The sequence below is a fragment of the Eulemur rufifrons genome, chromosome 17 (assembly GCF_041146395.1).
Source record: "Eulemur rufifrons isolate Redbay chromosome 17, OSU_ERuf_1, whole genome shotgun sequence".
In the NCBI taxonomy this organism is placed as follows: Eukaryota; Metazoa; Chordata; class Mammalia; order Primates; family Lemuridae; genus Eulemur; species Eulemur rufifrons.
In genome coordinates this window covers 81594824-81666912 of record NC_090999.1, presented here as the reverse complement: position 1 = coordinate 81666912, position 72089 = coordinate 81594824, and the positions used below count along the sequence as shown (strand labels likewise).

Below are 72089 nucleotides of genomic sequence, written 5' to 3'. Positions count from 1 at the left end.
GAAATATTTACGTTGAACATAGTCAATAAATATTTAGGAATTATATTAGTTTTCTCTTGCTGTATAATAACTTACCACAAACTTAGTGGCTTAAAATGATACCCATTTCTTAGTTCGCAGTCTGTCCGTCAGAGTCTGGCACGGCAGAGCAGGGCTCCCTGCGCAGAATCTCACAGGGCTGAAATCCAAGTGTCAGCTGGCTGCGTTCTCCACTGGAGGCTCAACTAAGGAAGACTCACTCTGTTTCCAAGCTCGGGTTGCTTGCTCACTGTCAGCTGGGGCCCACGCTTCACTCGTGGAGGCCATTCCTTCTCACAGGCCCTCTCCAAGAGGGCAGTAACAGAATCTTTTGAGGTCAGCAGGAGAATCTCCCTTAAATTGAATCCTCTTCATGCTTTGAATTCCTCTGCCTTCTGCTGCTGCCACCAGCCAGAGAAAACTCTTCATTGCTAAAGGGCTCATATAATTAGATTAAGTAGGCCTAACTAGATAATCTCCCTTTTGACATATAGCATACTCACGGGGGTAATGTTTCATTATATTTACAGGTTCCCCCAAACTCAAAAGGGAGACAATTGTGCCAGGTTGGGGGTCACTGGGATAGAATTCTGACTGCTACAGTCCACCCCCGAGCCCCAATGATCCATATCTGTCCCACATTCAAAATACATACACCCTCTTCAAAAGTTTCCAAGGGTCTTTTTCCTGTATAGGATCAGTTCAAAGTCTAAAATCTCATCTAAATATCATCAGCTCAAACGTCCAAAATATCATTACCAAAATCAGGTGTTGATGAGGCTCCTGTGTATAATTAATTCTGAGCACGATTCCTATCTATTTATGGGCCTATGAAACTACAGAGACAAGTTACCTGCCCCACACTCTCAACATACAATGTGGGACAGGCATAAGGTAACAGTTATAGGCATTTCAGTTCAAAAAGAAGGTACAAAGAAGTGAACAGTTCAAAGCACAGCCAGTTGGGCCAACTCCATTGGGTTTCAAAACTCGGGAATAATTCTTCTTGACTCTGCTTCATTCTCTAGGGTCTTGGCTTTTCCCATCCAGGCTCTTGGTTCTTCCATCTGGGTGAGGGTCATTGGGGGTCATTCTTAGAATTCTGCCTACCATAGCAATGATTTGACTTTTTGTGTAGCCCACATTTCAGATATCTTGAGGGATTCATGGCAGATACATAGGAACACCTGATATAGTGACAAGCATGCTATAACCCAAATGTTTATAAAGCTAACGAAATGGCACCCCAGTTTTTAAGCATGATGATGTTAATCATCGTATGCCAAATGATGACTAAGTCCCTTGGTATATTTCCCCAGGGGTGATCTCATACTCATAAGTGATGACTTCTAGAAGTAAGGAGCATCCATTGGTAATGGTGATCTGACAGATGATTATCTCAATAATGAAGTATGAGGAAACAAAAGAACTGAGAAAAAAGTTCCCAATAAATGCTCTAAACAAATCAATTAACATTTCTTTAAGCCAGTGTTTCTCTAGAATAGTTAATTCTCATCAATAAGAAAAAGCCAAGCAAATATCACTTGCATTTGGGTAGTCAATTTCCTAGTCTAAAATAAGGGATCCCTAAGACCGAATCTAGGCACAATGTCTAGCACATGGAAGACTTCTGGGGGAATTCAGCAGTGGCATTTAAATCATGCAACCTTGGAGACCACTTCTATGCAAGCTATCCTGAGTGGGAACTTTGGGCGAGCTCATGAGAAGGTTGACATGGGCAAAAAGAGAGGGGAGAGTAGAGTTAACAATAATTTATTGTATATTTCAAAATAGCTAAAAGAGAAGAATTAGAGTGTTCCTAACATAAAGAAAAGATAAATATTTGTGGTGATGTATTTCCCAATCACTCTGATTCGATCATTACACAATATATGCATGTATCAAAATATCACATGTACCCCCAAAATATGTACAGCTATTATATATTAATTTGAAAAAAAGAGATAGAAAAGATCTTTAAAGAACTATGGTTGACAGGGGCAAAGGTAAAGACCACCTAGTACTTGAAGCCTAGAACATAATTGTGTGCCTGAGTCTGATTCAGAGGTTATCTCTGAGATTTCTGAATAGAGGGAGTAGAAGGGTTGTTGTTGGAACAGCAGGCCAGAGATAACACTGGCAATAGAGTGAAGTGGGCTGGTGGACAGAGGTGAGCTGAGGATGGGGGAAAAAGTTACAGGGATAGATAATGTGCACATTTCGTTCTTCACACATTAAAACAATGGTCCCGGCCTGCTGTCAGCACAGAATGTTCCCTGAGGCGTTTTTCAAGAAGCACTCATGGATTTGTGCTAATGTAGTCATCATTTCTTGTCCAGTCTCTCCTGTGAACAAGGCCAAGGATTGTAGTGGGTTATTGTTGCAATTACTACAGCGCACAGGGCTATGTGAAAATTCAGTCTGTGGCGAGAGAACCACACAGATTTCACCAGCACAGGTAGAACAAGAACTCTGGATTTTGGCCTTTTTAGATAATCTAATGGATACCATTTATTGAGTACCTCCTGTGTGTAAAACACTGTATTATGTGTTTTTAAAATGTTATCTCATTTAGTTCTCAAAGAAATCCTTTGGCAGTAGGAATTTTTGGTCCCCAATTTAAAGTCGAGGCAACTGGGGCTCTGAAAGAGGTTATTATCAATATTTCCCAAGGACAAAGTGGTGGTTGCCTCCGTAGCACTCTGCATACTTTTCTTACAATTTACCCATTAAATTGAGATGGCCTGTGTATGTGTCTGTCGCCCACACCAGACTGTGAGGTCGTGAGGAGGGGGCCTCTTCTTATTCTGAACCTAACGCGGGCGGCACACGTGTGCTGAACTGAATCGTCGGCCTCTAAAGCCTGTGCTCTTGTCATCTGGCATGATGTGCTAACCACCTAAACTCAGTAGCCATGAAAACATCATAAAAATGTGGCAGGGACACAATTAGGGCCTGCAGTCAAGGAGAGCCACAGCATTTTAGTATCGGAAGACCTTCTAGAAATGGCCTATGTCCTTCCCTTCAGAAGAATTCATTCTAAAAATTCTTTGTTCAAGGACTTTCCTCTTGATGATGAGAAACTAGATTCCATGAACAGCACATAGAAACCGTTGTGAACAGCTTTCTTCCTCTAACTTCCTCTTGCCCTCCCTCCACCAGCACACAGAGTAACAACAGAGGTTTGACAATAGTTACGGTATCTTCCTGTGCTCCTGGCACTACTGCTTGGCCCTGTAGAACAGGACCACGGAATGCACAGGTTCACAGACAGTAAACAAGGCACAACAGCAGTGAGCGCAGAGGCTATGGGAATAAATTAAGGGGCCCGACTTAGTCTTCAGGGTGAGGACAGGTATGAAGGCCATTTAAGTGGAGACCTAAAGGCGGCGTGGTTCAGTAGGCGTCGGCCAGGAACAGACTGTGAGCGGGGACTGAAGCTGAGTGATGCACGAGAGTCTAACACAGGCACAAAGCAACATCAGTATGGCAGATGAGAGGTGGAGGAGAGAGGTAGGAATCAAAGGCATAGAGCAGGTGGAGACCAGATCCTGGAGGGTCTTGGAAACCACATGAACATCTGTAGACTTTTTCCTAAGAGCAGGGAGAAGCCACTGAATCTGGAGGAGCAGCATGGCATATGTGCCTTTGTCTCTGGGCAGCTGGGGGGGAATTTGGTTAAGGAGGCAAGAGCAGTTGTGGGAAGACCAGTTAGGAGGCTAAAGCCTCAGGCTGGAAGGGTGGATGACACAGTTTTTAAAATATCCCACTGCCTGGCACCACCACTCCTACATTTGCCACCAAGTTATGTCTCTGATGGATACTTTGTGTCCATCACGGAACAGTCTGGAAACTCCGTGATTAAAGTGCTGTGGACTGTGTGGGCTGGCCCCTGCCTGCCTCTAGCTTGTGGGTCCAGATCTCCTTGTCATTTGCATTCACAAATATTACATTCACTTTGGCTTTCTTTTACTTTCACAAGGGCACTGAGTTCTTTTCTCACCTCAGGACGGGCCCTTAGCAAACTCCACCTGGACCACCCTTTCTCCCTGCTCTCATTTGCTAGTTAACTGCTCCTCTAGCTTTCCCACTCGGTGATGTTTCGTCAGGGCAGCCCACCCTGACCCCTAAGAATAGGTCAGGCCTCCTGTTGTACGTCCTCAAAAGCATCCTGTGTTTCTTCTTCCTAGTGCTTCTCTCACTTTGTATACGTATTATGTTGATTTGTCTACGATTCGTCAGGAGCCTTTTGATAGCAGTGAGTGAAATCCAACTCAAAATGACCTAAGCAAAAGACAAAAAGTGGTGAGGGGAGGGATGTATTGGCTCACGTAACTGAGAGGCTGGGACAGGGTTACACGTTGCCTAGCTCCAGGGAGCATCATTCCACAGTCCTGGAGGTGAGCGACACAGTGGTGCTGGCTGGCGGATATTTGGCCTCTGACGTGGCGGTTCCATCTCTCCTTTGTTCGTGTTGACTTCAGTCGCTGGAAGGCTAGCTCCGTGTGCTGGACCCCAGAGGCTCCAGGCTCATGTCCTCCCAGCTTCAGACACAGCGGGAAGGATTCTTTTTATCACCAGATTCACAGGAAGTCCCCAAACTGGTTTCAAAAATAAAAGTGAGGTATAGAGAAAGAATTTCTCTCTTAGGTAAAAGAAATCCAGAGCTAAGTGGCTTCTGGCTTGTATGTTGCTCCTCAGTGCCAGGGACACAGACCAAGGCCTGACGTCTAGGCCCCCCACTGGCACGGACATCTTCACAGAGGCCTGTCCTGAGGGTAGGGTTCAGAGGATGGGATTCCCTGTAAGGTGTTTACTCAAAGAAGCCAGACACAACAAAACAAGAGGATTGAGTCCAAACCATAATCAATACGAGCTATCCATAGATGATCCATCCAGTGGAACATGGTCATATGTCAGGTCTGAAGGGCAGATACGTCTACAAATGGGCAGTGAATCCAGGGCTTAGGAGTCTAGGAGGCAGAAATGGGGGGAGAAGGCAGGTAGGAAGCAAGTTAAGGCAAACAGCTCAGGATATAAACCATAAGCTAGACCAGGGTGGAGGGGCCCATTCTCGCTGGTATTTCTCCAGCAATGGGGATGTGAGCCTGTTAGCTATAAGTTGCAGGGTAGGTCCCAGAGAGGTGGGAGTCTTTCAAGGAGCCAACTAAACCCAGCAGTTCATTCCCAGATCTAGGGACCGAGGGGGCAGGGAGAATGGCAACTTAGAGAGCAAACACCCATTATGGAGGAAATACACTGGGGAGGCAATGTAGCGCCTCCATTCTGGAGTCAGATTGTCTGGATACAAATTCTGTCCTGCCACTTACTAGCTGCGTGATTTTGCTTAAATTACTCAACTTCTCTAATCCTTGTTTTCCCCATGTGTGAAGAAGTATTTACAGTGTCTGTTATGAAAATTAAATAATGTAGCAATCCCAACCTTTTTTGCACAGCTTCTTACACACAGAAACACTAGATAAATGTTCACTGTCATTGTCAGTAGCAGCAAATTATAATACTAATTAGCAACAAAGGAAATTGAGGAAAAAATTGGAAACCATAGTCAGCACTAGAGCCCTCGGACGCTGGCTCTGAATTGCCACATCCTTTTCTCCTTCAGGACTTTCCATAACGTATTCCTCATGCCTGGAACTTCTTTTCCCTCCTCTACATCTTGCTAAAACTTCCACAGCTCTTTCAGACGTCAGCTGACATGTCCCTTGCTCGAGCGTGGGGGCTCCACCGGTCCTAGGGGCACTGGCCTGACAGTACACTGAGGACATTTGAATTTGCCACACTGTGTCTAGTTTGACCTGGGAAGTCGGGCAGAGGCTGTCTTCCCGTTCAAGGTCCAGCTTGGTATCTGACACAGAGGTGAACTGAGTCTCCACATGTACTCATTCATTTTTTATTCAGCACATATCCACTGAATACATCCTCTGTGCCAGACACTCTGCTGAATTGTGGCGATTCAGAGTTGAACATCCAAACAGGCCCTTGCCTGCCCTCTTGGGCCTTCCAGTTGTGCAAGGGAAACAGACACAGCATCATGAGGCTCCTGAAAGAGGAGATAAGAGTACGATGGGAGGTAGGGAGGGGGGTGGAAGAGTAGGCAGGACATCAAGTGGCATCCAGTTATAACAAGGGAGATACAGAGGCTGAGAAATTGGCAGGGCTCACCTTGACTCAGCATGTAGACATTTTTCTTTGAAATGGAAAGGCAGATACCTTGCAAGTACATTTCGTGAGTTTTCCTCTACAAATGGAGTTTACAAATACATATTTCTCAGGGTCGTTATGAATGGAATAGAAATTATATCTGTTTCTCCCCTCCCTAGCCTCAGAACCAGGGCATTGCTCAAACCACTTTACTCTCCCAGCACATCTAACATTTTCATTTAGGGTTTTAGCAACTTCATGTTTCCCCAGGAACAGTGGGTGGGAACTTTACATCACTGTAACTTAGGGACCCAGAATGGTGATTTCACCAAAACAAACACACCCTGGGTACTATTGTTTATTCTGAGGTTGGATGAAGCAGAACAGTAACAGGGTTCTTCTGGGCAGGGAAAGTACGGGATTCGAGCCCCCGAACCTACTGAATAGACACACTGGCTTGAGTACGTGCTGTCTTTTACATTTGTTTTTGTGGTTTTTGTTTTGTTTTTGAGATGGGCATGGAACAAGGGCAAATTGCTGTTTTTACTCGTTGATCCAGAAGGCACACCTTGAGCTCTAAGTCAAAGTCTTGTCCTCTGGGGCCCCTTTGGCTGCATAGCCAGTGACTTAGCTGGACAGTTTTCAGTATCGTATCCATCCAGCTGTCAGTACAACCGAATGTTGATTTTTACTTGGCACCCTCCAGGGTAGCAGAAACTAGGCCTAGTTCCCATCTGTTCAGGTTCGGGTTCTACCTGAGGGAAAATGGATCGCCATAGCATCAAGTTCAAATTACTTACATGACTTCCTAAGATGCTCCCTGATCTGCTTCTTTTCTCAGGGCTCCCCTGTTGCAGGTTATTTTCCAGCCATGTGGGGCTTCTTTCAGTTCTTCAGCAGCCAGCCCCTCTCTTGCCACTGAGCATTTCTCTCTGCTGCAACTTTCATCACATCTCCTCTTCATCTGTGAAAACACCCACTTAGCCTCCGGGCTTTTGCTCAGTCATCACTGCCTCTGCAAAGCCTTCCTCCCACCACGCCTCAGCCCAGAGGAGGTTGTTCAGATGCTCCGGGAAGGCACAGACGACATGATCTTGCTCATGCACATGGTGTTCCCAGCTCGTCACTGGGCCTTGCACATGGTCAGCAAGAAATACCTGTTGAAAGAATGAATGACTGAATGAATCAATGAATGAGCAGATGGACAAAATATGCCTGTCTTCCACAAATGACCAATCAGAGGATTATTTTCAACAGGGACTTGGAAGGTAAAGGGTGTTTTTGGTGTGCTTGGACTGGATGTCTCAGACTAAGGAATTGAAGCTTATCTAGAGAACATGGGAAAACAGTTATTAGTTAAAATAACAGTAAACTGATTTAGTAAAAAAAAAAAAAAAAAAAATGGTAAACTATTTGTACTGAGCCTAGGTAGGATGGATGCACAGCAGTAGTCAGCTTCAAGGCCGCATCTGCCAGCCTGCTCCTGAGGGTCTGAGCCACACTTCTCAAGGGGAGAACCTTGAGTCCATACCACAGATCTAGCACTACTGCGAGTGCTTAGATGGTTCCCCACGGTTGCCCCACAGCAGTTGAATTCACAAAACTAACCCTAAGGGACTATCCTCTTCTGCCTCGGAATGATAAATTTGGTAAGTATGGTAAGCTACTCTGGTCATATGTGGCAGGAATACAGGCCAAGATTTGGCATGAGCCCTACCTACTAGATTGGGACAGGCTTTGAAGAACTAACCTAGTTGCAAAGAATAATGCCAATGGAAGAGCCACCATCACCAAGAAGCACAGCAGCCTCAGTCAAAATATGGGCAACAAGTGGCGAGGGGAGTCTGAAGGTGAGTTGATGGCTGGCTCCAGGAGGAAAGAGTCCTTACCATCAGATGGAGTTCAGGACTGGGGTGTGGACAAGACAGGTTGGAACTGCCAGCAGGAGAAAGAAGCCAGAAACAGGTGGGATTGGGCCTGGAAAAAGTGACACTGCTGAGGCACTGGCCTCTTCAGAGAGCGGTCAGCAGTGAAACGTGCTGGGCCTGTGCAGGAAGGACCTAAAGATAGAGTCAGTGGACACAGTCACTACATGCCCAGGAGGTCAGGGGCATGGGAGGTGAGGTGAAGCTGCTCCTAGGGCAGAATCATCTTACAGAATGCCACATGTGATATAGAGGATTCCACTGGGAGGTTGAATGGCAGGAGGTTCCTAGAGCTATGAGCACCTTCTGGGAGCTGTTGAAGCAGCTCTGGAATTTGGGCAAATCACCTTGGCAGAGAGATAATCATCAATACTAACTCATTCCAACTGCATAGGGGGAAGAAGAGGTGAGTGTCCAAAGAGGTGGCTGGAAGCTGCTACACAGGGATGGTGTCGGTGGGTGTGTAAGAAGGCAGCTTTGACATAGAGGCTGGAACTGGGGCAGGCTGTGAAGACACCAAAAGAGTGAGGTTGTAAAAGCAAAGTTCATTTTGCTGGCTCTGAAAGAAGTAAATCACCAAAAGATCATTAGGGTGTTTAGGGCCTGGCCAGCAGGGACTTTGCAGTGGCATCTGATGCGTTCTCCCCAGCGCTGGCGGAGGGGGTGGGAGTGCTGTAGACGCAGGCAGGGGAGGCAATAGGGATTCCCTGTTCTCTGTGGAGACCTAGATAGACTACTGGGTTAGAAGAGATCTGACTCCTCCCTTTCCAATAAAGTGTGGCTCCAGTGATCGGGTGGGGGCTCATATGTTTGTAACTGACAAGAACCTGGCCCCATCTCACATCAGTCTGGGTGGTGACAGAGAACTCAAGACCAGAGTTCCTCACTTAGGGTGTGGCTCATTAGACTGTAGAGTAGGTTGATAAACTCACTAACAAATAATTCTTTTAACATGTGTGTGCTAACCCCTTAGCCATAAGGCCATATATCTGTGGGCCTGGGCTAACAAGCTCCACATAGCAGTCCTGGGTTTTCTGTCCAACATACCCTACTAAGCAGAGACTCACTTAATGGGAAGGAAACATGTCTGGGACTCACAGCAACCAGACAAGTGACTGGGACCCACCGCTGTGATGTCACCTTCTCTTTAGAAAGTTGGAGGACGAGGACCTATAAGGCCATGGGTCTCAAAGTTAGGAGGCATAAAAATCACCTCTAAAATTTGTTAAAAATGCAGACTCTTGTACTTCACATCAGAACTAATGAATCTGGATTTCTGAGAGTATGTCCCAGGAATCTTCATTTTTAATAAATTTCCTAGGTGGTTTGTATGCTGCGACCTGCAAGGCATATTCTAAGAAACAACAAAGTAGAGGCCCATCCTGGGGCAGCAAACAGAGATGGATTTTTCATTTTATGAGGATTGGGCCTAGATGTAGTTACAAGGAGTTGGGGAGAGATGTAGACAAACTGTTCAACAATTAATAAAAATGAGATGAGATGGACAGACATTGAGGCTGGGTAATTTCTGGACTTGTCAGGCAGACTGGGGCTGAGGCCAAGGGATTACTGGAGAGGTTGGAGCTTTCCTGGTTGACTGGACAGACATCCACATAGGCATGGACAGCCTGTCAGAGTCACAGACAGAGGTCAGGGCAGGAGCAAGGACTGAGACTAAAGCTGCAGCCAAGGTCATCGACACCCAGAGATCACTTTCAGCAGTTCTTGCTGTGCTGACAGGAGTATGCTGATGACTGGCCTTATGTCAGGGGTGACTTTGGCCTCTTTCCTCTGTCCTACTTCTGGGAGACTCTTTTAAGCTATAAGGAATTCTCAGAACAGATCCTCTGCTCCCAGGTTATGAATGAATCTTCATCTCTCCAAGAAGCGTGGGCTTCTGTGCTAGAAAGTCTGGGTGGTTTTTGGGTGGGCTGGGCTGGGACGTGAGCACGAAGCTACCAATGGGTAGAAGGTGATTCTTAGGATTCATTCTTAAGATTCCTTTTCATTCATTACTCCTAGAGAGCTAGAGTTAGGGCCCTGACAACTTCAGGAAATAAGATAATGGAAGAAAGGAACAGATACTTTTACAATAACACAAACTTTCTAGCTTTTGATAATGTGATGAGTAAAACCATACCAAAGAGAGAGACTGTGCCAAGAGAAAATTACCAGGATTTAGTGACTGAGTTCCGGCCTCCCCATATCTTGTATCACTCAGGGAAGTAGAGACTAGACCAAAATATACAAGAGGAACCTGGAAATCTGCCTGCTAAAGAATTTTGCCCTCTATATTTCTGTGACTTTAAGATTCATTTTGGTACACAAGTTTTCTTTTTAAAACACTAGTATGTCAAGGAAGAATTCTTGCTTTAAGGAGATAACTTTAATCAGGTTGCACTCCTAAAACTTGTAAGAGAGCAGCTGCACTGAGAGAATGTGAATTTCTGGTTGAGTTGCAGAAATAGGAAGTGGTATATTAGTATTAGGATGTACTTTGAGGGAAGGGAGTGGGGGCTTATGTTCATCTAACAGGGAGCCTAGGGTACCACCCTCTACCTGGTGGGGGTGGGGAAGGGAAGAAAGTGGGGCCATCTCATGCGTTCTCTCAGCTCCCTGCATCCTGGATACTACTCCTCCCCTTCTACTGCCTTGTGGCTGGGCCCACTCCCACTAAGTCTTTAAGATTCAGTTTAACCTTCACCTCCTTCCCAGACTTGCCCAAGCAGAGACAGCCGCTCTGTCCTTTGAGCTTTCACTGTCATTTATATTCATATTTTGTTCTGACCTGTTTATAGCTACATTTCTCTCACAGACCATCAATTCCTTAAAAGCAGGGATCCTGTCATATTCATCTAGCACCTAACATAATACACGATAGGATCCAATAACTTTTGACATGATGAACGAATTTATGAAAACCAAAATACCTCACCTTGGCTAAGCAAATTATCAGTGTTAAAAAAATAAACTTGTTATATAAGAAAGATATTTCTAAATAGCACAGGGAGCATACACATTGCTATGCTATTTTTGTGTAACTTTTATATTTATTAAAGTAGGTTCCTTTCATACTTTTCTAAATATAACTGTTACCCAGTTAGTTACAAAAAACTAGAGGTGTATTTTTATTTGTCCTGGCCTTTCCCCAAATTAGACCAAGTTAACAAAGTGTACCAAAACCATGCAAGCAGACTGTTTCATTAAAGATTATAGTTTAAACATAGACCTGAAAGAACCAAACATTTAGAAATTCCCAGCAGGAATACTGTAGAAGGAATACTCTGAATACTCTACGGATTATAAGAGATTACATAGACAAAAAAATCACAAGGTGGCCAGGCAAATCTGGGAAACTTTGAGATACCATTTTACACAAGCCTTGGGCCTCAGGCAAGGCAGAGGCATCAGTGCTCTGGATGTAGGTAACACACTGCTCCTCCTCAGGGTAGACTGAGTATTCACCTTGGCTCCTGGAAGTGGTTCTTCTTTTTGTCTATTGTCCCTGGGCACTACCTGAATGGGTAATTCAGAGGCTATCTCTGGTCTGTTTCCCCTTTTCCAGTTTTCTGGCTCCTACCTGCACCATCTGCAGACTCCTTATACTTGAGTTCATGATTCTTCCTTTTATACCCCCAGAAGCATTCTGAGGCTTTCAGGAAGATAGTAATTGCTGATAGTAATTGCCAGAATCCAAAGTCTTAACAACCAAACCAAACAAAAAAGTGGTCCTTCCCATTCATAGATAGTACGGGAGAGGTGGGTATGTATAAACACAATGTAAAGTCTATATAAAAGGAAATTTAGTTGAGTTTCTATTTAAGAAAAAAAATTATCAAAAGATTGGAAGAACAAATATTGCCACAATCTTTAGAAATGGAAACAACCCCCAATAGGGGGTTGATAAGTGAACCAGTTGTCTTCAAACATTTTTGCCCACACATGAAATACTATGTACCCTCTTGCATATTTCTCAATTGACATCTAAAATTTTTCATCATAAGTTTAAGTAGTTGCAAAGGATGGAATTTCCCACATACTATAAAAATTGACATTTTCAAATAAAACAGTCATACTTTTAAATGAATCCAATGAAATCTAAATATCATAGCAGTTATGCCGACCATCAACCATTTAAAAAATATATGAACAAACTCTTGTTTACCTATAGGATATTCTACATAATTTCTTTTCCTTTTTTCTTATTTTTTGCTGGGAAAAATCCAGGTGAAATATATGATTTGTTTTTCTTTTCACACTTATAATTCCATTTTGTATTCCCATCCCTCAGGAGTATATCCTAATTAATGTATTTTTATGTTTGAATGTGTTTTATGAATCACCCTATTATATTTCTCTGCAATGAAAATACATGTCAATTTAAATTTTAAATTCACTATGACTGAAAGACTGTAAGTGTTCATTTTCTTTTAGATTGAGGCATCATTATATTTATTAGTAATTATCGAGTATTCAAAACAATACAAAATTTATTATAAATTTTTATAATTATTAAATGTGATGTTTAACAATTAGTGAATGCATTTGTTGTTAAATACTACTTCTTACTAGAATGAGACAGAGTTCAGTATCAATGTTCTATCAATGTTTCATTTTTATAAGTTCTGAGAAAATGTTCTCACATTAAGAAGTAGATGAGTCTATAACGAGTTTTGTCATATCAGTGTCACTAAATTTTTTGAACTCCTTCCAATTTATAAACTCAGTGATCTTTAGGTCATATTTTGTTAAAAGCAATTATTTGGAAATCATCTGACTTGCAAAAGAATTTGTTACCTAGGCATTAGGAGTATACACTTTCTCATCACAGCCCAGTATTTTAAACTCATAAAGAACTGACAATGATTACCTGAAGTTTTTACAACCCAGAGCCATGCAACTTCTTTTTACAAATTAGGAATTATACAACTATTGTGAAAGAGTTGTAAAACGAACCAGTCAGACACCTTGACCAGGTTCCTTCACCAGCAGATAAATTTTAGGAAAGAATACAGACGTGTATTGCAGATTCAGAAACTGGTGTCCCTCAAATTAAGCATCCACCTATCCCTTAAAAATTCCATGGAGGATACACACCACAGTTTGAAGACCACTGATGTAAAGTTTTACATCATCTTATCCAATTAGACGGACAGGTCAGCTCAGGTTAAGCCTTGGTTAGTACACTGCACACTGGTGTCTGTACCCTAGGAGTACAGAACAGTGATCTACACACTAGGGATAAAACAGTCAGTCTTTTGGTGGTTTAATTTTTATAGATGGCTGATCTCATCCTTTATACTCTGTACTTCTCAGTGGTAGTAACGTTAACGTCAATTTGGGGGATCTTATGTTGAGTGTATATACTGACTGCCAAAGGGAAATACTATGCTCCACTTAAAAATGATTACTAAGACTGTAAAAACATGAGAAATGTTCAGAGTATGGCATGCGGAAAAAAGCAAAATATATAGTTTTATGAAAATTATTTCAATTATGCAAAACTACATAAACTTCTGAACAATACTATATGTAAATATGCAAAAATGAAGTTGTGTTTTATAAAACGTTTTTAGTTGCTTCTAACATAATGATGATTACATCCATGATGCTGGGGGGCGTCAGTCTGTCTGCTCTAATGTTCTCTTTCTCTCAGTGTACTAGGGATTGTGTGAGTTTAAGTTCCCCCAAATAAAGTGTTCAAGAGGTTGAAGGTCTGTTTTCAAAAACTGTTTTCTCATCATGATTCATTACTGCTGTTATTCCCCAATCACGTTTAAACTCTTCTTCAACCTACTTTAATACACCCCAGGTCTTAATGGCACGAATTCCAAACTTTTTAGCTTTCTTTCATTTCCTGTTTTTATTTCCCAGAGTTCAAGAACTCGACCTTGTTGACTTTATACTGCTCTTAAGTTTTACCATTTCCTGTAGCCTTTATATTTTTTAGAGACTATGTATTTTAAAAATCAGTCACGTTTGGCAGGCTGCAAAACTCATCTCATTTTCTGAAATATGTTTCCTCTGCGTGTTCTGAAGCGTAATTACCACCTCGGCATATTCCAGGGCCCACCAAACGAAGGGCAGTAGAGACTACTAGTCCGAGAGTGTTCACGCGTACGGGAAAGTAACATTATTTACTACTCCCCAGGGATCTCTGGGATGCGACCAAAGATTACCTAAACGAGCGTCTTTCGAAAACGCGAGTACATGGATCCCGCGAGATTTCGGTAGACTCTCAGTCTACTTCGGGCCGCCGCGATGCAGCAGGGTCCCTCCCCCTCGCAACGCCCCGCCCCCTGGCGCGCCGCACGCAGGCGCGTCCTTCGCGGTGCTCGCGGCCCCGCCCCCTTCCACGGTGCTCCGCCCCGGCCGCGGCACCCCGCCCCGCCCCTAGGCGGTTGCTCGCGGCAGCCGCCGCCCTCCCCCGGCCCAATGGCGCGGCTGCCGCGTCAGTGATGTGAAGCAGTGTTTAAGCTTGTCCGGCCCCCGGCCCGCAGCCCATTACACCATCCGCCGCGGCAGCAGCTGCAGCTGCTGCAGCCGCTGCAGCCAGAGCAAACTCAGAGGGCGGGAGGCTGCTCGGCGTGGCGGGGCGGGGCGAGCAGCGCGGCCGGATTCATTCCTGTGGGGCGTGGGGCATGGAGGAGCTGTGCGGCCGCAGGCGGAGCAAGGCGACCCGGGCGACGGCGGGCACAACGGTTTCCATCTGAAGGGGGCGGCCCGAGCCCGAGCGGCCATCGGCGGCGGGGAGGACTTGCCTCCGGGCAGGTAGTGGCGGCGGTGGCGGCCTGCCAGGGCCCGGGCCGCGGCCTGAGGCGCCCGCGGGAGGCCTGGGCGGGAAGGAGGGCGCCCCCGGGAGCGGAAGGCGGGCAGCAGGCTAGAGGCCACAGGCTTATCGGCCCGTCGGGAGGGTTGTGGTCGATCGAGGAGCTCGGGAAGGGGCTACTGGTGTCTGGAACATGTGTAGTCGAAGGTTATGTAGGGGCGACTGTGGTTTAAGGAACCCGCGGATCCCTGGGGGTGGGGGGTGATCAAAACGGGGCGGGCGAAGTTAATGGCTAAAAGGCTGCCGGATTTCCTGAGAGGCTCAAGTAGTTACAAAGGAAAGCGAACCTTTGGGGTAAGGGTTTTGACCTTAAACTGTTAGAGGTTCGGTGTCTCCGACCTTTTTGTTTCTTGTCGAAACCCATCTCAGCCACAACGAGGCCTTCCAGCCTCGCGCCCTTGGCCAGCTCTCCTGCAGATGCAAAAAAGAAACATTTCTTAACCCACGGCTCTGCCTCTTTCGGTTGTACTCTCCCTGGGCGTGTGCAAAGCAAAACTAGAACAAAGCTTGGCTGGTTAGAGCTGGAGGCAAGAAAACCGGTTGCCTGTAGTGTTTAAATTTTCCGCACACGGGGAAAAGACTGCTTCCCACCAAAACATTTGGGTCTCTGTGTGCACCCTTCTGTATTTTCCTTTTCCACCTTTTTTGGGGGGGGGGGCAGTGAGGCGGCGGAATAATCGTTCAAGTATGGCTTTTTTCTCCCTTGCCACAGAAGTGGAAATCAAGAAAATTTAAATAGTGCTTTTGCCTTTACCTATGGAAAATTCAAAACTACTTTTTTTCTTTCTCTAGTTTGGTGCTCTGGTTGTCAGATGTTGGAAGGAAGTAGGACAGAACATACTCTCCGTGGTTTTATATCCGTTCTGAGGTGCAGTGATTAACATTGCACTTTGGTTCCCGTAACTCCTGCCTGTGTCGGTAGAGTTAAGCTGGAGCTCTGCTTTGAAGGATAAATAAAGCACAGCCTCTCAGTTGGACATAAATGGATCTAAAGACAGCAGTATTTAACGCAGCTCGGGATGGCAAACTCCGGCTTCTCACCAAGTTGTTGGCAAGCAAATCCAAAGAGGAAGTTTCCTCCTTGATCTCTGAAAAAACAAATGGGGCCACTCCACTCTTGATGGCTGCCAGGTATGGGCACCTTGACATGGTGGAATTCCTCCTGGAGCAGTGCAGTGCCTCCATAGAAGTCGGGGGTTCAGTCAATTTTGATGGTGAAACCATTGAGGGGGCTCCCCCTTTGTGGGCTGCTTCTGCAGCAGGACATCTGAAGGTGGTCCAGTCTTTGTTAAATCATGGAGCGTCTGTTAACAATACAACTTTAACCAATTCAACTCCTCTTCGAGCTGCATGTTTTGATGGCCATTTGGAAATAGTGAAGTACCTTGTAGAACACAAAGCTGATTTGGAAGTGTCAAATCGACATGGGCATACGTGCTTGATGATTTCATGTTACAAAGGACATAAAGAGATTGCTCAGTATTTACTTGAAAAAGGGGCAGATGTTAATAGAAAAAGTGTTAAAGGTGAGTTCACCTTCTTTGTTTTTATTTTTTAAGTGTCTACCACTTATTTTCAGGAAGTTTGATACGTAATTAGAAACATTGGTGTTGAGTAAGCCAACATTGACAGACCTGTTTTGATTAGGTGACTCTTCCAATATAACCTTGTAGAGTGTTTCTCTGATATTTGATAAAGCATTGTACAAGTGTGATAAAAGACTTCTGTCACTATGTTAAGCAGCATTTTCTCTCTCATTTGGAGTTACTTCCAATTCCTGGGAAACGGTTCCTCCACAGTTACAGAGCATATTAATGGTAGTTGACGTGAGCACTTAGGTGTATATTTAATCTACCTGGGAATATAGTTAAATGTAATACATTTTTCTTAGCTTTTTTCTTTTCTTTTTTTTTTTTTTTAAGAAAAATTTCGGAGTAGCAACTACTGTATTTAATGAGTCATTGTTTTGTTTGTTCTAGGTAGGCATTTCATTTGTTATTCTGTGAGGAAGGCTAGGCCAAACTGACCTGGAAGGATTAGTACCAGTGGAAAGGAAGAAAATCTGTTCACTTATTTCATATTTATTTGTGGCCAATAGAAATTCCTTTTATATAGAACATGTATTAAATATAGCAAGAGGGAAAACAGATTTTTAAAACTACTTCAATACTGAGTGTGCAAAACAAGGACTAGGTTAAACAGATGTGGATTTGTTGGCTGGCAACAGTGTAAACACCTTTGTCCAGAAGAAAAGCTCAGGTTTACAATTGTGTATAATTTTCATTGACTGTAATAAACTCAAAGCAGCAAATGGAAGTTTAGAATTTTTTTAAACCCTTAAAAGCAACTGTTTTCATAGCATAATTTTGATCCTTGTTTTCCTTAAGTCTATTTATACAAAAGCAAAGTGATTTACTACCTAATTTTAAAAAACTATTAAAATTTAAAAGTAGCATACAGATATATTTAAAAAATTCAAACAATACAAATTGGTTTACAATAAAAGATAAGTCTTATTGCCTCTGTTCTAGACCTGCACCCCACTGGCAACCACTATTTACAGTTTTTTGTGTGTCCTCTTAGAGATAGTGTGTGCAAATACAAGCATATTTCTCTGTGTAGTCTTCCCTCCCTCCCGCTTTCTCCTCACTGTTGGTTGGCAGGTGCTGTTCTGTCTTTATTTATTTATTTATAACCTTAATTTATCATGGATGTCATTCAACTCCAACACACATAGCTACCTCATTCTGTTTCATGGCTATACAGTATTTCACTGTATGAATATACCTAATTTAGTCTCTATTGGTGGACCTTTAGATCATACCTGGTATGATCATACCGTACTTTGTAATATAAATAATCCTGCTGTGAACATTCTTGAACAAAAATGTGTCTTTGCACACTTGTGTGAGAATAGCTGTAGTATATATACCTGTATTTGGAATTGCTGAATCAGTGAATATGCATTGGTAATTGTGATAGTGTCTGATTGCCTTTCAGAAAGGTTAAACCACACAATTATGGGACACTACATAGTGCATACTTACCGAAGATAGTATGACCTTTTTGGAAAAAAAAAAGGGTTGTTGCAAAAATGATATGAGATCATTGTGATTTTTCTGAAATTTTTTTTCAGGGAAAGTATAAAAATCTCACAAAATCCCAGTACTCAAGAGTTAATCCTTCCAAAGATATTTCTGAATTTTGCATGCAGATATATATACAATTTTATATAGTGTTCTATAACCTAGTTTTTAGCTTATTAAATGTTATCTTTAATGTCATTAATTATAGCTCTTTAATTTCAATAGCTACATACTCTTCTAATGGAGTTTTATGTTGCTTCCAGTTTTTCTTTATGATAAAAAATGTTTCTGTAAACATTCTTTGTTATAAAATTTTTTATTCCTGATTATCTTTAGAGGTAGTTTGTTGGGTCAGAGGAAAGCATGGCTTTTTTCTTTTAAACAATCATCTTTTAAAGAATGCGTGCGTAAGAGAACAAATTACTGCTGAACTATTAATATTGGGAGTGCTTTGAAATCATAACTAGAAGTGGAAGGGTTAAGATGTATGGCTGCTTGTTTAGGCTTGTTGGATTTTTGTTTCTTTGTTTAGATGTTTTATTTATCAGCTTAATGATGTGCAGATTATTGATAAACTCATATATTTAAGCCAAATTGGAGTATGTTTTAAACTCTTATGTCATTGGAGAGATGAGTGCTGGTACAATTTCCCTTATGTTTTTCAAAGCTGCTTTATATGCTTTTGGAGATAGAATATATGAAGAAACTATAATATAAATAGCTCATATTTTGTCAGCATTTTTCCCTAATAAACTGTGAACTGTATTTAACTTGATTACCTTTGAACTCTTTTGGAAGAATGTTTCCTTTATCATCACCATCATCTTATAGCCTTATACGTGAGGTTGTGTATTCTCCCACTTTTGGCCAAATGGTCTGCTAATTCTAAGTCATTTTTTCTCCAGTGTCAATATCTAGCATATATTCCTTTAAAAAAAATACACACAAATACATATAACATAAGAAAACCATTTCATGCTAAAAGTTGTTCTCAGATAATCTTAATTTCATAACTTATAGACTTTATCACTTTGTGTGCAGTACTTTTACCTTTTCATGGTGCCTTATAATTTCAACAGTGATTCTTCATGAATGATGGGGGCGCATTAAAGTACACATGCATCGTCTCCTACTCTGATCCTAAAGCTTCAGTTCTGTGATAATCATTCTGTTATTTATTCTGGATTTTTTAATGAGTTAATGGTAATTAAAAAAGCAGGAACCAATTGAAACTGAGGCAGGAATACTGGAGAGGAATCCTGCATAGCAGCAAGGAAGGATTTTTCCCACATTTTTAATCCCCATCCAAAAAGTGGAAAAGACCAATAGGACTAGGGATAAAATGGAATAATTTCTTAAGACATTATAATGTGTCATCCGTAGTTGTGAGGAAAGAAAATGCCAATAGATTGTGTTTGGTCTGCTTAAATATAAAATGCATGTGACTTCTACATTCCATTACTTTTTAACAAGCAGTTGATATTTGAATATATTATTTAACCTCTTTTCATTACTTTTTAACAGGCTGTTGGCATTTGAACATGTTTTAACCTAAGGTGGAATTCATTAATTGAGAGAGCATTTGTTGAGTCCCTCAGTGTGCCAGGCTGTTAGACTTAGGATATACAAAGATGAGTAAAACAAGATATCCAGTCCTTGATTCCCTGCTCTTGAGGAGCTCATGGTTTAATTGGAGAGACAGGTTCATAAGCAGATACTTAAACTACAATATGGTAAGTGCAACAGTAGTGCTTTCTCTATTAGATGTTTGGAAATACATAAAGTATTGTCCAGGTTTATTTGGATAAACCTCAACAGCTACCTGAGAGATCGATGGGTTCCTTCTTTCCCCATGGTATTCCAAAAGGGGAGAAAATCTTTGGAATTTAGGAATACCTCTTCAGTTTAACACAACACTTGATTTTTGAGACAGTGGTTCCTACTTAAAATGATAGTTCTCAAACCAGAAGTGATGAGATAAGCTCCCCTCTGAGCTATCACAGTGATCTCAGTGCTTCATGTGTAGTCATCTTTGGCTTTCTTTGTTTTTTTTTGTTTGTTTGACTTTGAGTTGTTTTTGTTCTTGCTTGGACTCAAAATGAGACTTCGTAAATCCCAGGTGAAGTTACTGAAGTCCTTCATTTCTGCTTTTACATCCTAATTGACGGGGAATTGAGCAGCTGAAAGTACTTGAGTCAATACTACAGACCAATAGAACAGCTTTGGATTGGGATTAGAAGACTGGCCATAGAAGATACTCTGTCCTCATTCATGGGTCATTTCAGATACCCAAGGTGATTAAGGTATTAGTTTGGTGCAAAAGTAATTGCGGTTTCAGCCTGAATTTTAAATCATTATAACTAGGCTAAAACACATCTTTATTAATCAAAATAGGAACTATTACAACCAATATATTTTTGCCAATGAGAAACAAGTTTGTTTATTCCTGTAGTGTAAAAATCCAAGCCTCGGGATTCCACGAACTCTGGGAAGGCATTTTCTGCATCCTGCTGGTTGTGGAAGCGTTTTCCCTGCAAAAAGTCGTGGAAATGCTTGAAGAAGTGGTAGTCGGTTGGCGAGAAGTCAGGTTAATATGGTGAATGAGGCAAAACTTCGTAGCCCAATTCGTTCAGCTTTTGCAGCACTGGTTGTGCGATATGTGGTCGGGTGTTGTGGAGAACTGGGCCCTTTCTGTTGACCAATGTTAGCTGCAGACGTTGCAGTTTTGGGTGGATCTCATTGATTTGCTGAGCATACTTCTCAGACATAATGGTTTCGCCTGGAGTCAGAAAGCTGTAGGGGATCAGACCGGCTGCAGACCATCAAACAGTGACCGTGACCTTTTTTGGGGGCAAGTTTGGCTTTGGGAAGTGCTTTGGAGCTTCTGCTCGGTCCAACCACTGAGCTGGTTGTCGCCAGTTGTCGTACAAAGTCCACTTTTCATCACACATCACAATCCAATCAAGAAATGTTGATATTGTTGGGTACAATAAGAGAAGATGACATTTTAAAATGACGATTTTTTTGATATGTGATCAGTTCATGAGACACCCACTTATCGAGCTTTTTCACCTTTCTGATTTGCTTCAAATGCCAAATGACCATAGAATGGTTGACCCTGAGTTCTTTGGCAACTTCTCATGTAGTTGTAAGAGGATCAACTTCCATGATTGCTCTCAATTGGTTGTTATCAACTTCTAATGGCCGGCCACTGTGCTCCTCATCTTCAAGGCTCTGTCTCCTTTGCAAAACTTCTTGAACCACGAGTGCACTGTGCATTCATTAGCAGTTCCTGGGCCAAATTTGTTGTTGATGTTGTGAATTGTCTCTGCTACTTTATGACCCACTTTGAACTCAAATAAGAAAACTGCTCAAATTTGCTTTTTTTGTAATATCGTTTCTGTGGTCTAAAATATAAAATAAACAGCAAGTAATAAGTCATTAGCAAAAAAACATAAAGCAAGAAATGCGCATTAAAATGATGTGTAACGTAACCACATTTAAGAATGTATTCCAATATCGAATGGCAAATTTCAATAGTGCTAAAACCGCAATTGCTTTTGCAGCAACCTAATAAATTGATAATAAGATAATGCACACTTTCTGTGGGAAAGGCAATGTGTTGCACATTTGGAGGCTATGAGAAGATATAGGGCATCACATTTGTTAACTGTAAATATTCTATGCTGTAGGATTTTAGAGTGTATTGACTAGGAACACTTCTTGGAGAAAGCAAAATTTAAATAGCCTTGAAAGGATTGCTGGAGTTTAGATCTGCAGAAAGATTTTGATACAGTTTTGCAGGCTTAGGACATGGAATAAGGAAAGGCACATTGAGGAATACGCTTGGAGGGTCCAGGAATTGGAAAGTAGGCCTATTTGGACCAAAGGGCACTCAGGGCTAGATTTATAAGGGACTTTGAATTCTCAGTAAGGGAGTTTGATTTTATTCCTCATGCAGCAGTAAGCCAGTGAAAGTTTTTCAGCAGAATAACTGGAATTTTCTTTAGGGGAACTCATCTAACTGTATTCTGCACGGTGAGTCTTTGAGGCTAGAGACCTGGTGTTTTTATCCCATGCATTAGGAAGAGTGTCCGGCCTATCCTGGGCATTTGGTAAATGGGCTTGTTGAATGAACTTGTTGGAGTTTAGAGAGGAAAGTATAAGCTTCTTGATGGAAAACACTGTGTTTCTGTAGGGAAATATATATATATATATACACACACACACACATGAAGACTTGAAGTGACAAAGTCAGACAGTAATTGTCAAAAATGAGTAGTACAGGTAGAACTCTGTAGGAGTTCAGAAAAGGGAGAAATGTAGGCACGTGACAGATATAGCTAGCATTAAAAGGGTTTGACAGAGCTAGTTCAGGCAGTCGATTTGTTTTCTATTATGGCAATTTTTTTCTCTTAATGGAGAGAATACATTGAAACACTATGTACTTTCCACCTTACTCCAATGATTATCCATTTGCCAAAGTTTTAAAAAAAAGTTTCTCTACCCTTGCATTGTTTTCTGTAGTAGTTTAAAGCAAACCCAAGGCATTATATTATTTCTCTTACATAATACAGACATTTTAGAGTATAGATGTATTTTATTAAATGGTTTTTTAAAAATCTTTTTTAATGTTTTTTTTCTCCACTGTAAGCACATAAGAATCTGAAATATAAAAATCCCCCCTGTCAATTAAAAACTCTTGGTATTCAGATAATAGGCTAAGATAATGATTGTTGTCATGGTAGATTGGTTATTTTAGTGTACTTTAGTATTATTTGAGAGTCTGAAGTATTATTTGGAAGCTGAAGTTCTCTTTTCCTTCTTGACTTTGAAAACTCTTCTCAGCTGTTGGTTGCCTCAACACACCCATTGCAGAGAAAAGTAAAAGAGGGAAGGAAGAGACTTAAAATTTTATTCTACTCTGTAACATGTCTGTATTTACTTTGATTTAATAATAATGTTTATTTGTTAAATTCCTTAACATTTTAATCCCACATCATCAAGTTGTTCCTGCAAGTTGTTCTATTTTCATTCTTTTTCCTCCTATATCCCGTGGTGTACCTCTCTGTGTCCTCAGAGAGACTTGATATCTTAGTTGGATAAACTAAGCTGTACATAGGGTGTAAATTGAGGTCAGTGGGGAAATATCCATGTGGTCCTCTGTCCCTGGAAATTGGATTTTAAACTGAGAATGCTCACAGAATCGAATGGAGGTTGGTGAAAATGAGTAGATCTTGAGCACTACTGCTATTTCAGAGTTGTTGGTGGCAGCAACATGAATTTAAGACAGAAGTTTTACTTATTGATCCTCGAGTATATGTGGTTCCCCTGGGTTCATCTTTATCAGTTTTTCAGAGGTTGATTAATTAAATTTGTTTAAAATTCAGGAAGCCCTTGGCATTCTAGAAATTTATGCTATTGAGGCATCAGGAATATGTGATGGAAGATAAAGGTGGGAGAGATAGGGAGAGGCTCAGATAAAGAAGTTAGACAGATGCAAATCTGACAAAAACATCTTTCTTCCTCTTTTTATTCACTCCCTTTGGGAAGAGCTGTGATTAAACAGGGCATCTGTGAACTAGAATTGCTAGGAAAGGAATTGTAATGTTCAAGCTTCAGTCTTTAGATGAGCTTTTTACACACATTAATTGTTTTTACTCTTCCTCTTTTATTAAGCTCCACTGTTCTTAGCCTTTAAAATTCTACTTAACATCAAGACCCATTTCAAAAGCAATTCCTGATCCCCCTCAAGTTATATAAGAATTCATCTTATGTGGATACAGATATTTTTTTAGGGTTAAACTTAGTGGTGAGCTCAAGGACCTGTATTATTAAATTTCTGTATGTTCCTAGCTCAGTGCCTTATATAAAGAATTAATGAAGGGAGGGCACATAGTAGTCTTGGCACTATTTGTCTGTCTTTTTTCTGGACTTGCTCAGCCCCATCCACAAAATTGAGGAAGAATGAACTTGCTCAGCTCCATCCACAAAATTGAGGAAGAATGGGTTGGTAGCAAGCATAGTAGGCCGAACAAGGGGGATGAGAATTGTTTTTTGTATGTTTCCAGACAAAGCTATTAGAATAAAAGACCCTTTGATTTCTGATTCTATCAGTCAAAACTTACACTTTTACCAAAAATATAGTATTTTAATTGGATTTTTAAATAGCTTTACTGAGATTTAATTCACATACCATTCACTCATTTAAGGTGTTCAATTTAGTGGGTTTTTAGTTTGTTTTCAGAATTGTGCAACATTACAACCATCTTTTTGTCATTCCCCCAAAACTCCTTATCCTATTAAGTCATCCCCTCCCATCCCCACTCCATACTCACAACTATTCTGATCGTAGTCAACCACCGATCTCCTTTCTGACTCTATAAATTTGCCTATTCCAAACATTCTATATAAATGAAATCATATATGGGGTCTTTTGTGACTTCTTTCACTTAGCATAATGTTTTCAAAGTTCATCCATTTTGTAGCCTGTATCAGTACTTTCATTTCTTTTTATTGCTGAACAATGTTCCGTTGTATAGACATACCACTTTTATCCATTCAGCAGGTGATGAGAACCTGGGTTGTTTCTACTTTTTAGCTGTTACAAGTAATTCTGCTATGAACATTCATGTACAATTTCTTCTGTGGGTGTATCCTTTTATTTCTCTCAGGAATATATCCAAGAGTGGAATTGTTGGGTCATATGGTAGCTCTATATTTAACCTTTTGAGGAATAGCCAAACTGTTTTCCAAAGTGGCTTTATCAGTTTACATTCCTATCAGCAATGTATGAGGGCTCCAGTTTCTTCACATCCTCTCCAACACTTGTTATTACCCTTCTTTTTTAATATAGCAATTTTAGGAAATGTGAAGTGCTATCTTACTGTGATTTTGATTTATATTTCTCCAGTGGCTAATGATGTTGAGCATCTTTTCAGGTACTTAATTCACGTGGTTATTGGCCATTTGACTACCTTCTGTGGAGAAGTGTTTTCACATCTTTTGCACATCTTTTAATTGTATTTTTTATCCTTTTATTACTAAGTGCGAGAGTTGTTTATATATTCCAAATATAATTCTTTTATCAGATGTGTGATTTGGAAGTATTTTCTCCCATTCTGTAGATGGTTTTTTCACTTTTTTGATGGTGTCATTTATAGCAATTTGGATTTTTGTTTTACAAACTGATTTTTTTAAAATTTGAGTGTGGATGACTTACATAATATTGGACTTAAACAGGAAATTATTCTTAATAGTTGTTAAGAAAAGACTGCAGGGTTTACTGATACTATTTACTACATAGGAACTTTTCCATGAATCAAACTGTGTAATCTAGTTGTAAAACAAACCCTATTCCTGCTTCAGCATATATTTATTTATTTTTTTTTTTTGAGACAGAGTCTCACTCTGTTGCCCAGGCTAGAGTGAGTGCCGTGGCGTCAGCCTAGCTCACAGCAACGTCAAACTCCTGAGCTCAAGGGATCCTCCTGTCTCAGCCTCCCGAGTAGTTGGGACTATAGGCATGCACCACCATGCCCGGCTAATTTTTTCTATATATATATTTTTAGCTGTCCATATAATTTCTTTCTATTTTTAGTAGAGATGGGGTCTCGCTCTTGCTCAGGCTGGTCTTGAACTCCTGAGCTCAAACGATCCGCCCACCTCGGCCTCCCAGAGTGCTAGGATTACAGGCGTGAGCCACCGCGCCCGGCCAGCATATATTTAAATTTAGAGTAAATAGGAATGATAAAATTTGATTTCTGTATGGTGTAAAGCAGGGCTGTGACCTAGTCCTCCTTTTTTTTTCTTTTCTTTCAGACAGAGGAGTCTCTTTTGCCCTGGGTAGAGCACAGTGGCATCGTCATAGCTCACTGCAACCTCAAACTCCTGGGTTCAAGGGATCTTCTTGCCTCAGCCTCCCGAGTAGCTGGGACTACAGGTGTGCACCACAACACCTGGCTAATTTTTCTATTTATAGTAGAAACAGGGTCTCACTCTTATTCAGGCTGGTCTTGAACTCCTGAGCTTGAGCAATCCTCCAGCCTCGGCCTCCCAGAATGCTAGGATTACAGGCTTGGCCCTGGCCCTCCTTTTAAATTTGTATTCATATGACTTGATATATTTATTAGATATGGTAGTTATGTAACAAATGTTTATGTAGCAAACAAGAAAATAAGATTCCTCCTCTATTTCCTTGCTACTCAAGGCATCACTTGGATGCACCCCAAATCAGCTGAGTCAAAATCTGCATTTTGTGAGCTAGGATGATGGATGCCACTGCACTCTAGCTGGAGTCACAGAGCAAGACTCTGTCTTAAAAAATAAATAAATAAATAAATAAATAAAGTTTTAAAAAGCTGCATTTTACTGTGATCCTCTGGTGATTTTGTATGTTGAAGTTTGAGAAGCACAGCTTTATTAGACTTAATAAACACAAACACACACCACTGCCACCACCCCCCGCCCAAGCTTGACCTGTGTGAGGAATTTCCCAACAGCAGAACCTATTGAATTGTTATTGCTAGAAAATGCAGTTTTAAATTATAGATATTTTATATCTGTTAAATATTTTATAGTCCTTAAGAGGACATTTTTATTTTATTAAAAAGTTCAATAAATTCTGTCTGCTGCATGGGGGTGGTTTAGAAACTGACTTAATCTTGATCCAGTGAGTCTTAGTAAACTTACCCAAATTATTTATATGCTATATTGAAGTTATTTTATGGTTTGAGTGGTTGATTGGTAACAATAACTTAACCCTTATTTGAGTTAAAACAAACTCAAAGCGTCTGTTGAAGCCAGAGAATTCTTAGGCTTCAAACTAATTCTTACCCAAATACTGGTATGTTTTTGGGTTACTTATTTTGAGAAAAATCTTGATCCCATTGTTAGGCACCTACACTTCACAGTCCAGCATGAATTTTTATCTCTTATGTGCCTGCCACCAAAGATTATAGTTGTCTTTAAAATAAATGGTGGTGAAGATTGTCACTTCAGATAATTCTTGAGAAATACTACCATGCTTTAACGCATGGGCACTTCCCATAGTTTCCTGCCCTTAATATCCATCCCAGAAGCCTCCCACAGAGTATGGCACTTTTTATTCTTCCAGATTTTCTTAGCACTGTTTCTGTGTTAAATTGTAAAGCTGAAAGTAAAGCTGTATTTGGATTGTACTTTTAGCTTCCTACAGAAATGCTTTAACTAAATTAATACTTAATGTTGTACCATTAGCTTGATTTCTAAGAAATGTCCATTTAACAAACATATCTTGAGAAATCATAAATATTTTCCATTATGAATTCAGTGCCAGAAAATTTTTCTCCAAATGAACTTTTTCTTAATCAAGCATTGAGAATTATATAGTACAATGTGTTTTTTTCTTCCTCTTTTTCGTTATCTAAAAGTAAATTCATTAAATTTCAAAGCTAAATAGCCTTAATTTAATTTAAGTTGCCCGGTAGTGTTTATTTTTGAACTTTGTGTTCTGTTTTTTATTGCCTTTTTCACTCTGAGAACAAGAAGATGTGAGATGCAAAAATCTTTTGGAAGTGTAATCATTGTATTGTGGGAATGGTTTTGGAGATGCAAAATCTTTTGGTAGTGCAATCATTGTATTATGGGAATGTTTTTAAATGACATATAACCCAGAAAAAATGTCTGAGCTAAATCTATAGTACTTGGCATATATTGTCATGTACCAAAAGTTTAAATCGTTGATGTTACCTAGCAAAATTTAAATATGATTTTAATGGTCTTTGGCATATAACTTAGCACAGACTAGTCACAAAACCACAGTAATTCAGTTTAAATTTGGCTTGTTATAATAATTTTTTATAAGAAATTACATTAAGTATAGCATCTCTAACAGTCTTGAATGAAAAAACGGATAGAGCAAAATACTTACAGTAAATATGACAAACAACTGGTTATCATTTTATGAAGTGCTTACACATAGAAAGTCAGACTAATCCCAGAAACGGAAACATATATAGACATGCCCTAAAAAAAAAATAAAATTTGTAAACAAACATGGTAAAATTTTCTATTTACCTAGGAATAGAGGTAATGTAAATTGAAAAATTAATTTGAATCCTAGAAAGAATACTGTTAAAATGGAACTTTAAAAAAAATTTATAATCCCTTTGGAAGTGAATTGAAGATATATATGAAGCCATCATACATTTGTGATTCTATTTTAAGCTAAACAACTTTTTTGTCATTTGTTTATTGAAGTATAATTTACGTACAATAAAATCCATCCTTTTAGTGTATATAGTTCTGTAACTTTTGACTCACATGTATTGCTCCTTTATTAAGGTCAGAACAAAAACTTTCTTTATGTCCCTTTGCAGTAAACCCCTCCTCCAGCCCCTGGCAATCACTATTATCTGTCCTTTTAGTTTTTTAGGTATTACTTTTAATAGTGACAATTATGAAGCAACACAGCAGATACTCATCAACAGGGAAATGTTTAAGTAAATTATGGCATGCCCCCTTACTTGAACTTTCACCATAAAATCATTAAGAAGGGTTATGTAATATCTATCTAGTTTCTAGAGACTGTGCAGACTATGTTGTAATATAACAAAATGCCCAAGATATAGGTGAAAAGCAGGAATCAGTTGTATATGTACTGATTACAACTTTGCCAAAACATACTATATAAAAAGACTTGGAGAGTGACACAAGAATTATAGTTGCTTTAAAATTATGCTTTTTTTAAATTAAAGCCTCTGTTTTCCAAACTTTAAGTAATGCTCCAGTCTATAATTCAAAAACGTATCTTTAGGGCCTTACAGGACGTGGAAGTATAGTGATTATATGCTTAACGTGTTAGAGTAATTTAAAAGATCTCCATCTAAGATTTTACTTTTTGAACTTCTCTCCTCAGAAGCTAAGTTTGAATTACTTTTTGTGATATCAAATATTAAAAATTTAGAATCTACCTTCACTTTAGCAGTGCTATTTGCTTCTGGGATATAAAAGAAATACAAGATCTGTATGTTTTAAGAATAGACAAGTTGAGCTAAGCAAACCTATTTGTGAAGCAGCAACATCATACTATTGTAAGGTATGGTAATAGTAGGTGTTATGTGAGTACCTGCCAGGATGAGTGATACATTTATTCACCAAGCATTCTTAAAATGACAAAATTGTTATGATATAACCAAGAAGGCCTCTTGGAGCAGCTGAAATTTCTGGTGAAACTTGAAGGACAAGAAGTTAAAATGGTAAAGAAGAAAGAGTGCATTATAGGAAAATCAAGAACAGAGGCATGGCTGTTCTGGTGCCGTGAGAAGTACTTAGGATGGAATAATGTGAAGCATAAGCAGAATCTCTGCCTTATTGATAATGTCTTTTTGGTTATGGCAGGGCATTGGTAAACTATGGCCTGGGGGTCAAATCTGGCTCACCCTCTTTTCAGTACTGCCTGAGAGTTAAGAAATGGTTTTGAGATTTTTTGAAGGTTGAGGGGAAAAAAAATCAAAAGAAAAATTTCATGACGTGTGAGCATTACATAAAAATCAAATTTCAGAGTTCATAAGTAAACTTGCGTTGGAAAACTGCCATGTCCGTTAACTTATTGCCTATGAATACTTTTGTGCTACTTGGCAGAGTTTAGTGGTTAGAACAGAGACCTTATGGCCTGCAACACCTAAAATATTTGGCCTTTTACAGAAAAAGTTTGCCAGTCCCTGGGTTAGGTTCACAATGAACCCTTCATAGCAGAGATAATAAGAAATGAGCCTGAAGAGGTGGGGTAGGGAAATGTTTTTCTTTTAAAATTCGTATTCTGTAGTCTCCAAGATGAAGCTTTATTTCACATAATGTACTTTCTAAAGCTCTAGATTTCTTGTCATTGTCCTCCCCTCCACACAAATAGTGCTTTGAGAATCAAATGCTTTAGAATTTTGAAAGCCATCTCAAAGATTTTATGCTGTTTCCTTAGGAAGCATGAAGGCTTTTGAGTTGGAAAGTAATGTGATTAGTTGAAGTTTCATTATGAGGTTTGGTGTATATTAGATATAACTTATTCATTGGAGTTTAGTATGACTGGCACTTCATATGTGACCTCAGAAATGAGCAGTACAGTGAAATGGCATTTGGGAGACATGGTTTTATGTTTTACCACTAATTTCTCTCTATTGTTTTCTATTTGTATGTAGAATAAGTTTATATTCTCTGTCTTGCATAGTTATTAATATATAAAATTAAAAAGGGGCAACAGTTAAATAAAATTCAGGAAAATAAAAAATTCTCTATTAGCGTATTTATACCTTTTCATTAATTTCTGCTTTTTATTATTTGCTTCTACTTTTTCTAGGTTTAATTTACTGTTTTTCCCCCTGACTTCTTAAGATGGAAACTTAGCTCTATTGTCAAGCCTTTCTTCTGTTCTAATATGTACATTTAAGGCTGGGTGTTACTCGTTAAGCATAGTTTTAGCCATATCTCACAAGATTTGTTATTTAATGTTTTTATTGTCACCCAGTTAAAAATATTTTCTAATTTCCATTGGACTTTTATCTTTGACCCATGCATTATTTATTTATTTATTTATTTATTTATTTATTTTTTTTGAGACAGAGTCTCACTCTGTTGCCCGGGCTAGAGTGAGTGCCGTGGCGTCAGTCTAGCTCACAGCAACCTCAAACTCCTGGGCTTAAGCGATCCTACTGCCTCAGCCTCCCGAGTAGCTGGGACTACAGGCATGCGCCACCATGCCCGGCTAATTTTTTGTATATATATATTTTAGTTGTCCATATAATTTCTTTCTATTTTTAGTAGAGATGGGGTCTCACTCTTGCTCAGGCTGGTCTCGAACTCCTGAGCTCAAATGATCCGCCCACCTCGGCCTCCCAGAGTGCTAGGATTACAGGCGTGAGCCACCACGCCCGGCCGACCCATGCATTATTTAGAAATAAGTTTTTAAATTTCAAATATAAAGATTTTTCTAGCTATCTTTTTGTTTTTGATGTCTAACTTCATTGTATTGTGGACTTAGAACATACTCAGTAATTTCAGTTCTTGACATTTGTTGAGACTTGCTTTATGGCCCAGAATATGGTCAATATTTGTATATGCTGCATATATCCTTGTGAAAAAAATGGTTTTCTGTGGTTGTTGAGTTTTTTTATATATGCCAGTTAAATCAAGTTTGTTAATTGTTTTCAAATCTTTATTCTTGCAGTTTTGTTCTTCTAAACTGAGAAAGGTGTGTTCGGATGTAATATATTTGTGGGTTTGTCAGATTTTGCTTGTAGTTCTGTTGATTTTTGCTTTATGTATCTTAAATCTGTGTTATTAGGTAAAAACAAATAGAATATATCTTTGTGTTTGAAGTTTATGTCATTATAAAATGTTTCCCTTTAAACATGCATTTTAAAGTCCACTTTGATATTTTAATATCAGATAGGTTTCTTATATTTAATTTTGGTATAAGGTATATTTTTCCCACCTTCTCACTTCCAAATCTCTATCCTTATATTTAAGGTGTGTCTCTTGTAAGCAGTATGGCTTGAGTTTTCTGTTTGTATGTTCAGTCTGAGAGTTTTTTCTTTTAATGGAACCATTTAGTTCTCTTGTATTTAATGTAATTTCTGATATTTAAATTTTTAATCTCCTAGCTACCTTTTAAATTTTTATTTATCGTGTTCTGTCTTCTTTTGTCTTTCCTATTTTGCCTTATTTCATTTTTTTCTCTGTGTTAATGTAGTAGTTATGTGTGCATACCTTCTAACTATTATTTTAGTGGTTGTCCTAGATGGTACTACTTTGACTTATCAAGGGCTAACATAAATTTCTAATTTTATGTCTTTTCAACAATGCAGAGATCTTAGGACACTTTAACTGCAGCAGTACCCTGCTTACTTTTGTGCTATTGCTGTCAAATATTTTACTGCCATATATATGTGTGTATGTATGTGTGTGTATATATATCTCAAGCCTTACAAAACATTAATGTTTTTAAAGTCAGTATTAATTTAGATTTACCCACAAATTTACCAGTTTTTGTTGATGTTTATGCCCACATCTCTAAGCTTCTATGTGGTTCACCTTTCTTCTGCCTAAAGAACACCCTACAGTATTTAGGCCTGCTGGTAATCAATCTTTAGTTTTTCCTTCTTCTTTTCTTTCTCACCTGAAATGGTCTTTAATTTTCACGTTTACTTATGATGTTGGTATAGAATTCTCTGTTGAGAGTAATTTTCCTTGGTGTTTTTAAATACTATTTCATGTTTCCTGGCTTCTACTGTTCTTACTGAGAACTTTGCTATCAGTTTGATTGTTGCTTTTTTGCTGGTAATTTCTACCCATTATCTGGTTTTAAGATTTTTCTCTTTGTCCTTAGTTCTCAGCAGTTTTGCTGTTGTGTACCTCAATGTGGTTTTCTTTTTATTTATCCTTCTTGGAGTTTGTAAAACTTATTAAATTTGTAGTTTAAGCTTTCATCAGCTTCTGAAAATTCTCATTAAATATTGCTTTTGCCCCATTTTCTTCCTCAAGAATTCTGGTTTTGAGTATGTTAACCCTTCTGACATTGTTCTCTCTGCTTTTTCATCCTTTACTCTTCCATGCTTTTTTCTGTATATTTTCATCTGACCTATCTTCTAGTTCACTAATTCTCTATTCAGCTGTGTGTAAATCTGCCTTTAAAGCTACTCATTGAGTTTTTCAGTTCTGTTAATAGAATATCCATTTGATTTTTTTTTAAATTTCCAGTTTTCTGTTGAATTCTCAGTTTTTAAAAAATGTCTTTGAATATTCTAAACATAGTTATTTTAAAATCTGTGTCAATAACTGCATTATCTGGATCTCCTGTTGAGCTTTTCTGTCGGCTCTGATTTCTCTTGGTTTTTGTTGTGGTTCTTTGTTTTCTGTCCATTATTTTTGATTGGATACCAAGCATTATATGTGAAAAATATAAAAAATAATTTGAGTCCTAGTATGATAATAATCATCTAAATAGTGTTTATATTTGCATGTAGCTTTTGATTATGTACCTAGCAATCCTGGATTATTTTAAATTAGATTTCATTTCCTGTGATGGCTTGTCTATTTGCAGTTTACCTTGACTCCCTAGGGTGTAGCCCTTCAGAGCGCTAACCTAAAGTGTAGGGTGTTTTCAAAATTCCCCTCTGTGCGGGCTGTGGACTCCAGTTTTCTCCTCTAACCCTGAAAGACTGCCAAAAGTTCTGCTCAGGTTTTCAGCTATCTCTTCCAGAATTGGTGGCGGCCATTGTAGGAAAGCTGTCTCAAATTCTGGACTTTACTCTTCTAAATGTTCTTTCTTCTCCTTGATATCATTCCCTTTTCATCTTTTAAATTCTGTCAGGCAGATTTTTAAAAATGCATTTTTCAGCGTTACTAGTTCTTAGTGGAAGGGTGATCACATTACAAGTATCTCTGTCATTACTGGATATGAAAGTCTTCCTTATTATTTTTTTAAAGTCACTTTTTTTTTTTAAATATGTGGGTATATTCAAAATGAATATATTTTATATTTTTTCAATAAATGAAGTGCAGAAATGTTAAACTGGCTTTTGCTACATTTTTATTCTTGATTTTATGCTACTCTGATTAGAGCAGAATGCTGTCTAAGCTTTCTCTTTATATTCAGATTTCTCTTTACTTATATTGCCTATTTCTTAGAAAAAGTGAGAGTAGTGGAGGTTGTCAATTCAATAGCGTTTTTAAAATATGCTCAGTGGTAGTCATGTTTACTTGAAATTATTTTGAACAAATGAACATCAATAGTCAGAAGCTGTGGGTTCTCTCAGTGCTTGGTTACATTACGTATTACTAAAACATTTTATCAGATACTATTTCATTGTGGACCATTGAAATTGTGAGACAGAATAAACATATCCAGAGTCTGTATGTAGTCTTGTAGGTATTATGGAAGACTAAGCAGGATAAATTTGTGTCAAGATTAAATTTTTAATGTATAATAACTCCTGTTTTTTCTAATTTTACTTATAAAGTAGATTTATTATTTAAAGTATTCAGATTAAACCACTTTCTGATACACATGCTGTGCTGGGGGTCCGCAAAGCCATCCCATATTTAGAGGTAACTCACCGTACAATTTTACTCATGGCTAATATTTATTACAGTAATAAGGACACGTAGCTGGATCACAAGAGGGAAAAGCACAGGTAAGGTCTAGACAAATCTGTGTGTAGGCATTTGTATGTGCTCGCCCTCTCATGAGGGATCACATAGAGCACACTCTTCCCCAGCAATGAAAATACATGTGTACCATGTTTCTGCCCATGGAAACCCATGAGAGACTCAGCGCTCATGGTTTTTATTGGGGGCTAGTCGTGTAGGCACCCTTTGCCTAGCACATACCCAAAATTTCAGACTCCCAGAAGGAAACCAGGTGTTCAGTACAAACTTCATTGTTGGTACAAACAGTTTAGGCACAGTGAGCCACTCTTAACATTTAGGAAAAGTTTTATGTGAGTATAGAGAACTGTTTGTCAGACAAGTTCCCTAATGCCAGCCAAGGGTCAACCTTGCAAGTAGGTCTTTCTAAACTGCTATGTTTTCTGCAGACATGCCTAAAATGACTCACTGTCGAAATTATCTGCATTGTTTGTAAATATCAAAGGTCTGCATGATAATTTCTATTTTGATGATTAGTAAACTTAGCTAAAATACCTGGTATTTATAATATCTTAATATGTTTCATACAGGCTTTTACTAATGTGCCAATGCCTGTTGTCAGTTTTAATCCATGTGTGGGAAGAAGAGGACAGTGTTAGAACATTTAGTACATCTAAAAGAATGTTTAAAAAATTAAATTACAATGGGAAATAATCCATTATGACAGGACACTTCAGATGTCTCTTTTTAAAGTTCATATTGAACCACCCACATATTTTTCAGATTTCAGTAGACTTGTTTTTCTTATGTGAGCTTTTTGAGGGAAGTACTTTGTTACCATGAATTTTAGCTAAAGCAGCTGAAGTTCACTTGGCACTCAGAAATAAATATTGAAAAAGTAATTTGTGACTACTATTAGAATCAAGTTGAGGAATCTTAGATATTAAAGACTAGATTCCTGTTTATAAATGTGGAAGCTGACCAGAAAGTTGTGACTGTCAGCAGAACTGTGCTTAGCTAGTTACGTTTATTTCATCCATTTTTAGTCAGAATATGCACTTGAAAACATTAATGAAAAATGCCAAGAGGCTATGGATTAATTTTGAGTTTCATCTGGTAACTTTGGTTATCTTTTCATACCTAATTTGGTCATGTCATTTATTCAACAAGTTTCTTCAGCCCCTGCTGTGTATCAGACACGAATTTTAGGCGCTGGAGATAATTTTTTCCTCATTTGTAATCAAAGTATGCCCTACTTAAGAGTGGCTTGGAGCTGCCTGCTTTTCTTTAGGTTCTAAAGTACATACATGTACTACATTGTATCCTGATCCCTCAAAGTATATCTTTTTTTCCTCTCTTTAAGGTAATACTGCATTACATGATTGTGCAGAATCTGGAAGTTTGGACATCATGAAGATGCTTCTTATGTATTGTGCCAAGATGGAAAAGGATGGTTATGGAATGACTCCCCTTCTCTCAGCAAGTGTGACTGGTCACACGAATATTGTGGATTTTCTGACACACCATGCACAGACCAGCAAGACAGAACGTATCAATGCGCTAGAGCTTCTGGGAGCTACGTTTGTAGACAAAAAAAGAGATCTCCTTGGGGCTTTGAAATACTGGAAAAAGGCAATGAACATGAGGTACAGTGACAGGACTAATATAATTAGTAAACCAGTACCGCAGACACTAATAATGGCTTATGATTATGCCAAGGAGGTAAACAGTGCAGAAGAGCTAGAAGGTCTCATTGCTGATCCTGATGAGATGAGGATGCAGGCACTATTAATTAGAGAGCGTATTCTTGGTCCTTCTCATCCTGATACCTCTTACTATATTAGATATAGGGGTGCCGTCTATGCAGACTCTGGCAATTTCAAACGATGCATCAACCTATGGAAGTATGCTTTGGATATGCAGCAAAATAATTTGGACCCTTTAAGCCCAATGACTGCCAGCAGCTTATTATCTTTTGCAGAACTGTTCTCTTTTATGCTACAAGATAGGGCTAAAGGCCTGCTGGGTACTACTGTTACGTTTGATGATCTTATGGGAATACTGTGCAAAAGCGTCCTTGAAATAGAACGAGCTATTAAACAAACTCAGTGTCCAGCTGACCCATTACAGTTAAATAAGGCCCTTTCCATCATCTTGCACTTAATTTGCTTGTTAGAAAAAGTTCCTTGTACTCTAGAACAGGACCATTTCAAAAAGCAGACTATATACAGATTTCTTAAGCTGCATCCGAGGGGAAAGAATAACTTCAGCCCTCTTCATCTAGCTGTGGACAAGAATACTACATGTGTAGGGCGGTACCCTGTTTGTAAATTTCCATCTCTGCAAGTTACTGCGATACTGATAGAATGTGGTGCTGATGTGAACGTCAGAGACTCCGATGACAACAGTCCCCTACATATCGCTGCTCTGAACAACCATCCAGATATCATGAATCTCCTTATTAAATCAGGTGCACATTTTGATGCCACAAACTTGCACAAACAAACTGCTAGTGACTTGCTGGACGAGAAAGAAATAGCTAAAAATTTGATCCAGCCCATAAATCATACCACATTGCAGTGTCTTGCTGCTCGTGTCATAGTGAATCATAGAATATATTATAAAGGGCATATCCCAGAAAAGCTAGAGACCTTTGTTTCACTTCATAGATGATAATTTGACTGTATTTTAGCACTGTTAAAGCACGAATTGGTAACAGTTGTTTCATAAATGAGCACTGTTGTGATAACACCAGCATTCATTTAGCTTGATATCATCGTGCTCTCATTGGCTAAAGCATTATAAGCATCAAATTTACAAGTTTGGTTTCCCAGTATTTAATATAAATATACCATATAATATATTGTTTGTGAATTATTGAAAAATGTAATGTCATATTCAGATTTCTAAAATTGTCTGCCAAAGGCTTATTCATTCTGGTTTTGTTTGCTGTTGGGTGTTTGGAACAGAGTTAACCATTTTTCAGTGGTATCTTTATACTTTACTGGTTTGTGAATTTTATATAATTGAAGGTCTTTTTTTCCCTGCTGCTTCCTTCTCTTCTTCAAGTTTCTCCCCAGTTTCCATTTTATTTTTTTTCCTAACCATTTCTATTACAATTTTTTCCCCTTATGGACCCACACTAGGTTGTACAAACTTTATGGACTTATTACCATTTGCAGTTACCATAAGTGCTTTATCTTCTCTATGCACCGGCTTAAACTTGACTGTTGTATGTTAGCATATTTTCTATGCAGCAGTTGGTCAACTTCAACTCAAAACACTGTTTTCTTAAGTTTGTTACGAAGTTCATTTTATGAAAGTACTCTTATAGCATGATAATTTTTAGAGCTATAGGTTAGCTATCTTAGCTCAAGCTTTTTGGTTTGGTTTTTTTTCCTCACATCTGAGGTTTCTTTTCTCTAATCCACTGAAATTATTGTGTGCTAAATTTGGGAAACAAATCTATTCTAACTCATTAACCCAGTTGAAATTTAGGTCTGTCATCTTAATATATCATGCAGTAAAAGGAAGACTCTTTCTAAAGTGACCCACCTTTCATGCTGCTCCAGCGTTGTCCTGCTTGTGCTGATGGTGTGACTAGGTGTAGAGAATTTGCTTAAATTTAACCTCAAAGTTTATCACACAGCTTAACAAGTCACATTGAAACATTCAGTAATTGAACTGCAAATCACTTTTAGTTACAAAAAGAGCTAAAGCATGTCAGTGGCATGATGCTTGCCAAGCCAGATCTAGGCATCTAGGATAATTAAGGTATTTTAGTATGCAATTTACTGCCATAGTATCAAAGGTCAGTAACAGTGTTCTTTCTTTCTTCAAGCTTATGTATACCTTTAAAAATAACTTGCATGAATTACTTTGGTCTCAATTATTTGTTACCCTAGTTAAACACAAAAGGTTGCAGTGCTTCCTGTTCCCTTATGAAAGTTAGCTTTTCTTTTCTCCCCTCCCCTCCCCTCCCCTCCCCTCCCCTCCCCTCCCCTCCCCTCCCCTCCCCTCCTCTCCTCTCTTCTCTTCTCTTCTCTTCTCTTCTCTTCTCTTCTCATTTGCTAATGCCACAGAAAGGGCTCTTTTAACTTAAGAAAAGATAAATGAAAGTACTTTCTAAAAAAGATTCAGGTAATTATCATTCAGCACTTTATTGTAATTCAGAATAACATTTATGATGGCATATTTGCCCTGCAAATGTCTTAATGAAATTGTTCTGAATAAAAAGCTCCTTATTGATTTGAGAAAAACTCAGTTTACCTGTGAGTTTAATGAACTGAATCACTCACTTGGATTTTTGTGTTGACATTTTATTCTGAGGGTTGATGTTATGCTATTTAAGGAGTCATTATTGCAACAGTCACATTAGGTTTATCATCTTTAGTCAGTAAAAAACTTGTAATGAGTAGTAAATAAAAAGAACATTAGACTTTTGGGTTAAATAATTGTGGTTTAATTTTTAAAAAGATATTCTTACTGATTTTTACTATGTTGTAAATTTAATTTCACCATTGAAAAAGGTAGATTCAATATAAATGGGCACTCTCCAACCTTTGATGAAGAAGTTTTACTTTCATTTACTGTGGGCAAATTTGATGAAATATTTGAACTGCCACATATATTAAGATACTTAATGATTTAGACTGATATTCTAGAAATATCAAACATCAATATTTTGAAATCATCTGCCTCTAACCTTGTGGTATAAAAATTATATATGCATGAGCTATTTTTTTTTAAAAAGGAAAACTTTGCCAGTGTGGTAAATCTACATTAGTTGATCTCAATAATTTTGAGGTAAAGATGACAATTGGATTTTTAAGTGATTTAATATTTTCCCCTCCTTTTTGGCGGGTGGGTGGGAGGGCCTACATGCTCTTAGAGTAAGGCATATCTCACACTGTTTTACAGGTGAACTTCAGTTGTGCAACTCCAGTATAAAATAAGGATTTCTTTAAATACCACTTTTCCACAACTAAAAAAAGATAACTTGGAACTCAGTCTTGATAACTAGTATGCCTTATTTCAATAAGGAAACAATTCTTTCTTCTCTATATGCCATCTCCACAAATGCCATTGGGAGCTCTTGAAAAATCAGTTAGTTTAATATTTAATAGTTCAAAATTGTCCCTGATTTAATTTTAGGGGAACTTGGTTCATAAATGTGACCTCAGACATTTAACAGGCCTTCATCAGTAAGTATTCTCAAAATTGTTGTGAGACTGAATAAAATACTTAAATTTGTATTATTTTTTAACTACAGATGGGTACATTTAATACTTAACGAAGTAATTCTACTCATGTGAGTCAAACTAAACTGTACATTGTAGCTTGGTGGTGTTGACTAGAGTTAATATGTAAGTTTTGATTACATTTCTACAAAAATGCCCTACTGGGGCCTGCTGAATTTAGATGTTCCACTATTTTGATCATTTCTGTAAAAGACATGGTCATCAGATTCAGATTAGATACTAGTCTGCTTTATGAAGACAAATGGATTATAGATTAAAAAGTAGTCATTTTTCTTATTTGTAAATCTGACAGGCATAAGCCAGAATCAACAAAGATAATTTGGTGTCCTTTATGAGTTTGAAGTTAAGTGATTGCTCACTTAAGGTCACTTAAGGTAAAGTGACTACCTTAATGTGTAATATTTTAGAGACCCCATCTACTGTGACTTGGGAAAATTCATTAGGTTATATTTGGAAAAGTAGCTCTTTATAAGTCCTATCGCCCAGCAGAAACCTTAGCTGAATTTACAGGTATATAATCCTTGTGATTGATTTTCTTAGAATTGTGGGGGCTGAATAAGATAACAACATATTCTTGTACACTGTAATGGCAGCACTATTGCTTGGAACTTTAACCATTTTAGGGTTAAATACTAAGGAAACAAACTAATTGGTCGTCATTGTTTTCTTTTTTTCTTTTTTCCTTTTTTCCCCTCATGTATCACTAAACAACTAGTTTCTCTCCCTTTTGTCAGTTCCCGTTGTGTATTTTTCAAAAGAAGTACTGTATTCAGATGCCAGCCAAGAACTTGTCACACAATGGAAAATGATATGCCACAACATTCATTGTAAGGTTTAATAAAATTAAATTTGCACCAAATTTAAGTGTATTCTTATTAACTCTTAGAACTTGATTGGTATTAGTACAAGTGATAGTGGACTCCTGTTTTAGAAAACACGTAATTGATAACTTATGGCCAGTTAGAACTTCAGAGATAGTATTTATTATTAATACCTCCATGTAAAAATAACTTATTTTTATTTTTCTAAATTTATTCTAAAAAATAAGTTTATTCTAAATTTTTTGTCTAGTAAAGACCACAGAAACTAAAGATATGGGAAGACTTGTCAAATGCATAGAAGGTCTGCCTTTAACTCTTGTTCTTGTTTTTTAATTGGTTTGGTATTTAAGTATCAGACATATAAATATGTTACTATAAAGGTAAGTTTTATAAATTTTCTCATCACTTTTAAATTGCAAAATCTAAGTAGTCCTTGTTTTTTCCTTATATGTAAGTTACTTAATACAAAAAGTTTTAATAGAGCCAGAAAATGCACTGGTCATAATTTCTAAACTTCAAGCATAAATTGAAATATCCAATTTTATAGGTTTTCCCCTTTTGAATCATTAACATGCATTATCGGCCGGGCGCGGTGGCTCACGCCTGTAATCCTAGCACTCTGGGAGGCCGAGGTGGGCGGATCATTTGAGCTCAGGAGTTCGAGACCAGCCTGAGCAAGAGCGAGACCCCATCTCTACTAAAAATAGAAAGAAATTATATGGACAGCTAAAAATATATATAGAAAAAATTAGCCGGGCATGGTGGCACATGCCTGTAGTCCCAGCTACTCAGGAGGCTGAGACAGGAGGATCGCTTGAGCTTAGGAGTTTGAGGTTGCTGTGAACTAGGCTGACGCCACGGCACTCACTCTAGCCTGGGCAACAGAGTGAGACTCTGTCTCAAAAAAAAAAAAAAAAAAATGCATTATCCATGACAAATACAGGCTTTGTCATCCTTTTACAGGGCCCTTGTAAACATTTCTTATTTACCCTCAGTTTTGTGGTTCTGTGGTTGTCTCCACTACCACCACCATTCTTTAAAAGGAAATCTTACTGCATTTATAAGGAAAAGAATATTATATTTTTAAATATCTGAGCAAGAAAATGTCTTAACATGTCCTCAAGGTACTCTGTTTCTCCGAAAACTTTATTTCACCTTTTTCATCTCTACTTTTGGATAGAATGTTGTTTGTTGAGAAAGTTGGGGCTGTGGGAGTTAAGTGAAAGGATTGGTTGCTGGGTGCCATGTTACCTTATTGTATGTTTCTTGTAAAGGCTCTTTCATTTTATTTTTTTTATTTATCTTTTGGGACAATGTCTCCGTTGTCCAGGCAGGAGTGCAGTGGCACCATTATAGCTCGCTGCGGCCTCAAACTCCTGGGCTCAAAAGATCGTCCTGCTTCTGCCTTCAGAGTAGCTAGGACTACAGTCATGTACCACCATGCCCAGCTAATTTATTTATTTTTTTGGTAGAGGGTCTTGCTATGTTGCCCAGGCTGGTCTTGAACTCCTGGCCTCAAGTGATCCTCCCGCCTTAGCCTCCCAAAGTGTAGGATTTCAGATGTGAGCTACCATGCCCGGCAAAGCTCTTTTAAATAAGATTTTCTCTTATAAAATTACAGCTTTATATATTATGTCAATTTAGTTTATTTTCCTCATATATATATGTCTGATTTCAGAAGTGAAATAATAGAGCTCTCTGCCTTAAAAAAATTGAAAAGTTATACTTAACAAAGGAAATATATTTAAGACACATTCACATGGAGAAAGATTTGATGAATAGTAGTGCCACTAGTACAATTAGCGTGCTTATTAATCATTTTTTGTACTTTGGTGTGAGTGGAGCGGTTTAAAGTATTTGATGTTATTAGCAAAAACAAAAATGGAAAGATTGATTCAGTCTATTATAGAAAAATTTTATTTATTAAAATTTTTATAAAATTTTCCAGTGATCTTGTGAATTCTACTTGATTTATTTTAGACATATTTGAGCTAATTATGTATTTTTCTCTTTTCCCAAAGACCATATATAATTTTGTTAACGGCAGGCTTTCCCCCTTGTTTACATAATAGATAATCAGTACTGATTGATCCTAGGATTGGTATTTATTTTTAAAATGTTTTTGTCCTTGTAATTGTCTTAGTAGATTATAAAGAGTACTGTGATAATACATAGTTGTTCTAAAACTTAGTAGGTACCTTGATTTTTATTTAAGCAAAATGCATTTAATATATTCATCACATAGGTCTAAGTGGAGACAATTAAAAAACACAAACAGGACAAAATTGACACCACAGCTTATATAGAAATCAAAGAAAGGATGATCTAACAAAATGAACAGACAACACGGAGAGAAGCTGGACAGCCTGGGTCAAGGACACCTGCTTTGAGTAGGATTCTTGCAGGTACCTAAAGGCTATGGGATGTTTCCAGAATTTAGTAGCATTTGTGTTCAAAGCTTTGCCCATGTTGCCTTCTAACAGGCTCTGGATGGAGATCAGGATGATCCTGACATCCAGGGTGGTCCACTTGTTCTGTGGAACATCCAGGCAGATGTTACCTGGGTGTCCACATTGCAGTGGTGGTAGCCAGGTATGAGGAACTTCCCTGTGAGGACGATGTACATTTAGCCACTGAGCACTCCAGGGAGAGCTTATACCTGAAGATTTCATATGCTCTTGCCACTGCTCCTAGGATGATCCCTACGCATTTGGAAAAGTGGTCTGATTCAAGGAAGGCAGGAATTCTTTTGTTGCCAAACATCATGAGGGTCATCAGCTCCATCTATCACCTCTTGCCAAAGGAGTCCTGGGTGGTACCCAACTCGGTCAGCTCCCTTTAACCAGCAGTGGTGACGATGCTGGTGGCAGCTCTGGGAGGCCATCCTCACCTTGATTCTTTAGCAAAAATAATACCAGTTCAATATTCGTTCAGTCATTAATGAATTCCTGCAATACCAGGCATTATGCTACATGATTATTGTATGCTTTCACTATGGAAGGCTTTGGAAAATAAGGACAAAGAAAACCACTAATCTAACCTACCCGTTATAAACTGTTAATTCTTAGGTATGTTTTCCTTTTTTTCTTTTTCCCATTTTAAATCTTAATTTCTTTCAAGACAAATAGAAATTCTTAAAGTAGTGGTAGCTAAAATTTGGTAAATTATGAAAATAGAGTTAGGTCTAGAATGAATTTGAGTGTGACCAATTTATATTGGAAAGTTGAGAAAGAATCAGGGATATTCCTCATGCCCTTTCAGGGTGATCTTTCACAAAAAAAGAAGTCCATGTTCTTTGCCAGTAGGCAGCAACTTCAGTTTATCTCTTCAGTAGCTGATATTGAGGATAGCTTATATTCATTTAAATATACCTTTTTAAAGAAATTGTGGAAGCTGTTATACAGAGTTTATGAAATATGTTTAAACCTTTTTGATTATAATCTTAAGAATAAACTGGTCTTTTGTAATACTTTGCATCACTTAATGACTGGGATATGTTCTCTTTAGGCGATTTTGTCAGGAGAGCATCAGAGTGTACTGACACAAGCCTAACTAGTATAGCCTACTACACACCTAGGCTGTATGGTATAGCCTATTTCTCCTAGGCTACAAACCTAGTATGTTACTGCTCTGAATACTGTGGGCAATTGTAACATAATGGTAAGTGTTTGTGTATCTAAACATACCTAAACGTAGGAAAGGTACAGTCAAAATACAGTATAAAAGATTTTTTTGGAAATGGTACACCCGTATAGGGTACTTACTGTAGATGGAGCTTGCCGAACTGGAAGTTGCTCTGGATGAGTTGGTTTGGGAGTAGTGAGTGAATGTGAAGGCCTAGGACGTTACTGTGCACTACTGTAGACTGTATAAATACTGTATACTTAGGCTACACTAAATTTATTTAAAGAATTCTTTCTTCAGTAATAAACTTAGCTACACTATAACTTTTTACTTTATAAAGTCTTAGATGTTTTTAACTTCTTAACTCTTGTAGTAACACTTAGCTAAAAACACAAACACATTATACAGCTATACAAAGGTGCTTTTTCTTTATATCCTTATTCTGTAAGCTGTTTTCTGTTTTATTTTTTACTTCTTAAGCTTTGAGTAAAAACTAACACAAACACACATGGTAGCCTAGGCCTAACGGGTCAGGATCATCAATATCACTGTCTTCCATCTCCACATCTTGTGCCACTGGGAGGTCTTCAGGGGGCAAATACACATGTGGCTGAAATCTGGGATAATGATGCCTTCTTCTGGAATAGCTTCCGAAGGAGCTGCCTGAGCTTTTACAGTTAACTTTTTAAAAATATGTAAGTAGAAGGAGTACACTCTAATGATTAAGAAGTACAATATAGTAAATACTAGATGATAGGGAAATTTTCAGTTCCAGTATAATCTATGGTACCACAGTCGTGTATGCAGTCTGTCCTTCAGAAACCTCTCTGTTGTGCGTGACTGTAGTTCTCATTCTGTATCACTGACTTTGAACAAGTCTTGATGTATTTGAATAATGAAAACTATTTTTAATTTTACAAGTAAAATATACAAATTAGTAAGAGTTGTAAAAGGTTTTGATTTCTTTAAATATGTCAAAACTTCTGAAAGATTTGTAGTAATTTTAGATTTACACAAAAATTGCAAAGTTAGTACAGAGAGTTCCTATATACCCTTCATCCAGTTTCCTCTAATGTTAATACCTTATATAAACATGGTACATTTGTCGAAACTAAGATATTCACGTTGGTACGATCCTGTTAACTATACCAAAGACTTTATTTGGGCTTCACCAGTTTTTCCAATAATGTCTTTTTTCTCTTCCTGGACCCAATTTAAGATACTACATTGCATTTAATCATCATGTCTCCTCACTCTAACAATTTCCCAATCTTGTTTTTCTACCATGACATTTTTGAAGAGTGCTGATTAGGTATCTGGTAGAACATCCCTTAATTCAGGTTTGTCTGATATTTTCTCATGATTATACTGAGATTATAGTTTTCTGGGGAAGAATACCACAGTGGTGAGGTACCCTTCTCATTACATTATATCCGGGTGTGAGTGACACCAACATGACTCATCCCTGGTAACAGTAACCTTGATCACTTGGTTAAGATTGTGTCTGCCAGGTTCTCCATCATAAAGTTATTTTTCCATTCTGTATTCTGTGGAAGCAAGTTACTAAACCCAACCAATGCTCAAGGGGAGAGGAATTAAGTTCCACTTCCTAGAGGAGGGTATCTATATATATTTGAATTTCTAATGTAAGAGAAATGGCCACCTTTCTTCATTTAGTCATTCATTTTTCAGTATAGGCTCATGGATATGTATTTTGTGTGTGTGTGTGACAATCCAATACTGTAATTATTTGTTTTGTTGCTGAAAGTTTCCCAGCTTTGTCCATTGGGAGCCATGTCCTTTTGACATGCCCTTGTTTTTTCTCCTTAGCCTTCTTTACTTTCTGGCATCACAAGATGCCCCGGGCTCAACTTGTGTTTTCTCTGCCCCAGCCCTAGAATCAGTCATTTTTCCAAAGAGCCTTGTTCCTTTTATTGAAGTATGATATTTAGAACCCACAAGATTTGAGTGCTGGATGTGTTGTTTTTTTTTTTTGTTATTGGGATTTCTCTGCTTCTAGAACTCAGTGAACAGAGTGTACATACATATTTCCAATGACTTTTGTATTTATCTTTATGTATGTATTTAAAGTATGCCAGAGTTCATACTGGTATCTCCAACTCCTAATTCAGCACCATAGGGTTCATTCTGTTATTAACTTTCCCCCTTTGTTTATTTATAACTCCTTTCTCTGCCAGTGAGAAACCTAATTCCCATTATCTACAATTTACTTACCTATTATTTCAGCCCTAATACACATATAAATTAGTTTCAGAATTGCTAACCCAGTACACCTGTGAGAAATTTACCTACTAGATTACAGTGTTTATATACATTTCTTTTTGTCTTTAACCTTAAAGTATCAGTCAAAACACATTCCAAAATTACTTAAGGCATCACCTTTTTTCCCCTACAAAACTTTTTTAAGGACTATTTTTTAATAGAAATCAAAGAGTGACTTTGGGGTGATGCAAGATTCTGACTACCACTATAGCTCACCTTAATCAAAAACAAGAAAATGTATAAAAGACGTTAAAGTAGACACCTGTTGCCACTTAAAGTTGTTCTCACCTTCCTGTCTCAGCTGATTGTCGAACAAATCCAACTCTAGTATCTTTTCACTGCTTCTGATTTTCTAGCTCATTTTTTTAAATCTAAAACTTTGTGATTACTAAAATTGAATCAAAAGTTTTCAACTGGTGAAATTTATCTTCCTGCTATTTTGAATAAGGCCTTAAAAATGAAATGATGTTGAAGGATTGTTAGGAGTGAGTGGGAGTGAGGTTAGAAAGAGTCTTAATTGTCTTTTTAATTGTGTTTCTTAAAAGGAAATTATTCTCCATGTTTAAATAATGAAATACCTTAATTTGTGCTGAAAGCCAAAGTAAGAGTTAGAATTTCTGGTCACTTTTATAATATATCATAGTACCCTGTATTGAATGAATTGGCTTTCCTTTAGGCCTCAACTTCTTTTTTATATATAGCATGAAAGAATATTGTTGGGTCAGAATGACAGAACTTAAACTCCTCTGGCCTGCTAATGTTGGGAAAGTATAGGAGAAAGAGTGTTTATGACCTACGGGAACTAAGTTTTGGAATTTATTATGTACATTCACACATTCAACAAATTTATTGAACATTGAGCAGTATGCAATGGGTCAGGGGGATGAATGATATAATCCTGCCATTGAAGAGCGAGTAATATTTTGGAGGAAACAAAGCTAATTTTCAACTATGACTTTTACGTTTAATAAGAATTGAGGTAGGTCTTGAATTAAAATTGGTTATGTATTACATTGTCTACTTTTTTTTTAAACCATAATTCACACTTTAGAGCTGACTGGCTAGTGTATCTTTTTATCGAAATGAGGTTTAGAGAAAAAGTGTACAGTCCATTGAATTTTCGTCATCTTTTGACATCATTATTGTGCTCAAAATTTATACTGTATATTTTATTTTGAAACTTGTACTTTTTCTTAGATGAAATTATAGGAACTATCCTTTGAGTGTGTGTGTGTGTGTTTGCAAGTGACTTTTTTTTGTATTCTGAACTCATTAAAACTGACCCATGCTGTGCATTCAGAATTCCTGCTCACCGTGATTGAAAATCAGTCAGTCCACCAGGTTTGGTAATAAGAGCTATTCTTTGCAGTCAGGAATTTCAAATAATTTCTTTTTTATTAAGACATGGAATTGGCAGAAGAATAAAGATGAGTGGGGGATCAAAAATACATCTTACCTTTTAACCTTTTGTTAATCTTTTAAGCCATCAAAAGTAATTAAAAAATAAAAAAACATCTTGAAATTGATCCAGAAAAATTAACTTGTTGGCTACCACCTGAAAAGGGGAAATTTGGCTTGAATGAAATTTTTCTTTTCTTTTTTCTATTCTGTAACGTCTGTTTATATACGCTGGTCATAACATTGTCACAGGTGAAAATGATTTGAGGACATTAATCAAATGACAATGCACTTCTGCTTTGCCTAAGCTAAGGCACTGAGCAAAGTGTTAATGAGACCCAAGTCTGAATATTTAGAGCAGCAGTGGTCTGTGTGGGGCTTTGTTTTGATTTTAACCTAATCTGAATTAGTGTTTTAACAATTGTACTTTAAATTGTTTACACTTAAAGTCCTTTCTAATTTATTTGGACTTATGTTATCATCTTATTTTGGCATGCTTTTACTTAGCTTTGATTTCTCATTTCCTACCTTCAAGGAGATTGTTTTCTCTATTTCTTTTTCCTTCTATTTGTTTAGAACTTACACATCCTACTTTTTAGAAAATCTTTTTCAGTGGTTACCTTTACATTTTTAACATGAGTACTGGCTTGAACTGTGGGCCCCCACAGATACGGCCACCCAGAATGTTAGCATATGACCCTATTTAGAGTAAAGGTCTTTGCAGTGTAATTAAGGTAAGGATCTAAAGATGAGGTCATCCGGGATTAGGGTGGGGCCTAAATCTAGAGTGTCCTCAGAGGAGACAGAAGAGGAGAAGGCACAGAGACAAGGGGAGAAAGCATATGAAGGCAGAGTCACACATGTGAAGGCCACGTGAAGACAGAGGCAGAGATTGAAGTGATGTAGCTATAAATTGAAGAACGCCAGGGATTGCTGGCAGCTGCCAGAAGCTGAGAGAGGCACGGAACAGGTTCTTCTCAGAGCCTCCAGAAGCAACTTACCCTGTCCGCAGCTGGATTATGATCTTCTGGCTTCCACAACCGTGAGAGAATGAATTTTTGTTGTTTTAGTTGAACCACTAAGTTTGTGGTAATTTGTTATGGCAGCCCTGAGAAACTAATACAACCTGTATTCTGGCTTAACAGCTATACGTAGTAGAAAGACTTTGCAATGTTTTAACTCCTATCATCTTGCCCTCAGTTTTCTGATTGTTATAAATTTCAGATGTTTGTTTCACCTTGGTTTTAACCCTCCTCCCATCTTAATGAATCATTTTGTTGTCATTGTTGTTTTAGTTTGTGTTCAGATGTACTTATTCACCAGTTTTCTTGATATTCGTTACTTGCATTCAATTCTTTGGGGAAAATTGTTTTTTCTAAACTATTAATAAAAGAAGTATTAATAATATTCTTCTTTTGAGAGCAGGGGAAGATAGGTTCTGTGTGTATTAAAGTATGTTTGTTCTCACTCTGACAGCCTTTCCCTAAGCATTTTGCAGATACTAATCCATTCATTGTCTTTTGTCCTCTAATGTTGCTGAGTTTTGTCATTCTTTGTTCCATTGTGAGTAATCTTTGTTTTCCTCTCATTTCTTTTTAGATTTTCTCTCTCTTTAGCATTTTGCAGTTTCATTATGATGTGACTAGGTTTGGATTTATTTATTTATCCTGCTTGTGACTCCAGTGTGATTCTTCAATCTGGGGACTCATGTCCTTTAGTTCTGGAAAATTATTACCCATTATATCCTTATCCATTGATTCTTTCTCATTCTTTTATTCTTTCATTCTGAAGTTTCTCTTAGGTATATTGTTAGACTTTTCCATCTGTTCTTTGTGTCTTAACTTTTATATCTTCCATCCCTCTGTACTTTGTAATTTTCTTAAATCTTTCTTCCATTCACAAATTCTATTATCTCCTATCTAATCTGCTAGCACATCTATTAAGTTTCTAAGTGTCTATGCCTATATTTTTATTTCTAGAAGTTCTATTTCTTCTTTTCAAGTTTACCTGTTCTTTTTTTTTCAGTTTCTCTGTATCTTATTGAAAACATTCCCACTTCATGATCTCCTTTAGTTAGACTATCTTGAGTTCCTGGAGTGCTAATCCTTCTGCTGTCATGCTGTTCACTTCATGATGGATACTTTCCTCATGGAGATTGTATTTTTATTTTTGTAGCTATGCTCAGCATTTGGTATTTTTTCAAGTGAAAACCTGTATGTCCATGGCTTTGGGAATATTCCTATAGAGCAATCAGGGTCCCAGTGGTTCCAGAATCAGGTTTTTTTAATATTAAATTTCCAGCTTGGGCATTTTATATGAAGAGGATGGAATTCATCTGGATTTGTGCACAAAGTACAGGCTTAATGTTTCAGTTTCTCACGGGAGCATTTTATTTTTTAACCTAACCCAGAATAATGGGCAGACAACAAGGGATTCCTGCCGTGTCCTTGGACTAGAAGGTTAAGGTTTTCTTGGCCTCCTTTACTCAAGAAATAGTCTTTCCAGTGTTTCTGCCATTATGTGGAATTCAGTAGCAGCTTTCTGTCTACCTAGGACTCAGGGAAATGCCTTCCATAGGGGCTAAAACCTCAGTCCCTAGCCACGAGTCACTCCACCCCCACTGGTGTTGGTGTTAGCTTATGCACTTAGTGCTCTGGCTTTGAATTCCCCCCTTCATTTTTTGTTTGTTTGTTTTGTTTTGTTTTGTTTGAGACAAGAGTCTCACTCTGTTGCCCGGGCTAGAGTGTCATGGCGTCAGCCTTAGCTCACAGCAACCTCAAACTCCTGGGCTCAAGCAATCGTCCTGCCTCAGCCTCCTGAGTAGCTGGGACTACAGGCATGCACCACCATGCCCAGCTAATTTTTTCTATATATTTTTAGTTGTCCATATAATTTCTTTCTATTTTTTAGTAGAGATGGGGTCTCGCTCTTGCTCAGGCTGGTCTCAAACTCCTGAGCTCAAACAATCCTCCCGCCTCCGGCCTCCCAGAGTGCTAGGATTACAGGCATGAGCCACCGCGCCTGGCCCCCCCACTCCCCTTCATTTTTGAAACTTAAGGATTTTCCTGTCTTTCAAGCTTAGCCATGTAATTAAAAAAAAAAATTGTGTGTATTTATCCAGCATTTCCATGCGTTTGGAATTGGAGAATAGTCTGTACTAAGCTAGTCCATCATTCTCATTTCAAATTGTGCTGGGTCACAAGTACCAAAGTTATTAAGGGATTTTCTGTTTCATAAATTAGAGTTGATTCAAGGTCATTCTTATATTGATATTCTCCCTTAAGTTCAGTTACATGCTGTTAATGGATCAGAAAAGTGTAGAATTGTAATTGTGCTGAGAATCATATACGACCCTGGGTACACTCATGGAATTCAGTTCTGAATGTGAACCTTGTCATTCCCCTGCCACAATAGAAAACAAAGTTGCAGCCGGGCACGGTGGCTCATACCTGTAATCCTAGCACTCTGGGAGATCAACACAGGGGGATCCCTTGAGGTCAGGAGTTCAAGACTAGCCACAGCAAGAGTGAGACCCCATCTCTACTAAAATAGAAAGAAATTAGCTGGGCAACTAAAAATAGAAAAAAATTAGCCGGGCATGGTGGCGCATGCCTGTAAATCCCAGCTACTCAGGAGGCTGAGGCAGGAGGATCCCTTGAGCCCAGGAGTTTGAAGTTGCTGTGAGCTAGGCTGACGCCACAGCACTCTAGCTCGGGCAACAGAGCGCGACTCTGTTTCCAAAAGAGAAAGAAAAAGAAAAAAAAGTTGCTTAGAGTAATCTATAATAAGGCCAAGATTTGGGACTGAGAACCTTTTGAGCCACTGAGCCTGTCTTCATTTTGTAGTCACAGACTGCTGTAGGCCTAGCTCAAGTAAACCTTCCTGCAAGGTCCAGGGTAAGAGGAGGGTGAGAGTTTGTTTAGCGCGTTTCCTCTGCTTTACTAGAAAAATTCACTCATGGGTTGTTTTGCTGTATAAATTACAACTTTTGTTTTCAATTCTTATTTACTCATATGTGAAGCATTTAATGTTTAGTGGACCTTTAAAATAATGTCATAAGCCTCTAGCAATGTACTAATATCTCAAGGTAGCTGAAAGAAGAAATGCGTATTTAATATATCCTTTCAACATAAGCACTCTATTTAATATATATTGACCCTTAAGACACTATTTAATATATACATATATGAATATAAGTAGAGAGATATATATATATAGCTATATACACATACATTTCTATATAGAGAAAGAGAGGGAGAGATCCCTCCTAAGACACTATTTAGTATTAATATATATCTAAATGATGTACTTAGTTGGATTGTGCCAACAGAATAACAGAGAGTATATTTGCTGGAGTGCTCATGTCAAAGGTAAGGAGTATCTTATTAAATTATAACGGCAAGACTGTTTTTAGTCATAGAAAATGCAGGCCGTTCAAATGCTAGGTGTCATTTGAAAAAATGACAGGAAAAAATTAGATCCATGAGATGGCAACACACTTTAAATAATTGTGACCACATTTGTTTTGCTTGCTAGTTGCCTAGTTACCCATAGGACACGACAAAATTGCAGACACAGAGAAGATGTGGTAAATTACCCTAATTATCAAACAGCTGAAAAATAGTTTGGCTCTGGTGTGAGAAACTTATCTGTTCAGAAAATAACTCACAGCTCATTGGAGCTTTTTTTACTACATCGAATCCATTCAGTATCCCTCTTTGCAACATGCAATTGCAGTGTAAAAGGATTAAGTGTTGATTCTGGATTTTCTTTTTGTAATAGACAATTACAGTGTAGAAGAATTAAGTATTAATTCTGGATGTGTTAAGTTTCCTTGGGCGACTACTAAATATCACCTTTTATAGAAATGTAAAATTACATGTAGTTTTATTTATTCATTTAATTAGATTCAACAAACTAGGAGAAAGACAGTGATGACCAGAACACAACACAAACTAAAGAAAAAAAGGGAACTAATGCATAAAATACTAGAGAGTAAAGATTGATCAATTACTTATGTACGTAGATCTCTATTTACTAGCTACATGGCCTTGAGCTAGTTAATTAACTTTTCTAAAACTCAGTTTCATGGTTAATGAGAATTAATATTTTTCTCAAAAGATTTTTATGAGGATTTAATAAAGCATTTAAAAGGTTAAGTAGAATACCTGGTACCTAATAATTTCTTAATAAATGTGGTAGCTAGTATTGTTACTTGGTAGAAAAGTAGATCATTAATATATTCATAAATACTAGATTTATTTGTCTTCTAACCTTTAAATGAACTTTAGTTCTACAATGAGCTTATTTTACATGTGATCAAAAATGTAAAATTTTTATTTTTTGAAATCTGGTATATAAAACCCAAGATCGTAGCTGGTAGTCAAAAGAAGTAAGTTGATACGCTTTCTTGAAAGATGAACTTGGAAGGTAGTGGGAGAAAAGAGCTTAGAATTAGAAAAGCTTCATTCTTAATTTTAAATCCTGACAAGCAAGGCCATGAGACCTAACGCATTAACGTTCTATAATATCGTTAAAAATAAGCCCTGAAATCGCAGGCCCCGGAATGAGACATGTGCTAAACTTTTCAAACACTTCACTTTGAAGGGTCTCAATTGTATTGTCTTTCAGAGGTAGAGAACTGATTTCTAATTCTGCATATAAGGGAAAATTGGCCACAATTTCAGTATTATGAGCAGATTCCTAATGCCCAAAGGGAATTATGTTCTGTCTTTTATTGCCCGTGGGAGAGGCGTTGCTAAGAGACAGAATTCCTGATACATTCTGAGGAAAGCAGCTTGTCATTTTAGTGATTCGCTGAGAATAAAATGCAGCAAAGGCAATGCATTGTCATAATCTAAGGCTGTTACTAGCCAAAGAAGAGTGCATCTCTGGCTGATTAGACATAACTCATCTGGTTATGCGAGGCTCAGAAAACAAACCTTAAGAGCCTATATATTGATGCTATGGAAGCATGTATGGCATGTCAAATCATTCTCTTGTGAGTGTTTGACAGATGAAAAGAAAAGAGCTACAGAATCCAAGGATGGAAGGAAACTAACACAGTGAGCACTTCCATGTAAGCACTGGGCTGGCTCCACCATGGCCACATCTCACGGACTGTCCACGATAATCTGTGAAGGAAGTGCGTTATTTCCACTTTCCAGATGATGGAATAAGAGCATCTGAAACTTAAAAGTCACAGTGCTCGTAACTTCGAGCCTGTGCTTTCTGACTCCAAGTGCATAGTTCTTGCCTCTGCACTTACCATGTGTCCTCTTCGGTCTTCAGAGACTAAAAAGCAGGGTCAGAGTTAGACCACAACTGCAAAAGAGATTGGCCAAGTTCCACGATGTCAAGACACAGGCCTAGATTTTGAAAAAGGCCTTCATTTCTAGTTTCCTTTATCTGGTAAAGAACCGTCATTTCCTTGTCATTTTTTATCCTCTAAGATACAGCACCCTCAGGTGAATATGCATTCTTGCCAAACACCTCTAGGTTACAAAGGATAGGGAATTACTGATGATCTTTCAGTGACAATACCACGTAGGAGGCTATTTGAAATGGCAGGGATCTCTAGGATTCCTTCCCATTTTGTTTCTGTTACAACCACCACATGTCTAGACTTTCTCCCTCACCTTTGCAGCACTCACGTCAGTTTTCTCCATTATGATACCTGGGTTCAGAAATAGCTCATGGGAATAAATATTGTATTCAGAAGTAGGAAAATTCATTCATTCAACAAGTATTAATTGAGAGTATACCATGTGATAGGTGGTGTTACAGGGGCTGGAAAATCAGCAATTAAGAAATAGTTTCTATTAATATTCCCATGGAGCTTATCTTCCCATGGAAGCAAAACATACAAAAAATAATTTCAGACTACATGCACTGCAGAAAACCCCAATGTAGAGGGATGAGGAGTGCCTGGGAATGGGGCTTGGCTGGCAATATAGGAAGGGTGATTGACTACTAGGGCCTCTCCAAGGATCTGCTGTTTGAACTGAGACCTGAGAGGTGGGAAGCAGCAAGCTATGCGACCTTCTGGAGGCCGAATTTTGGGGGCAGAGAGAACAGCAAGTGTAAGGCCCAAGGTGGGCTCTTGCTCATTCAAGGATGGCAAGGACACAGGTATGTGTGGGAGAGGTTGGCAGCGCATTATATCAGGCCTTGTTGGCCATGTGGAGGAGTTTGGGTTTTATTCTGGGTGCGACGGGGAGCCATGAGAGGGTTCTGATATGCTCTGTATCATTGAAGGGTAACACTGGCTGCTGCCTGGAGAATCAGTTGTTGTGAGTACAGCTGGGAAACCTTTAGGAGGCTCTTGCTGCAGTCCAGGTGAAACATGGAGGAGAATGGGACTAGGGTGCTAGCGGTGGGAATGAGGAGAAGTGGAAGGACTTAGGCTCATGCTTAGAGGCAGTTACTAAAAGATCACTGGTGGGTTGAGTGAGGAATGTGAGGGAGAGAAAAGCGATTGGGGCTCCAGATAAATGCTTGGTGACTTGTCACTTTCTTAAGAGTCATAAAGCAAGACCTACCTGCTGATGACAATCCAGTCATTTCTGTCACTCCTCAAAGCACAGCAACAGTGACTGACAGTATATATTTACACTTCAGTGCTGATGGAATTTTCAAAATTGAAGCTTTAAAATGTTTTAAGATTATTATTTTAATTTTGTCACAAAAAGGAAAGAGCAAAATTACCTTAGCTGTCAAAATCTTAAAAATAAAAAGATCCAAAGACAAAAATAAATGAATTCTGCATATGATTGTTGGTTCACATGGAATATAAAAATAAAACCCACAATGAAAAAGCAAATTTAAAAAATGTTTGCCTATTTAGAGATTCATAGGAGGAAATATTAAGGCAGTCTAACCATCTGTGGTTAGAGTACATGCTTCTCCCTGAAATAATAATAGTTCAAAAGTGAAAAAAATTAATGATATTTAGCTCATGGGTCTCTAGTGAGTGCAGAGATTTAGATACACCTGAGTGTTCAAACAGAAAAAACGAACACCAAATAAATCTATGGTGAGAAGTGGATGAAGAGAATGTGTTGTGCTCTAAAGGGAAATGGAGACAGTACCCTCAGTGGAACATAACAGATTCCTCTGGTACAAATTCATGACAATTACCATGCAAAGTAGCTGTCCCTGATTGCTAAGCTAATGCACATTACATTAACATAATGCATTAAATTAGTCACTGTCATCAAAGTAATATTTAAAAGTACATGATGAAGATGAAAACACATTTACCAGTACATCACCTGGTGGTCTAGAGTGGGTATTTATTCCCCTCCCCACCACCACCCTGGCATCAACCTTCCTTGTCTTCTGGGAACAGTTGTATGATTTTGTTTGGGAGGTGAACTCCTCTCCTGGTGGTTACAGTCTTCATGGGATTGTCCTGCTAACACCGATCAAGGTAGGGCAATCAGATGTTCTGTGTCTGGGTTAGAGTCTGGATTTAATATAAACACTAAAAAATGGCTGGCAGTCATTGAACTCAGCGATTGAAGAGACCCCCTGTTGGCTTCAACTACCTAGATACCCAGAGCAGCCTGCTTCCTGTGCTGGTTGAGACCGGTTCTTCAGCTTTTCCTTGTTAAGCATCAGCTACCACACGCTCTTAATAAATCCCTTTTTTCCCCTTTTGCTAAATTAGCTAGTGTTACTTTCTATTGCTTGCAACTGAAGACAATTTGCTAGCTGAAACACAGTTAAACTGTATCTTTTTAGTATCAAATCCTTGTTTTAGTAAAAACTATGATTGACTGTTTAGTAAAAGAACACTAGAAAAGACTTTTGTGCTCTTTAAATGCCTAGTTACAGCTAAGATTTCAGAAGGTAATTGTGTTAAGAATCTGTGTATTTAGAAAGGGCTTTAGATGTCACATCGGTTCCCATCGGGAGACACTTGGTGAGATATAAACGTTCATTCAAAGGAATGCTGCTATTATCCTACAAGTTTTCTTTTTATATGGTCTAAAACAACTACGTGTCTCATACAGTTTTTGAAGGTCCATGTTGCCTTTTGGTCTTTGAAAGTGTTCACAATTCATTAAAATGCCACTCCGACCTGTGATTTGCTGTCAAGAGAGACAGTAGAAGCCCAGATCAGCCTTACAAGGCACACCCAGGGGGGTCAGCCACGCAGAGATGTGAGCCTCGGCAGGGTCCTGGGCAGGGCTCATTTTGGAAGATGGGAAAAGGAGAGGGTGTTTCACTCTTCTCATTCTGCACCATAAGCCTGTTGTTTCCACGTTGCTTCCTTGGTTGAAATGAAGAACCTGCAATTAATTTAAGCAAGATATTCAAAGAGAAACAGAAGGAAAATAAAGCCGCTGAAGACGAAGGCAGCTGAAGTTGTAAATGACGTGAAAAGCAGGAGGAGGAGGAATGTAGTTAACTACTCAACCAAGTTCATGTAGAAGGGGTGTTGTGGTGGGGGTGGGGGAATGTGGGCTTTAACTTGCCATAGGCAAGGTACCAGCAGCGATCAGTGTTCTATAGAAAACAATAAGTAAAATAATAAGGCGTTGGATGCCATTGCTGAGGCTGCATTTCTTCCAGCATTGAGTTCCAGAAATGAGGGTCTTTGAGAAATACACTGATCAACTTACTTGATTTTCAATCAATTATATCAAAGAATATTTTTTATTATACTAAATTCTTAGAGGGATCGTTCCCCCAGGCTTTGTGTTTCCCCAAAGGCTCTTCCACTTCCAGCCCTTCTCTCCAACTCTTACTCCAAAGGAGAAGTAATTATCTGATCAGAGAGCCTGTAATTATCTGACTTTGCCCTGTCGGATTTCTCCGTGATCAGCCCGCCCTCAAGACAGGTGCAGCCCCCATTCACTCCCGCCCCTATGCGGTAAGCATACCCGGGTTAGGCCCAGAGCCCACCTTCTGCATGCACTTCTAGAGACCTCTGTCTCTCTCTTTGCTGTCAGGGCCGAACGGGTATGAGGCTGCAATTCCCTTTGGTGCTGCCTGGGTGAGTTTCGTGTGGCCTGGAGGCCAGTGGCTCCTGCAGGTGGATCCCAACATCCAGACCCAGGAGGCAAGTGGTAGGGATTCTGTCTAGAGGTCAACCTAGTTCAAGTCAACCGTCAGTGCTATGAGGAAATCAAGCCGGTGCTAGGAATGGAAGGTAAGGGAGAAGAGGGAATAGACAGGGTAGTTAGGGAAGGCCCCTCTGAGGAAGTGACTTTTGTTTAAGCTGAGACATGAATGCTATGAGGGAGAAAGTCTTTGTGAAGATTTGCGGACAGAGTGCTTCCTACATAGGATACAGCAAGCGTAAAGGCCTTGAGGTGGGAATAAGCTTGGATTTCCAGGAACAGCGGAGAGGCCAGGGTGGGAGAGTGATGGGATATGACATCAGAGAGAGAGGTAAAGACACAGGTAGAGATTGGGAAGTGGAGACAGAGGCAGTAAAGGAGAATGAGAAAGCAGCTGTAGTAGTCAGGGTTCTCCAGAGCAATGGACCAATAGGGGGTGTGTGTGTGTGTGTGTGTGTGTGTGTGTGTGTCAGGGGTGTATGTATGTGTGTGTGTGTATCTATACATAGCTGGGAAGGCTAAACCTGCAGTGTGAGTTAGCAGGCTCAAGATCCAGGAAAGCCAATAGTGCAGAAGAACTCCAAAGGCAGTTTGTTGGAAAATTCTCTCCTACTCAGGGACGGGTCGGTCTTTTTTTTAATTCAGACCTTCAACCGATTGGACGAGGCCCACCCACATTATAAAGGGCAATCTGCTTTACCAATTAAAATGTTACTCTAATGTTAAAATCTACCAATGTAAATGTTTATCTTTTCCAAAAAACACCCTCATTTAGAAACACTCAGAATAATGTCTGACCAAATATGTGGGCACCCCATGGCCTAGTCAAGTTGACACGTAAAATTAACCATGACAGCAGTACAATGAAGTAGGAAAGTTGGCTTCTTGCTCTTAGCACTTTCTCATATGCCATATGCCATATGCATGTCAGCTAAACAAAGGTGGCAAAGAAAAATGGCACGTTTAAGTTCATTTTTTAGCTGAACCATAGGAGCCAGGAAGGGACCGTCGGGGCTGGCTAGGCCAACCTTGCATCCAATGCAGATTTTTCAATCTCTGCTTAAACACCTCCAGTGCTAGAGAGCTAATTATATTGTAAGATAAAAAGTTCTGTTAATGTGACTTTCTGTTTAAAAAGTTATACTGAGCAAAACCCTTCCTTGTGAAGCCTAAATCTCTCTCAGCTTCCCTAGCATGTAGTCAGGGACAGTCCCATTACCATTGACACCTGAATGTCCTAACTCTGCAGCACCTCTCCTGCACAGGGCTTTCGCAGTTCTGGAGCAGGGCAGAGCTTGGGGACAGCTTTATGCATCCTGGAAACACCGCTTCCCCACCCCGCTCTCCCCCAACAGCACAGACATACCCCCAGGTAGTTGAGTCAGGGTGGATTCAAGTACTGTTTATCTGAAACTGCTTATCTCTGACATGCAAATCTTGCTGCTAAGTCTGCCAGGCTGCTTCCAAATGGTGAATTCACTCTTAAAGTCCTCTCTGAACCCACAAGCTGGCTTCTGTCAAAGTCCTAAAGGCTGTCAGCCCTGTCTCTACATGTCTGAACCAAACTGTGGGTATGGGTTCCCCCCCAGCCCCCCAGCCTACATTTAGGTCAGTAGACATAAATAGATACGAGGAGGCAGGGGTGTGCTCCAACTCCAAATACATACGTGAATATTAGTTCCATTCTAGCTAGAGATACTTTAGTTGGAATGACTACACTGTCAATAGAAAAGAACCCAAACTCTGTAAAATAATTTAAAGAGGTTTATTCTGAGCCAAATATGTGCAACCATGGCCCAGAGCCACACGTAAGAAATCTTGAGCAAGTGGTCTCACTGTGGTTGGGTGACAGTTTGGTTTTATACATTTCAAGGGGACAGAAATGACACACAAAATCATCTATCAATACATGGAAGGCGTACTTTGGTTTGGCTGGAAAAGGCAGGGCATCATGAAGTGGGGCATTACAGGTTACAGATGGGTTTAAAAATTCTTTGATTTGTGACTGGTTAAAGAAATGAAGCTTTGTCTAAACGTTTGGTATGTTTTAAGTTAAGATAAGGAAGTCTGTTAATTGGAGACAAGCCACTGGACATATACCGGACATATGCCCAGACTCAAATGGTCTGTTAAGTAAATTGATGACCTGCAGTTATGATTTACGCTTTGTCTTGTATAGCCTCAAGCCTGTTAATGAGTCACAAAGATATTTGCAAGACGGGAAGGGGGCATGACAAGGCATGTCTGACCTCCCTTCTCATGGCCAGCAACTCAGCTTTAGGGTTTTCTGGGGTCTGCTTGGCCAAAAGGGGGTCCATTCAGTCCACTGAGGGGCTCAAGATTTTATTTTGGTTCACAATATAAGCACTGCTCTTCAAGAATCTTTGGAAATTGCCCACAAGCCATAGAAAAGAATATTCAAGTTAATCCAAAGAAAGAGGATTACGGAATAGAGAGCCCAGAAATAAATCCATGCATCTACAGCCAACTAGTTTTCATCAAAGGTGCCAAGAACACACACTGGGTAAGGGACAGTCTCTTCGATAAATAGTGTTCAGAAAACTGGATATTCACATGAAAAAGAATGAAACTGGACCCCCATCTTTCTCTGCATACAAAGATCAACTCAAAATGGGTTAAATACTTAAATGTAAGCCCTGAAACCGTGAAACTGTTACTGAGCAAATGGGCCCGCTGCCCAGTGTTCACAGAAACCAGTAACTGTGGTACTGGCTTTTGAGAAAAGAAGGGCTTTTATTACAAAACCAGTCAGCAAGCAGACAGGAGTGGGCTCAAATCTATCTCCCTAATTTGGGGTCTGGGGCAAATTTATGGGCTCAGAAGGCAAAGGAAAGGATTTAGGGATGTTGGCCTGGCAGGGTTTGATTGGAGAGCTTTAAATTTGACCATTTACAAAAGGTATGTTGAGGTGGATTTTAGCCCTAGATCTTGTGGGCCAAGGGACCCCTCAATTCTGAAAGAGTTCTGGCATTAAGGTTCTGGTCATGTCCCATGGTCTTCTTGGTTCTGAGGGGAAGAATTGTTGGTTCCAGGTATTGTTAAAAGTCAAAGCTTTTTCTATTGTGCATGCCTGGGCTACTTGACTTGCAGTTTTTGGCTCTGTTCTAACTAAAAGGTAACTCGATATTTTGTTATCAACAGAGTTGATAACAGTTTGAGCTGGTCCTTTGGTTACAAAACAAGTAGAAGAAAACATGGGGGAAATGCTATAGGACATTGGACTGGGCGAGGATTTTTTGGATAAGACCTCAAAAACAAAGGGAACAAAAGGAGACCATTATACAGTGTTGGTGGGAATGTAAATTAGTATAGCCATTATGGAAAACACTGTGGAGTTTCCTCACAAAATTAAACATAGAACTACTCATACGATCCAGCAATCCCACTGTGTATACATCCAAAGGAAATAAAATCACTGTTGAAGAGATATCTGCACTCCCACGTTTATGGCAGCACTAAGATATGGAATCAGCGTAAGTGTACAATGATGGATGAATGGATAAAATGTGGTGTATATATATATATATATATATATATATATATATTCAATAGAATACTATTCAGCCATTAAAAAAGAATGAAGTCCTGTCATTTGTGACAACATGGATGAACCTGGAGGACATTATATTAAGTGAAATAAGCCAGATACAGAAATACAAATACCGCATGTTCTCACTCATTTTTGAATCTAAAAAAGTTGATTTCATAGAAGTAGTGAATAGAACAGTGGTTATAAGAGGCTGGGGAGGGGAGTGTGGAGACGGGATGAGGAGAGGTTGGTCAATGGGTACAAAGTTACAATTAGAAAAAAAGAATAAGTTTGGGTGCCCTATTGCATGGTAGAGTGACCCTAGTCAACAGTAAGGTATTGTATATCTCAAAATACCTAGAAGAGAGGATTTTGAATGTTCCCACCACATAGAAATGACAAATGTTGAGGTGATGGATATGTTAATTAATCTGATGTGATCATTACATGATATATACATGTATTAAAACATCACATTGTACCCCATGAATATGTACAATTATGTGTTAATTAAAAATTTAAAAAAGAAGAAAAGAAAGAGGATTAATACAGAGCTTTGTCCAAACTCTTTAAGGTCTTGCTTTATACTTTAAGAAGTGAAACACTTAATAGACAAAGTAGTTGTGGAGGGGACTGGTTCTAACGTTCAGCATGCAGCTGGGCCACCTCAGATCTTGTAAGCCTGCTGTTATGGACTGAATGTGCCCCCCCAAAATTCATGTGTTGAAACCTAATCCCCAATGTGGTGGTAATTGGAGGTGAGGTTTTTGGCAGATGACGAGGTTATGAGGCAGAGTCCTAATGAATGGGATTAGTGCCCTTATAAAAGAAACCCCAGAGAGCTCCCTGGCCCCTTTTGCCATGGGAGGACACAATGAGAAGGTGCCTTCTAAGAACCAGAAGGTGGGTCCTCACCAGACATGAATCAACTGGCACCTTGAAGTTGGACTTTCCAGCCTCCAGAACTGTGAGAAATGAATTTCTGTTTAAGCCAGCCAGTGTATGGTATTCTTGTTATAGCAGTCCTAATGGACTAAGACACGTGCTATTCACAAACACTAGGGCATAACATCTTTTGTCATGATTTAGTTCATTAGAAATTCAGCGGCCATTACTTTTTTGATGTATTTTGGTATATCTTGAAAAGGATTGGTTACAAAAATATGAACAAATGATATTTTTGGTAACTGGGTTTTATTAAGAAATTGAAGATACCACTGAACCAAGATTCCCAGCAAACATTAGCCACTCTGTGTGCAAGTCTGTTTTTCTCCTCTATAATGCAATGTTCTTCTTTCAGCTCTTCCTCAACCCCTTCGTCCCCTCACAGAATCTCAAACTTTGTGCATCCAAGAATTACATGTACACAGCAGCATTCATGTTTCTTCCCTCAAAAAATGAGGTTTCTCTTAACATAAATATTTCTAAGATACTTAAGTTTTTTGTAGTATTTGTGATATCGTTTGTTACTAAATTTTGTTCACTCGATTGTCAGCTACTTCAGAAAGGACTAATATCTCAAACATCTTTTAGGCTCATATGTCTTAGATCCTATCCTGCATTTAGTGAATTATAATTATTTGGTGAAGGGGTAAAAATAATAAATGCATTCTATCTATATATTGACTATTGTTTGGAAGCAAACTATTCTCTTTTTAAAAGGGATTATATACATAGCATTACATATTTTTGAGTATTTGAAAAGAATGCGTGTCATTACAATTTCACTATCCAGACGTAGCCACAACTGAGATTTTGGTGTGTTTACTTTAGTCTCTGATTACTAGAACAATCACCTCAAACAACTTTTATTATAAGTCAAATGTTCCTTGTATAATTGTGTTGTTTCTGCCCTTACCTCACAGCGTTTATGTATTAGATGGAAAGAAGCTAATGTAATTTCTTTTGTTTATTTTATTTAAAGAGAATAGTCTTTTGATTCAGGGACAAGTGGCTTCACCGACACTCTTGTCCAGATTTGAAATATCCATGCAGAAGCCAGTGTTCCTCGCTTAGAAGCAGCAACACCAACCCCACCCTATTGAACTTCAGGGTTTAGGAATATGTTTGCAAGCGGGAAAAAAATGACTGAAACAATGATTTGAATGAGTTGAAGGATTTTTGTTTGTGTCTTGCTTTTTTGCCTTAATGATCAGGCAAATTTGCTTTGAGATCTGAGTTATCTGGGTAATTATCCCAGCTCTTCACTTTCCTGCTTTTGTACCTTCACTAATAGGCTGAAAATGTTCAAGCCACTAGGCAACCTTTCTAGATGCTATTTTTTCCTCCAAACAATGTAGTTAAGCCACAAATCACGCTAAATGCTCTTGCCCTAAAGATGAAGTGCTCTGGGCCTCAGGATCATCTTTGGAGATTCCACAAACTGGTTTGCTCAGCCCTCATTCCAGCCCCATTTCTAGCTTGACTTCCTGTTCAAAGAGCCTAGAGAACTGAACATTCGTTTTTCTCCCTCCCTTATAGGGTGGGTTCTGCATGTGACCTCGCTTCAGGGAAGGGGATGGATCTGTGTGAGACTTGGAGGTGAACTCAGCACAGCAGGACAGTGGCGGGGCAGTGGGGTAGGAAATGGTTCTTTTGACAGGAATGGTGCCAGAGGTGTCTGTTCTTTGAAGGTAGCCGACGCAGAGCTCCTGGCCTCAACTCTTGTCAATGAGGTGCAGAGCCACAGATAGCGGGGGGGGGGGGGGGGGGGGGGGGGGGGGGGGGGGGGGTTGTGTTCCGCCAAAACAGTGATGTGGTGCGGGGTGACTTTCTTCTAGGGCTCAGTTCTCTCGTCCTCCCAGATTCTGTAAGCTTCTCAGATCTTTTCACTAATCCTTTTTGCTTAACCTAGATAGAAAGGGCTCGCTTGACTGCAGATAAGAACCTGACTGTAGAATGAGATGTATGGGCTAGAGCCATAGTAGGTCTCAGCTCGTCTGAATTCCTTGGATGGCTAAAATTGTAAAAAAATATTTTGGAACTTTGATAAAGTTGTAAACATTTTGTTTTCCAAGAAAGGATTTTAACAAAACAAAATCAATTCATCATCATCGTAATTTATCTAAAGAAATATTTGGAAGACTAAAAAGTAGGAAGGACATACACGCAGAAGAAAAGGACAGTTTTCAAGTTGAGCTAATTTAGCTTTATGAAAAATCGCACAATAAGTCCTTACATTTGCCTTTTATCGCCCTTGGTAAAACTTATTTATAGAATGTCATTGGGAAACCATTGGTCTAGGTGTCAGCAAACTTCTGCCCACCATTGACTATATTTGTAAATAAAGTTTTGTTGGGACACAGCCATGCTCATTCATGTGTATAATGTCTACGGCTACTTTTGTGCTACAATAGCAGACTTGAGTAGTCATGGCAGTGACCATATGGCCCACAAAGCCTAAAATATTTATTATCTGATTCTTTAACAAAATAAGTTTGCCAACTCTGAATGACTTCTGAGATTTCTTCCCTCTAGAAGATTCTAAGATCCTTGAGTAATACCTTCAGGGTTTCACTTACAGATCTATTGTCTGCTCCCCCGTAAGTCATTAGGGAATTCATTTCTTCAGCAAACATTTATTGAATCCCTACTATGTGCTACGCTCTCTTCTGGGTGCTGGGGGGATACAGGATGAATTAGAAAGACCGGTTTCCTAACTTTACAGAATGCACATTCTAGTGAGAAGAGACAGACAGTAAACAAGTAACAGACAACACATTTTATGTAGGAATGAATGTTTCTCTAAAAACCAAACAGGTTCTTTGATGAAGATTGACCCAAGGGGAGGGTGACTGTGTGCGCATTTAGGATGAGTACTCAGGGGTAGTTATCACCTCTCCATTTCTCTTAGGCTGGATGTGTTTGAACAGGAAGGTTTTAGTTAGAAATCATGCGTAAGTACTTATGCCAGGGCCAATACATAACAGTGTGTGTGGCAGGAAAAGAAGGAGCAGAAATGCACAAACCGAGGATGTAGTCACAGATGACCAAAAGTTTTAAGTCATCTGGGAAAATAGATGACGTAACAGAGGTACAAAACTAAGTCCTAGCTGTATGTTTTAGACTTGTGTTTCTACATCAGAACACAAAAATAAGTTGAAGAAAAAAATGTGTTACCCCACAGAGAACATTGTGAGGTAGTTTTTTAAGAGCTGGGAACAACACATGCTTTTGTGTGTTTTTTTATATGCTTTATATCTTTTTATAAAACCACTGTGTTGGAGGTGGGAACATGCTCTGGTTTCATTGGAAAACTCTTAAAGAAGAAATTAAAGGTGATACTGAGTTGGCAGACAGGGTAATATAGTAACCCTGTTCTCGGGAGGACAATGATAACATACTACAGGCGATTTTATTTATTTTTCTTTTCTCATTGTTTAAATATAAGGTATGCTTTCTTCTAGTTTAGTAAATCCATGACACACAAAATAAACCAGCATAACTAGATTCATCTATCCCACTCTAAATCTCTGGTTAGCAAATTTTCAAAGCAAAAAACAACAACAGAAACAAAATACTATCAGTGTAAACTTTAGCACCAGTATAATTTATTTTCTTTTCAGGAAGGAGAACAAAATTTTTGTTTATAGTTTCCTATGATCAAATACTTCAAATCATTACTAATATTGAAATATAGATTGTGTTGGCTGGAACCCTGCTGCAACATTTGGGACTGATGTTAACAAATGGACTAGAGCTGTCTGGTCTTTTGCTTGTTTTGAAACAAAAAGCCCCGTATTGTAAAAGTGGCAGAGTTCTTACAGTCCCCGGTTGAGCATAGCAAATTGCTGATCCGTGGGAGCATGTTTATATTGCAATGATCCTAATTTACCCATAAATAAATTATTCTCCTCTGAGGCCCATAATAAATATAGTTCTAATTGCATGCCAACTGTTAGACCCTAAAATTAGACAGCTTTGGTCCTCTTTTGCCAATGGGAGGAGGTGTTCTGGAATATTTGAGCTTTGAGATTTGCTGTGGCTCTAGAGGCGCTTTGAGAGAGAGAGAAGCAGAGATATTTTTAATGAGTGTCTAAACAGATTTCAGTTGTAGGAAAGTTATTTCTGGGTCAAACAGAAGCCATGTTCCAATGTTTTCCAGCAAGCTGGGGGTAGAGCCCAGTCCTGCTTTTTATCGTCACTCTTCTTTTGAATCCCCATGGTCCATTTTCACAGACGAAGCCAAAGAGGGTGAGTCAGAGACTGCCCTCCCGGGTTGTTCCAGCGTTCAGTCTTCCTTAATTAGCAGAAACAGTACCCACTTGGAAAAGATGTTTGTGCCCTGGTGATGAAGTGCCTTCAAACTGAGTCACTCTCTAAAGAAAAATGTAGGGCAATCTTACAAATTAACTTGAGCACAGGGAATACAGGCCACATGCGAAATTAGGTTGACCCCAATAGAAGCGAGGTTAGGAGCAAGCGGGAGATTTTGAGCTGTCCCACCTCCACCCCCACCCGACGGGATGACTTATACGACCTCAAAGCTGAGTGGCTTTGGGCAAGGGTTTCCTGTTTCCTCATTGGAAAACTAGGGAGAATGACAGTACCTACCTCACTGGGTTGTAAAGGTTAATTCAGATGAAGTTCATAAAGTGCCTGTCCATGTGAGTGTCAGGAATGAAGCTGCTGCTCCTTCTGGAGGTGTCGGGGGGAGGGGGGTGGTCCTCTTTAGTAAGTGATCTCCCCTCTGTGCTTTACCTTTGTTTCCCACTTTTCCCTTTACCTACATTTTTCTTCTGTGTAGTGATGAAGGGCTGATGCACCAGGGGAGGCTTCATTTGAGAGAAAGGGGCTGTGTGCTAATACCAAACTCAAAATGCCATCATTCTTGCTTAACATGGCAATGGCTAGAAATCACAGTTAGCCAGTCAAGGATCCTGGGGGAGCCTCAGGATCAAGTGTGATGATGAAAATCAGGACGTTCCTGTCTGTTGTCATTGTGGCATGACGTTTTCTAGAGCAAAGCACCAAGTGTGCTTTCATTCCTCAATTCCCATTTGTAACAGATAAGAGTCTTTTAAGAGAATTATTTAAGCAATATTGGAGGATTCCTGTGTTTTTTCAAATAGCAGATATCATACTGCTTGACTTTTTATTACTTACAAACATATTTACTTAGATACATTCAGAATGTCAACAAAATAACTGCAATTGTTTATTTTGCAATTACCAAGTAGTATCAGTGAATATAGCAATTATTTGAATTCCTTTTTTCTTTCTCCTTTGCGAGGAATATAGACTTTCATTTCTTTTTCATAATGGTCCTTGTTCACCTTTGCCATGCCTTAAATTTCCTTTCTCTTTAACAGATTTGTTCTACATTTCTCAGCATGTTTCAGAAACTTCCAACAAGTTGACTAAAACCATTGGCGCTTCCTCCAACAACTTTGCACCAAAAAGTATGTGTGATGACATTTTGCCTCTTGGCTTCTTAGGACCTCCTTTGCCCATGTTTAGTTATCTCTCCAAAGGTTAGAAAATAATGGTGCTGATTCTTGTTTCCACTGCATAAGGAACACATAGGAAACAAGAGAAACAAAGGAAACAAATTCTGGAAGCAAATTCCAGGCTTCAAGTATTCATGGATTTTCCAATGATTTCTTTAAAAGTATCCCATCTGCTGAAGACTTTGCTCCTAGGAGGCGGAGTAGAAGACATGTGAAAGGGGTTAGGCACAGCTCCTAACCCCCCGTAGCATTGCAGCTTACTTTCCTATTGGCTTAACTGCAAAATGTATTTCTCTATTTTTCCTTTTAAAATTTTGAGTAGATAATATATTGGTGAAGAGTGTCCCTACGCTCCCAGTCTCCAACCACCAGTTAGAGTTCCTGCCACCACTTTTATCAGTTTGTACATAGGTCCCTTCCGAGACATTTCAGACACCTGCAAGTATGGATGTATGTGTAATTCTCCTTACTTTTACACAGTCAGTACCGTACTCATCAGAATGTTCAGCAACTTGCTTTTAGCACTTAGCAGTATGTCCTGGTCATGACAGTATGACAAGTCAGTACACATAGGTTTCTGTTTCTAAAGGGTGGTTTTCTTCCCCTCCTTGCGTACGTGCATGTGTGTGTGAAGCTTTCATTCAATGATTTTTTTTTTTTTTTTTTTTTGGCACGCTAATGCCTGGACCCCTCTCTTTTAATAAATGGAGAAATAGACATGAAAACTTAAGGTCACTGACTGTTTGTGAGTGTTATGGACTGAATGTTTCTGCCCACCCCCACCCCTGCTAAATTTATATGTTGAAGCCACAGCCCCCAGTGTGGCTGTACTTGGAGATGAGGCCTCTAAGGAAGTAATTAATGTTAAATGAGGTCATAAGTGTGGGGCCCTAATTCTACAGGATTAGTGTCCTTATAAGAAGAGATACCAGAGAACTCACTTACTCAGTCCGTCTCTGAACATATGAACCCAGTAAAGGCCATGTGAGGACACAGTGAGAAGGCGGCTGTCTGCATGCCAGGAAGACAGCCCTCGTCAGAAACTGATTAGCTGGCACCTTGATGTTGGACTTTTAGCCTCTGGAACTGTGAGAAAATAAATTTTCTATTGTTTGAGCCATCTAGCCTGTGGTTATGACAGCCCGAGCTGACTAATACAGTGAGGATTCTGTGACGCTCCAAACTACTTCTCTGCTGTTCCCCTCCCTGACTTGGGTCTTGAATGTGTGCCCAGGATGGATATTGCTGTCAGGAAAGTGCCACAGTGGATGTGTCTATTTCTGGTCCCATTCTAGCACAATTCTATCCTGGAACTGGGTTTTTCCTCTTTGCCATATGCAAAGGACTCTTGGAGTCCAGTGCCCATCAGAGGGATTTTTAAACTGATAGTCTATGATACCTTTCTTAGTACAGTCATGCATTGATGGGCAATAGGAATACATTCTGAGAAATGCATCGTTAGGCAATTTCATCTTTGTGTCAACAGTACAGAGTGTACTTGCACATGCCTAGATGGTATAGCCTACTACACACTTAAGGCTGTATGGTGTAGACTATTGCTCCTAGGCTACAAACCTGCATGGCATGTTACTGTACTGAATACTGTAGGCAACTGTGTAACACAATGGTAAGTATTTGTGTATCTGAACAGAAAATATACAGTCAAACTATGGTAGTATAATAGAATGGAACCACTGTGGCATATGCAGTCCATCATTGACTGAAATGTTGCTACGTGGTACATAACTCTACCCTTGCTTACTTATAAGTTCCAAGAGAGTAGAGACCTTTGAGGTCGGGGTGAGGTACGTGAAAAAGGGTAGGAAGGTGGATGGATGTCAGCAATAATTAAATAAAATAAATGCCTTTTTATCCTCTGATCTTATGCATGGGCTTACCCCCTCCAAAAATTGGTATTGATGAGAGATTTATTTTTTAGGTGTGTCTGGCAATGGTCATGCTTCCAGACCTAACACAGAATACACAACTATTAAGAGTCATAGTCTTAAGAGACAACTATAAATGTTTGTTGCTTCCGGGTTATCCAACTAGTCGCCCTTGTTCACAGCACCCTAGCCTTCTTTTGTAGATTCCATTTCTACCTCTGTATCGTGGTCCTGGGAGGAAGCCCAAGGGCCCAAATGGGGCCTCTTCCTAATAGCCTTGGGGAAGAAAGGAGACTTGGGTGTGGCCATCGAACTGTGTCACCTGGACCTGGCCTCTTGAGAGAGTGTGTCCCAGTGTGGCAAGGTTAGCAGTAGAGGTTCATGCCAGCAGTGTGGTTCTAGGTGGTCTAGATGAGTCTTTCTGCATGACAGACCTTTGCTGTAAGCAGTGTGTCCTCTAGCCCTGGACAAGAGGGCCCCTGGGCTCTAAAGGGGGCCCCACTCTGATGCCCACCCAGAGCCCATATCCTCCCTTCTAGACGGTACTCTGGGTACCCAGGATCCTGAGGGTCCCTGCCCAAAGGGCCCCAAGCCTGCGAGAACAGATCAAGCCACGATAGGTTCTGGAAGCAGAATGGTGTGTAGGAAGAGCCTGGACAAGAGGGCTGGGTGTTCACACCAGTGTGCTCGAGGCCCCTTGTGGTGTGAAATGGGACTGGGGCTGGTATAAAAAAGAGGGTGGGTTGTGGGCTGAGGCCGGGGGCTCCATTTGTACTCTTGCCCCGGGCCCCTAGAATGTTAGGAGTGCGCCGGGCTGTGGTCTTGATGCCTCAATGGTGGGGCAGCCTTGATTCCAGCCTGTTTTCTATGCTTGACCTGTAGCCTCCTGTGGATTCTGAGAGTCCCTCATAACCTTCTAATAAATTTTTTTTCTTCATATAGTCAGAGTAGGTTTCTACTGTTTACCACCAAGAATGCAGAGTGAAACAGAAATCTGAAAGGGAATTAATTTCACCCTCCATGCAATAAAGACTGTGTCTCTCCAGCACCCTGCTTAGCATCATGTTTTCTGGGGGTTAAACACCCAGGTTAGAGGCCACAGTCACATCCTGTGACTCACACCCGGTCTCTGCTTCATCCCCCGGCAGGATCAGAAAAGGATAAACAAATGGAATTGATAAATATCTATTAATAAATACAATTTCAGCAAGTTGTCATACAGGTTCCATCCATTCTAGAAAAGTGATATAATCTCAAATATTTAAAATATTAATGTTTAAGGTGGCTGGTTAGCTCACTTAGTTAGAAGGTCGTCCTAAAATATAAAGATTGTTAAAGAAAATTCACTTTGTTTAAAAGTGAATGCTTTTAGTGAGTTTTTTTTTTTTTTTTGTTACATCCACTTCAAATCTTTGAAATCCATCAGTCTTTCTAAAAGGACTTTATTACTTCAATATTTATTTTGAACATATTTATATATGCAGTGTTTACTTTAGTCACAAGTCTTAACTCCCAAACTGGAATATGTCAGCTCTCTGAGGCCAGGAACCGTCTGAGCCATCTCTGTGGCACGATGTTGTGTGGACAATAGGACCTCAGCAAATATTTGTTGAAATAATATTTAGCATTTATAATAAGCATTATTATAGGCTTATATTTAGCATTTTACACATGCTGATTCAATACCAGTTCTTGTGGGCTGTGGAAAAACAGATTAAATTTAAAATAAATAAAAAGAAAATATATATATATATTTACCACTGTCCTAAAATAAAAGTTTGAGGCAAATTTAAGAGATTATTAGTAATGATGCATAGAGATTTGAGTAGAAGGGAAAGCGGAGATGTTGGAGATTATGGTAAGTAGTGACATAGTATAAAAAAAAGTTCCAGGCAGGAAGCCAAAAAAAAACATAGATGACAAAAGCAATTAAGATAAAAATCAGAATGGTAGGAGATAAAAAGTATAAATAATGAGACATCGTATGTGGAGTTTCATTCTTCAAAGCATTTTATTTGGAGCCTCTCATCTCTGGAGAGATAAGTGGGCCAATCACTTTACTGGAGTACCTGATACTCAGGGGCCACGTGTCCCCTAAAAGAAGCAAGAATTGAAACCAGGTTTTCACTACTGCTCTAGTCATGACAATTTGCAAAGTGAGTAAGACACAGAATAGGATAACTTCATCTTTATGATGAAAAGAGAAAACCTGCTAATGAGGGCTGACCTTTATTCACAGTTTGCACAGCGGGCATCTGTATTAGCTTGTTTAATCTTCATAACTTAAATGAGCTGTTACTCCATTTGGCAGATGAGAAGACTGAGGCACAAAGTGGTTCACTAACCCTCCCAAGGTTACACAGGTCCTCAATGGTAGCTGGGGGAGCAGATTCTGAAACCTGTTTGGCTCCACAACTGCACTTCTTGTCTCTTCACCTCCTTCTGAACAATCTTTCTTGTTGAAGAAAGAGTCTATTGAAGTAGTGCATGTAGACATGTGTTTGGACTCAATAGCTTCAATGATTGTTGGTGTTTAACAGATCTGGCTTCTGTGCTTGTGGCTAGGCCAGAAGTACTAATGATAGTTTCACTTATTTATTGAGCACTT

The 72089-nt window shown here is 39.0% G+C and overlaps 1 protein-coding gene across 1 annotated transcript; it reads left to right on the top strand.

Moving 5' to 3' along the window:
• The first annotated feature begins 14597 nt into the window (after positions 1-14597).
• On the top strand, positions 14598-38115 carry FEM1C (fem-1 homolog C). Its single transcript, XM_069492015.1, has 3 exons — positions 14598-14876; positions 15727-16460; positions 35503-38115. Exons 2-3 carry the CDS (start codon positions 15917-15919, stop codon positions 36810-36812), a joined length of 1854 nt encoding a protein of 617 aa, XP_069348116.1. The 5' UTR covers positions 14598-14876; positions 15727-15916; the 3' UTR covers positions 36813-38115.
• Positions 38116-72089: the final 33974 nt, after the last annotated feature.

Bases quoted from the DNA above. Each gene is read 5' to 3' on its own strand.
- FEM1C (XM_069492015.1), top strand. From the start codon at position 15,917: ATGGATCTAAAGACAGCAGTATTTAACGCAGCTCGGGATGGCAAACTC. The intron at 16,461-35,502 runs GTGAGTTCACCT...CCTCTCTTTAAG, and splicing joins TAATAGAAAAAGTGTTAAAG to GTAATACTGCATTACATGAT.